The following is a 70,384-nucleotide window of genomic DNA, read 5'->3' on the forward strand; positions in this document are numbered from 1 at the left end:
AAAAACAGTACAAATCTTAAAAAACAAACCTATTTTGAGCTTTGATTCTTCCTTGATCTCACCCACTTATTTTCTACACTGATTTGGAGCTTCAAATACCTCAAAGGTGTGTGATGTCTTGATTTAGAAGATGAAATAGGGATGGGGAATGTGAGAGTGGAAGAGGAAGAAGGAAGAAGAAGGTGAGTTGTGAGAGTATTTTTTTTTTTTTTTTGCTACTTTGTATGTTTTTTATGTTGGGGGTATTTTTGGGATTATAAAAAAAGGGGATGGTGTGGATAGTAAAGAGGGATGGTACAAATAGTCCCTGCCTTCTCCAATAATTTAGCACAAATATAACAGGTGAAGAAGAGGGAGAAGAAGAACCAGAAGGATCACTTTGACAATGGCAAGCAGATACTGGGTAGTCTCTCTTCCCGTTCACAACTCTGCATCTGAGTTATGGAACCAGTTGCAGCAAAATGTCTCTAAGCATTCCTTCGATACCCCTCTTTACAGAGTAACTAACTACCTCTTCTTCTTCATCTTCTTCAATTCACTCCTTCATTCATTGATTCACAATTTGACATTGATCTTCTTCGCAGTTCAACATCCCCAATCTCCGCGTCGGAACCCTAGACTCTCTCCTCTCTCTCAGCGATGATCTCGCCAAGGTAAATCCCCGTTTTCCCCTTCTCGATTTCTTCTGTATCCTACCGATTCGTTGAAATCAGATCGTTGAGGATTTGTGCAGTCCAACAATTTCGTGGAGGGAGTATCACACAAGATCAGGCGCCAGATTGAGGAGCTCGAGAGAGTTTCCGCTGTAGAAACCACTGCCCTCACCGTCGATGGCGTGCCTGTTGATTCCTACCTAACTAGGTCCGTTTTCAATTCGATTCAATTGCTTGATCTCTTGCTGTTTTGTTCAGAGATGGGTTTATTTTTGTTGTTTGGGGTTAAATTTTTGTGTTTTGTGATGGATCCAGGTTTGTTTGGGATGAAGGCAAGTACCCCACCATGTCTCCTTTGAAGGAGATTGTTGATGGTATTCATGGTCAAGTGGCAAAGATTGAGGATGATCTCAAGGTTTTTGTTTCCTTTCCACCCTTGAATCTTAGTTAGATTTAGGAGGTGTGGAGTTAGTTAGTGTTGATCATAGTATAAGTCTTTGTCATCCATGGCCTGTGTAGTGATCAATCATTGCTTTATAGTGATATAGCAGCAGTCTTCTGCATACTTTTAATTAAGTGACGCAGAGTTGATTACTCAGTTTGTGGAGTCTTTTTAGTTACTATTTAGTTTATTTTTGGGTTTTGGGGAGGAGAAGAATGAGGCCAGTCGGAGATTATAAGAACTAAGAATAAAAGTGTTTCCCTCAATGGAAAAAAATCTAACCCACTGAATTTATTATATTAAAGTTTCGCAAATTTTAGGTCACCTGCAACGGTTCCTTGCCGGTTTCAGTTACTAGCATGAGGGTGACTTGATTGTTATATAAGAAAGACCACGGTTTCAGTTTGCTTCCTATTTATTTTTCTTTTTTACCTACAGTTCTTCGCTTGCTGCTCTCCCCCCTTTGTGTCTCCTTTCTTCACTAAAAGATCAAAAGATCTTTTTTTGCGGCCAAAAGAGGGGGGGGGGGGGTTGTTAAAAGATCTTATGTGTGATTTCAGAAAGGTCTTGCAAGTTAAAATGGTTTCCGCTTAGCCCTGATTCCAAGTTTTTCTCTTTTCTGAGCAATATAGTAAAGAATAACATCTCTACTTTTTTGGCATGATATGGATTGAATTTTCTGTTTGACCCTTGAAACTTTTTCTTTCACTCCAGGTCCGTGTTTCTGAGTACAATAATATCCGCAGTCAGCTTAATGCTATCAATAGGAAGCAAACTGGAAGGTAAGGATGTTGTTTTCTGACTTAGATAGTTTTCAAATACATTCTAATTCTTATCTTACCTACTTGACTACTTCAGCTTAGCAGTCCGTGATCTTTCCAACTTGGTAAAACCCGAGGACATTATCACCTCAGAACATTTAACTACCCTTCTTGCAATTGTTTCCAAGTATTCGCAGAAGGATTGGCTCGCAAGCTATGAAACGTTGACAGACTATGTGGTAAGAGACATCATATTGACTCATGAATTGAATTTCTTATACTACTTCCCTGGGATTTTGTATAATTGAAAACTCCCTGAAACTCATCTAAACAGTCCAATAGTGTCTTCAGTTCTTCACACCATTGAATAATGTTTCAGGTCCCCAGGTCTTCTAAGAAGCTGTATGAGGATAACGAATATGCTCTTTATACTGTGACGCTCTTCAGTCGTGTTGCGGACAATTTTAGAAACAGTGCTCGGGAAAAAGGGATCCAAGTGAGTATTTTCCCCCATTTGATTTCGCATACACAGTCTTCAAAATCTATTAATGCATGTAATATTCACATTCTTCGTAGGATTTTAATCTTGGAATTTTTTAACAGAAAGTTATGGATTGAAAGATGTACGACAGCACGAGACACCTAATGCTAAGTTGTTAAGTAACAGATTAATGCTTTCACTAAAGGGGATTAATGGAATTTTATGTCGTTGTATTCAGGTTCGTGATTTTGAATACAGTCCAGAAACACATGAGAATCGAAAGCAGGAGATAGATAAGTTGGTGCAAGATCAGGAAAGTTTGAGGGGTTCTCTGTTGCAATGGTGCTACACCAGTTATGGAGAGGTATTGTACATTTATTAAGTCATTTAATTTACAGAAACACCCAAGAATATTGCGAGAACAAGCATGTTGAGTTAAATGACTGTTTTCAAGCTGGATTTCATATATCTTGCTGTGTGGGTTTTAGTCTCTCATTCTGTGAGATTGACACTGCAGTATTCTTTAGTTTTCTCTGTTCTGTTCAAATTAGTAGTGCTTAGTGTCCTTAAATTTCTACTTTTCCCACTTCAATTTATTTTTGCCATGTTATCCTAAAATTCCACGGTTCTTCTCGCTCACTACTTTAATTTTATATCTTCTGAAGGTATTCACCTCCTGGATGCACTTTTGTGCTGTACGTTTATTTGCTGAGAGCATTTTGAGATATGGTCTGCCACCGTCGTTCTTGGTAATACTCTTTATAAACCAAAGTTCAGTCTCCTCCCCCGCCCTTTTTCTCAAATATTTGTCACTGACGGTCTTGTACTGATTCCAGGCATGCGTTTTAGCTCCAACTGTAAAAGCCGAGAAGAAAGTACGTTCTATCCTTGAAGGTTTGAGTGATAGCAGAAACAGGCAAGTAGCTTCTTTATGCCTATGTTGTCTGGTTTAAAATAGACTGCTTCTAGTAATTTTACACACTGCCAAGGCTGATTTACATGCAATCACAAAGCTTATGAATTCAAGATCTGACATACTTTTTTTTGGGGGGTATTCGTGCTGGATATAAACAAAAACATATCAAGTTTGTGAGGAAGCCTATAAAATTTACTATTTTCAAGAATCTATCACAATATGATTGACCATGTTGGATGGTACTTTATCAGAGGTTCAGGAAACCTCTTTTAGTAACTCTTTAAAAGACTTAGGAATTGTTTGATTCCTTTCTCAGTTTTTTTAATTTAAGAAGAAAAATGTTTTGCGAAGTTGAAACACCTATAACTTGAAAACTAAAAGAAAAACAGAAAATAGTCGAAGATGTTTTACATTATTATATTTAAAATGAAAAATTTAGAACTGTTTTTCAGATCAGTATTTTCATAACTATTTTTATCAAACATTTTTTCTTTTTTTTTTTAAAACTAAAAAATGTTTTGTAAAACAATAATCAAATAGGCCCTTAAACTCCTAAGAGGTTTCATATTTTGATGTTAAGGAAACTACATGTTGGGTGTTTTTCTTGAGGGGCACTAATTTGAATTCATCTGATTATTGTCTCTTTACGGCTAAATGGGAAGAGCAGTAGAAGTAAACGAAAGAACTTTGTTTCTGCATTGCTTAACATATGCTTATATATTAATTCAAAATGACAAAACATGTTGCTTGTCTCTTTGCTAATATACAGAACATTAATCTAGAATCCCGTTGTGTTTAGCAGATAGTTATTTGAAAATTCGAAAGTCTTCTATTCTTTCTCGATTTCCTAAACAAAAACAAAAACAAAAACAAAATAATAGTTGTAGATGCTTGTAAACCTAATGAGCTTTCCTATAAATTCAGAGATATTCTATATTTCTAATAGTGAGGCCAATAGTGACAACGTTTTTTCATTAGGTGTGTGAGTTATGTGAGAGAAGAGTAGTGGAATTTGATAAATGGTGGTAGGAATGGCTTAATAATAAAATATCAAGTAATGGTTCTTTAAATTAGCCATATGATTTCATTAAAAGATAATGTGAAGGAACTAGACTGTCTTCAAATGTCACATAAATTGAAGTTTTAATCTTTGACAATTCTTATGGATCTGAAAGGCAAGATATATGCGTGTACTCCCGTTCCTATCCCATGCTTTAGCAGAACTCACCCCCTCATATTTCATACACGTGGACAATATTTATTTCTTTATTTTATGTATTTTTTTGTATCTCAATTTGATTTACTAAAAGGCTTAGATAATGAATCAATGAATGATTCTTACCATGGTCATATTGTACCTTTTATTTTGCGTGCAGTGCATACTGGAAGGCCGAGGAAGAAGTGGGTGGAATGGCTGGCTTAGGAGGTGATCCTGATACGCACCCTTATGTTTCCTTCACTATCAATCTTCTCTGAGCGCTCCCGCATACCTTAATTTAAAGTCCGCTAAGGGTTCCTTTGGACAGCAATAATGCCTATGCCAAACAAGATTTGAAGATTTTGTATATTACGATTATATTTTATTCTTTGTTATTTATATATAATTTGAGTAATCAATGTTTCAAAGGGACCTTGAATTTTCAAGGGCAGAAATTGGTGCCAGGATTGACGATTAGCGACTTGTATTGTGTTGTGGAAGTTTTCTTGTTTGCAATTATGGTACTCGGAGAAGTGATGCACCCTTAGCGAATAATATGATCCTTTATCAGTGTACAACAATAAAACTTTGTTATTCACTCGTCATGAACTTTATATCATTGTTTTTGTTTCAATTAATCAACAGCTGATGTCCTCTGCAACATTGTTTATGAAATATTGACTAAGGCTCTGGCTAATAGGCTTAAATTTCTTTGGATTCTCTGGTAGCCCCCAATCAGTGTAGCTTCCTCCTAAGAAGACAACTCTGATAATGTTGTGATAGCTTAGGACTTTATGAGTACCACTAGGAAGAAGAAAGGTGGGTTGCAGTGAAGATGGATTTAGAGAAGGTCTATGATTGATTAAGTTGGAAGTTCTTGTATGATACTCTCTTTGATATTGGGTTTGACCAAGGTTTTGTGATCTCATCCTTTGATGTGTTTGTCATTGCTCATGTCAAGTTATCTTCAATGGTGAGAAAATAGAATTTTTCAATCATTTCCCCTTATTTGTTTGTTCTTTGCATAGAGAGACTAACTAATTTGGTTCAAAGACAAAGTTATTGCAAAGAAGTGGGTGCTTATTACCTTATCGAGGGATGGGCCTCCTATTTCTCATATGTTTTTTGCTGAAGGCTTGTTTCTCAGTGAGGCTTCTATGGAGCAAATGACAATTTTGAGAGATTGTCTAAAGGATTTTTGTGGTGCCTCTGGGTACCATGTTAGCCTCGAGAAGTCTCATTTGTTGGTCTCTCATAATATTCATTATAATGTTGCGAGGTAGCTAAGTGACAGGTATCCACCTTACTTCTGGGGAAGTATCTTGGAGTGCTTCTTATTCGTAGGCGCACAAATAAAGATGCTTAAAATTTTCTTTTGAGCAAAACTTAGCAGAGGATGTCCTCTTGGAAGGTGGACCTTGAGTTTTAGCTAGTCGTATTACTATAGCCTAGTTTGTAGCGGCTCTTCCATATTATTGCATATAAACTGTAAATGATGATATTGCCAAAATATAATTGTAATAGTCTAGAGATAGTTCAAATGAACTTTATTTGGGGAGGTGATATTGGTCATATTGGTCATAGAAAGTTCAGTCAGGTGCCTTAAGACATAGTATGTTCGCCTATGAATTGTGGAGGTATTGGCTTTAATAGGCTTCATGTATTCAACCAGACCCTTTTTATGAAGATCAACTTGGGCTTAATTCAGAATTCAGAAGCTCTTTGGATGACGGTGATCTGTAGTAAATATGATTCTGGGATTGATGGTGTTCCTCATATTTATAGAAAGACAGTTGAGTCTAGTATAGGGAATCAGGTGGAAGATTGGAGATGAAAAGATAATCGAATTCTCGAATGATAGTTGGTTGTGTCATGGAATTATTTTAGAGCAGGTTACTGTGCATTTGATCCCCCTTGATATAGTTGAGTATTCCTTAGAAGACTATTGTGATGGCAATGGGAATTGGCGTTACCAAAAATTCATTTAGTTGTTGCATGATTCTGTCATGTAGGAAATTATTTCCTCTGCAGTGCCCAACTCTCGGTCAAGTCGAGATATTCCACAATTTCGCTCCTTCACTTAGATGAGCCTCAAGCCTCTGATTGTTTGTAGAAGGTTGCTTGGCTTTGGAAGGATCTCAGTGTGTTTAGATATTCCTTTGGAAGCTTCTGAACAATGGTTTGATGACCAATTTGAAGAGAAATAACTGTCATTTCTCTTATTCAGTTGTTTTCCCGTGTAATGTTTATCAGGAAAATGTTATGCACTTGCTGAGAGATTACAACATCTCTTTTCCTGTCTAGACAAACTTAGGATGATGTCTTTGGATTTGATTCTATATGTCAGAGACCTAGAATATATTTAACCTTTTTTTTATTTTCCACTTGTATCAACAAATTAGGATTTATATCACAAAAGAAGCAATTCATCAGAATATATAACACATACCGTGCATTCACACCATACGTACATCAGAACACTTGTTGAAATCTCAATCGTAAGATAATTGTAAAGTTCTTATATTCCATAAGGTATGGTAATATCATGGTCTTAATTTTTAAGCCTTTAATGAGATCTATCACAAAGGATGGATAATAGGCTTGAATGAGTTAAAACAAAATTCAAGTGGTGTAAGGTTAGCAATTTAAACCAGTAGCTTATGAAAAGAAAATAATGCTTTTATTATCTCAATGCATGCAAATGAACAAAAATATTCAAACAGAATCAAATCATATCCTTCATGACATATAAGGATGAGTGAAATTACACAAGATGGAAAAGAATGACAAGATATATTTATTCAAGCATAAGACCCAAAAATTAACAAGGTATGCATCTACCACAACCCAACAAATCAATTCTCCAAGAAACCTTGATGTATCAAAATGCAATAACTACATCCAATCAAGTCTTAAGATTAAAGGTTTGATTCTAATCATAACTTATTATTCCTAATACTCAATGAAAATGTGTGTATGATTCACCTAAAAAGCATGAAAAGCAGCCTAAAATCAGTGCATATATTTTGTTCTAAATTAAAATTCTCTCTGCACACATTATCCTTAATGAGAAGCAAGACCAAAAAATAGAAATATGAGATATAAGAGAAAAGAAAGAGAACATCAGAAGGATTAAAAGAGGCTTGTAGCCTTGAAAAAATCTCTAAAACCTCTATATCATGGTTTGGTGGAGGTCTACAGTTACGGGATAACTTATAGTATTGAGGAATAACAATGATAGTTCATAAGCGTAGTGGCTCTGATGGAATATCTTTCTTAACGAAGGAATTCGAGAAAATAAAATTCAATGCTCTTATCAAAACATGGAAATCTGATTGTTTGGATGAATTATCTTTGGAAACATATAGGAAGCCTAAAACCATAATAGTTATTCACTTATTAGTATACCCAGCATGGAAATCTAGGTCTTGAGGTTTGGGAAAAAGTTTCAAAAAAAGTTCCTCTATTAAGGATGAAGCCATGCAATTAAAATTTTCTGCATCCAAGATCCTAGTTACAATAATTTTAGAATAATTAGAAGAAACTTATATGCAATAATTTATCATTCAATTCCACCCCAGCAGCTACATTATCTACTTCATTCCAGGCAAAAAATTCAAAACTACGAATTGAAATATTAGAATTTCTAAGTATTATAACAACGTCACAAATATAACATTCACTAACATTGCAACATGCAAGATATTTAAAATATTCACCAAATTTAAGAGACTTTGTAATGTCAATAAAGTACGAATAAAATATTGACTGACAATCTATGGGTCTTTGAAACTAGCATTAAAGAGCTCATTTTCTCTCTTATTCTTGTCCATCTTCATAGTCTTGACAAGGGGAAATCAGACTCTGAACATAACCAATAGCCACCCACCAAAATTCATTGTTGGGATTTGGAATATACTCTACATAATCATCTCTTATATTATATTTGATAAACTCCAAGTCCTCAGTTAGTGCGAGCAAAAGAATGTTACCATTTTCGGACAAGAACATCGGCACAGGCCTATCAAAAAATCCTTCACATTGAAGATTCTCATAACTGATACTCATCCACTGAGTCCAAGACTCTCGTACTCCATACTCTCTCATTTTCCACCCAACAAAATGGGTTCTATTACGGTCATGAAAAAGGCACAAGTGATTTCCTAGAATCTCGAGATTTGGCTCAAAATGAGGCACCTCCGTAACACCCTCAGGAAGTGACATATACGTATACTCCTCTGTACTCATGTCAAGGGAAGCAATAACCAGCTGCTCGAGAGTAACGTTGTCCCATTGGTATTCGGGACCTTTCATATTTTTAAGTGCTAACCAGTTAACACAACCCCCACAAATTTTCCTGCGATTTGGGGTAGCATAAGAGGGGAACAAGGGTCACACAAAATTTTCTTGCAGCAGATATTATTCATGCAATAAATTCTTGTCATAATTTTCTGCTCTGTAAAATCCCAATGCACCACCACCACCTAGAGAAGAGTAAAAACTAAAGTTAACAAAAAAAAGCATACTTTTGAGATGTGTTATGAAAATTATGCAGTCTTTTATTTTTTGTTACATTAGTCAAATTAAATTGACTAATTTCTGCCTTAAATTCATCTTTATAACTCATTATCTAATTATCCTCTAAGGTAATTAAAAGTAGGGATTGACTTGATACCAAAATTACATCATTTTCACAATAACGACTAACTTAATTGGTAAAATTGTCCTTGATATTAGGAATAGTAATTTGATTGCTTGAGTAAGTTAATCAAAATTTTATTTTGGTTTTAAATTGTTGTCTACAATGTGGATGTTTTCTAGCCAGATCTTAAGTTTTCAAATTTTGTCTCATCAATGAAATTCAACCATGGACACTATTTTGGAACATGAGATCTTGATCATTTAGAGGCCATCATGAGTGTAATTATTGTAGATATGGTCATATGTATCATCAATTTTTCAGAATATGAAGGATCTCGATACAACCACTAATGTAACAACAATAACTTAAAACATTGGTTGTAGTTAATCACATATCTCTAGAAACAAGAACTTCAAATTAAGCTATCATATACTATTATAGATTCTCAAATAATTATCTTCAAAAGAGTTGGACTTTAAAATTTTACTCACCTTGTATGAATCATTTGAATTATCATAACCGAACCCCAAATTCGCCTTAACCCGCGGAGCATCAGTTGAAGTTTGCATCCTCAGATGAAAGGTTGGTGACTTCTTAGACATCAAGTGTGTGGCCGGATTCCAAAGTTGAACCCAAAATTCTTCAATTGGGCCACCATCATAATAGTTTCCCAAACAAACCAATCCATTACAAGAGCCAATAATATGATTTCTCTTCAAATGGTAGCCCCCTTCAACATCGATCACGGACGACGGATCCTCCGTCAAGCAGCGCACAGAGCATGGAACAACCCAACTGTCCCGATTTTCAATTCCGTAAGGATCGTCTTTTATAGCGAGGACAATGTGTGTGTTTTTGGGAGATCTATTGAGGTGCAGTTTCGCGAATGGTGGATCTTGGATGATCAGTGATTTCCATGACTTGCAAACGCTCACGAATTGCATGAGGGTTTTCACGGGTAGTCGTGACAAAATTTCAATTTCGAGATCCAAAGGAAGAATTGGATCATCACGAGGTATTTTCATGGTTGGGGGAAGAAAACCAATTAAACCTATGAACACGACCCACAAAATATTTAATAACCTACAATTCTGAAACTCTCATGCCCCTTTGGGGTACTCAAATATTCTGACTTTTTGATCCACATTTTTTTCCTTCATCATTAAAATAATATTTTATTTCGTAAACATAATTAATATAAATATGATGTTAATGTGGAAAAAACTTCCAACGTCCTTTTTTCCTACAACTATAAAAATGTTAAATAATTATTTTTTTTCTACAGCAAAAGATATATATTATTGAATATGTAAAATTCATGAGAGCAACACCTTATAAATAGGACATATCAAAAAAACCCACGCAACAAAACCGCCCCAAAGACCACAACCAAGGAACGTGCCTCATTGAAACCTTTATAGGAAAAACTCATTGGGATAAAAACGTAGTGAAGGAAAAAGAGTACAACATCCTCTAGAATAGTCTTTGAGATACGCGAAGCAAAAGAATAACCAATACCATAAAAAAACATGAACAACCCAAATATAATCAAAATAAGTCAACTGAATACAACCCTAATTGCAACACCAAAACGAAACAACCGTGAAGACAAAAAACTCAAACCACAAAGAACCTAGTGCCTTAAGGGGACTCATACTTATCAGGATGAGTACGTTTGGGATGCTGCACACACCCCGCAATGACCTCCTCATCAGAAACATCCCAGACCAGACCTAACTCTTTACCAACCGTCTACATCTCCCGTGCTCACTCATAAACACAATCCTGGGGCTGAGTAGACAACATACCCGTAGGATCCACCTACCAGACGCAGTGCCAGACACTTCCAATGCCTCCAAGGCATCAGGACCAACAACCTGAGAACCTCGTTTTTTCTTGCCCCTCTTAGTGACTTTCTTAGGACGACCTCTTTTTCACCCAACATAAGAACATGGGTCCTTAACGGGCTACTTCTCCACAGAAGAACAACGGGAAAGAGGTTCAAACCTAGAGAAAATCACATCAAGGGGAACCACCGAAGGAACGCAATGTTCCGACACTTGGCGCTGGTCAAGTACACTCCCCAGGTCAACCAATGCTTATGCATCAGAAGCAACATGACAATGATCTGACTCAAAACTTGATCCAGCATCTAAACCAACACTAAAGCTTGTGTCCGATGAACGCACTATCGCTGTAGAGGAACCACCACCCTGACCATCAACTAGGAGAGACAAAAGATCACGTCTCTCAAATGAAACATAGTCCCCACAACGCAAAGCATCAATCCTCGCCTCAAAATCCTTTAGCGCCGCATAAGTAGCCAAACCCCCATAGGCAGCCCAATCCATAATATCCAACACAACAGAAGAATGAGGTGCTATGAAAAACTTTACCTCTCCATCAATAATATACGGATACGAATCACCTACACCTCGAACCAAGCGCAAATCAACCGGAGACTTCTCGAGCAAAACCAAATAAAAGGAACCCTCATCCTCGGTCCTTGAAGGGTCGCCACTGTCTTCAATCAAATTTAACCCCACACTATTAGGACCTTTAGAAGCACCAGCGCTAGCACAAATTTCAGGGAAAAGAAACACATCCGGAGTTTGTTCCTCAGGAACCAAAGACCTAGCCACTGAAAGCGCAACCACATCTCCTTCAGGAGCCAAAGAAGAGGGAACACCAAACCCAGACGACTCCCCAACGAATTCTGAAATGATAGTTGGTTGTGTCATGGAATTATTTTAGAGCAAGTTACTGTGCATTTGATCCCCTTGATATAGTTGAGTATTCCTTAGAAGACTATTGTGATGTCAATGGGAATTGGCGTTACCAAGAATTCATTTAGTTGTTGCATGATTCTGTCATGTAGGAAATTCTTTCCTCTGCAGTGCCCAACTCTCGGTCAAGTCGAGATATTCCGCAATTTGGCTCCTTCACTTAGATGAGCCTCAAGCCTTTGATTGTTTGTAGAAGGTTGTTTGGCTTTGGAAGGGTTTCAATGTGTTTAGATATTCCTTTGGAAGCTTCTGAACAATGGTTTGACGACCAATTTGAAGAGGAATAGTTTGTCATTTCTCTTATTCAGTTGTTTTCCCGTGTAATGTTTATCAGGAAAATGTTATACACTTGTGGAGAGATTACAACATCTCTTTTCCTGTCTAGACAGACTTCTTGGATCATACTACACAGGACAATTTCGATCCGTGGACCTTTATGATTGGGTGTTGATGAAATTTTAGGGGATTCAAAATGTCACTAGCTTTTCTTCTTCGCACTAGTTTTGTGGAGCATTTGGAGATTGTGAAACGAAGTGGTTTTCCAATTAGCATAATGGAATACAAGTAAGGTATTGTTGTACGCCATAGAGATTGACGATCCAGTGGGGTATAGTGACGCTGACCATGGCAACATTACTGTTCTGTTTGACCTTGTGGAGCTATCCACATACTAGTTGGATTAAATTCAATGTTGATGGATCGGCGTGGTCGAGTAGGGAGCCTGACGTGGATCACGGGGTTCTACCACAGGTTAAGTACTTTTGACCCTCTTCTGGCAAAGTTGTGGGCCACTTGCGCAGATGTGGAGTTGGCTTCTTCCTATGACAAGGTCATTGTTGAGAGCGACTCAGCCACTGGTAGATCTTTACATGGGGATGGTGAGTAATATTCGAGATATTAGCTTGTCTCATGGGAACATCAAGTTTCACTTTGTTCATCGGGAGTTTAACAAAGTAGCAGATTGTTTGACCCATAATGCTAAGTAGGGTTCATGTCCTTGATCTTCTCTTACAAGCGTTGTTTCCTAGATCAGGATTTATTTGTCGTTTCCGAGATGAATTTATGTGAGGCCATGTCTCTACTAGACTTTTTACTATGTAGTTTTGAGGCTTTATCAAAGAACATGTCATGGTTTGATAACTCATGCAGATCTGGCATGGTAGTAGACATAGTAATACAGCTAATGACAGCAATACAATAAACGTGATTTAAGGCTTTAAGCAACAAAAATTTCGAGATAAAAATATTCAAGCAAACTTGATAAAAAATTGATCTCAACATAAGCATTGCAGATGCGTCCATGCTTGTTGCATAGACAAGAAAACAAATGTGTAATCCCGTTTGACAGAGAGGCATGTAGTGTGACCCTAACATGCAAAATTATATCATTCCTAGCTACAAAGTTTTCAGCAACAGGAAGGATGCGAGCAAAACCATCCTACCAAAAGATTAAAATACTCGGCGAATACAAGAAAATTGGAAACAGTATGTCTAAACTTGCAAAGAATATTATCCAGCCAAGCTTGATTATTCAAGCAACTTCAGCAATCCTCAGTTTATTTATGGGCTCCCTATTCGCTGGCTTTTCTAAGTTTCTTAAAACAAACTAAAAAGTGTCACCATGGACATTCTATGCCTTTGCAGGAGCAGCAGGAGCAGCACCACCAGTAGTTGGTCTGTGAAAGGAACAAAAGTTATATTAGCACATCATAATGAAAAACACCATTGAGTAAGAAACTGTATCACAGTAGAAATTGTATAAACTTACAGCCCCACAAAGACTTTGAATGCATCGTAGATTCCCCATTGGGCTCCAGTAAGTGTTCCGATCATGACAATACGGAGAGGAAGACCACGGGTAAAGAGACCCCACATGCCGAGCTTCTTCACCGCCTGAATTAAGGTAGATAACATTGAAAAAACTTGTCAGAACAGATAAATTAAGAAACAAATAGGCTACTATACAGCAAGTTTGAAACTCACATCACCAACTGTTGCGCCTTGAGCATTGTTGAGAAAAGAGACAAGATTATCAGCAGGATGAGACACAATTGCACAAAATACACCAGCAACATATCCACCAGCGAAACTGATACCGAGTTGCAGATTTTTGCTGCACTCGCTCTTTGGAACGGGAACGGCATGCTTATAGATCATCTCAACAATGGTCTCAAAGGAAGCAAACTTCATCATTGTGTCTGCAAGAAAGAGCATTCTTTTAATTCTTCATGTTTTATTATCAGGTCCTTCAGTTGCATTAAATTGGAAAACAGTTAACTTCAACAGTCACTACCACAATTATTCATATTGAAGAGCTTCACCATTTCTCAACAAGCAGAAATTATAATAGAATCAGCCAAGAAGAAGGAAAACTGATATTATTGGATAGGAAAACTAGAATAATGCTGAGTGATTTGAGAGACTCATCACTCTCCTAAGTTTTAATTCCCATATGACCCAAAAGATGCTAATCCCTCTCAGCACCTTATTTATAACATCTCTGTGCTCTAATCCCTAACCAATTCACTAACAAGCCATATGATTTCCCTAACTGACTAACTAACTAAAGTAGCTAAGGGGTGGTTACCTATCAAATTACAATCTAACACAATACAGGTCCACAATAAAAATAATTATCCTGTAATGATACAGGTGATACAAATATGATAAAAATATTGTTTATTATCATCACACAAATCATTAAATAACCATGCGTTGTTTCATAGTAGATCAGACAACACCCAAATGCAATATTAATAAAAAATAAATATATGCATTCTTCCAAAATCTAGTGATCTATGGTATGTAACTAATTCTCAACAATAAAAAATGAAAAACAAATCAGCAATTTTCTATAGAATAAATTAAGGAAAAACACAACAAGATCAATGAAAACATTTGTATAAGAAGACCACAAAAAAATGGAAGAACTTACATCCCTGATAAGCATTTGTATTACTTTTTTCATGAATTTGTTAAAATTCAACAAATGAATTAACCTATTGGTGTACATGGTAAATTTCCAAGAAGCTAAAGGTAAATAAAGAATTTTAACAAAAATAAAGAGACAATAACATTCAGTTTTGAAATTGAAGTGCAACGGGGTATTGTAACACAGGCTCAAGAAGCAGGGCATGATAAGTGACATGACCCTCAAAAAAATTGAAGTGCAAACTAAAAAACCTCTTTAAAGTATAATGCAAACTCAAACTATAAGCTGGAAAACTTACATGGAATCTGTCGTCCCCACAAAGGCACCAATCCCTTGTACAACCTGAAATCATAAGACAATTCATTAGACTCACATACTGATTCATAGCATAGAGCAACATACAATCAATCACACAACATCCTCTATTCTACTAAATAGAGAGTTCAAAATAATCAGCATTTAAAAGCATACCCCAAGGTTCCTTCAGCCTTGACAAACTTTGGCAGCCCATCAGACAGACCTCTTGCGAAACCAGGCTGAGTTTGGACGCGGACCTTCACAGCCTCAAAGGGGCAAAGTGCAACATCAGCAATAACCTCAGCAGATGCTGAACCAGCAAGGTAGATCAAGGTCTTGTACTTGGTAGCATACTCAGGGCCAGCAATATCAGAGTAGTACTTCTTGAAGAACTCATAGAATCCAAACTTGCAAGCACCCTGTGCACTGTAACCGAGCAAGGTAGGAACCCAGCCGCGGAAAAAGCCCTTGACTCCCTGCTCCTTGAGCAAAACTCCAAACCCAGACGAAATGCTCTTGTACTTGGTAGGGTCAATCTGAAATCAACAATCAATTCCAATATAAAACACAAATTACAGCAACAACAATTAAGAGTACACCTAACAAACTATTTCAACAATTCAAACAAGCAGAAACACCAGATTCAGCCCTCCATCATAAACAAATTTCCAATTCCTCTAATTTGTCCATGTACCAAACAAAGATTCTCACATAAAATCGCACTTGAAACCCTCAACAGAGGAAAACACTGCCATTACCACAAAATCAAAATGTCATGTCCGAAAAATCAAGACGGTAGTGCATGTCCCAAACTTCAGACTAAAGAAAACTGTAATCGAAATCGAAATTTCACAAAACAATAGGCTACTAAACTCTGAACAAATCGGCGGCAGCAGTAGCATAGCACAGTAAAATCGGCTCGTTACTCATAAACACACAGCTATTTTCCACTTCTTGTGAAAACAAATTGCATATATAACAACTATACACGAAAGAAATCTAAATTTCACAAAGCCAGGTTGCAATCAATCTTTCGACTACAAACAATCACCAACATCAAGTTTGTACAGATCTTATTGCACGAATAACCTCTTCTAAAATGTGATCAGCAATCTAAACCGTAAATGACTATAATCGCTTAATTCACAAGTGATCCGATCTAAATCCAGTGAATTACCATAAAATCCAAACAGAACTCAAAGGAAATCGCAGATCTAAACAATCAAAAAGCGAAAACACTCAAAAAAGCGTTAAATCTAAGCAGAAGAGTACAGATCGGAATCGAATTGAGAGAAATGGAGAGTGAGTAAGACTAAACCTGCATGTTACACTTGACAAGGTCAAGAGGAGTGACGGTCATGTGAGTGAGTCCACAACTGAGGATACCGCCGACGGTGCAGGCGGCGTAGAAAGCAGGGGAGTACATCTCGATCTTCTCATTAGGAGCCGGGATCATGAGCTTCGAGGGAGCAGCAGCGGCGGTGGAGGAGGAGGAGAGGATCTGGTTGAGAGGTAGGGTTTTGGGGGAGGAGGAGCCATAGAGGAAGGAAGGGATGAGGTTGTTGTTGCGGCGAGAAGAGGAATCAGGAAAAGCCATTAGGTCAATGACAGGAAGTGATTTCGTTGAATTGATTTGAAGAGAAAGCGAGAGAAGAAGTAGAAACAACAAAGAGTGGGTGCTTCGCTTTCTCTCGCTCGCTCCCAATACTTCGCTGCCAAAAATCTCTGGCTTTTCCGGTTTTTATGCACCAATGGTGGTACTGTGTTGCTTTTATATCTCCGTTGCCGAAATCACTAGCGGACCAAAATGCCCCTGTTGCTTGTCTAAATTACCGCGTTGACACGCTAGAGAAAGCTGGTCAAATTTTGTCAGCTTAGTATTTATTTTCGCATCTAAATTGGGAATATTCTTTTAGTATTATTACTGCATCATTTTTTACTTTTCTAGCATGAGTATAGATCTATTAGTTTGAAAAGCAGGGTACTAATGTAGGATTGGCACTGCTTCCTCAGGGAGATCCTAAGGAAGCACATGACCTCTTGTTGGATTTTCTAATCCCCATGTCAACTTTTAGATTTGGTGGAGATGAGATGTGTCCTACACTCTAAGAACTACATCAAATTGTGGAGAAATCTCATAATGTCCTTTTTGTACCTAGAGACTCAGCATTCAGGCTAATCGCGCGGTGGTGTGGTAAATAGTGGGTTTAATGCGCCCTCTGCACTATATTTTTTGTGGAAATGGAATGTAGTGATGAATTTCCTGGCCAAGGACAAGGCGAAATATGTGAGGAGCTTAGTGATTCGTGAGCATCGTCTTATTGATGGGACACTATCAATGTTCCTATGTTGAGATGCTCCCCGCCTTCAGTTCTAGCTTCCTCTCGTGCTTCTTTTTCCTTTCCCTACCACCACATCTCATCGTAATCACACCAAGTGGTTCCACGCTCGACTTGAGAACGTGATATGGGGGTAGCAACTCCACCTGGTTGAAGTTGTGGTCTTCTCTAGTCAATTGAGCTAACAAATAATTGCATGGTGGTTTGGGATATGAAACATCTATGGTGATATTGTAGTATGTACTACTTCCATTAACATAATTAACGCATCTTCTTGTTGAGTGGATTTATCCTTTTTTTTCTGATTCATCTTCTTCTATCTTCAATATCTTGAATCAGGCTCAAGAACTCAAAATTTTATCATCTGTTTCAGGCTGAGGTGGATTCGCTGACAGATGCGCTTTCTAACGTTTCAAGCACTGGAGATTGTAATTATCAGGTAATTTGTTTTTTATTCAACACTTGTTCAGTGAGTTTTCTCTTCACTGTCATTCATTTTCTTCTATCTTGAATTTGCTTCTATGTTGAGTATGAGGCACAAGAGTTCAAGTCTTTATTACTTGTTTTAGGTGGATTCAATGACAAATGCGATTTCTAACGTTTTCAATCACCTATGATGGTGATGGTCAGGTGATTTTTTTATTTAGTTCTTGTGACTTTTCATTCTATCATTTTTCTCCTAATCTGTATTTCTATATATCATTGCATTTCCTTTTCAGATAATAAAATTTGTATATCATTGCTCTCAAATAATATTATTTGTATTATTAATATAAAACAAACCGTCTTATCAACTCAAATAGGTTTTTTTGATAGCCTGAATCTATTCGTTTTAGTTAATCAAACATTTTAAAAAGTTTAGGCCAACCTTTTAAATAAACAAGTCAAGTCAGGCTAGGTCTTTAACGAACCAAGTTATTGTAGGCCCTGACTTGTTATTTGGCTTATTTTCACCCCTAATTAAACAAAGCTTGCTGGAGTTGCTGCCAATTTTTTACAATCATCCATTATCATTCTGCTAGTTCATTCCAAGATTGAATCAGAGCCAAACAATCACTTTCAAAGATGACCAATTTAAAACCAAGGTCATAGAGAAAGAGACCCTTTCAGTCGACATAAGTGCTTCTGAGATACAAGGGTCAATTTGTTTTCCAAAAATTGCATCAGGTGCTACCATAATTTCTTCTAGATGATGATTACGTACCACAAGGCCAAAATTAGCCATCCTTGTTGAAGATAAAAAGGCATCCAAATAACTATTGTTTTTTTGGTAATGACCAAGGTATCCCCACGGCTGATAGCCGTGAGACTAATCTCTCGCCCCACGGTCAGCGCACTAAGCGGTAGGGGGCTGGCCAAGGAGTTTTTTCTATTCACAAGAGTTGGGATTCGAACCCCCAACCACTTGCTTAAAGGATGAAGTACTGAACCACTACACCAACCTACTTGGTTCCAAATAACTATTGTTAAACCAAATAAAACTAAGACAATTTGTTTTACGTTTTACCTTTTCAAACTTTTATCACTAAGGAATTTTGAAATAAAATGTAAGAAATATTGAAAAAAATTGATAAATGTTTGGGTTTCAATTGTGGTGCAAGCGTAATTAGAATTGGGATGAATGGCATTTGTTGCACGAAATCGTAAACCAGAAGGTCGAGGGTATATTCTTTCGTCATGATCTTGGAATTATCAATCAACGCCATGTTGCCTCTCCATCATCCAATTGCATAGGCTTCAACTTTGCACAATATTGCATTTGCTCCCCTTCAACTACAACCTTTTTTTGGAAAACTCAAATCTAATTTGGCAATATAATATCTTTTTGTTCTGGGTTCTTCGTTTTCCTTGGGGTCAACTTGTATACACTGATACACTGATATAATATTAATTTTTTCCCCATAACTTTTACATTATAAGGAAAAATGCTGAAAAAAAGGAAAAAAAATTCACCAAACCCCCAATGAAAGAGAGAAATAGAATGTTAGATTTAAGTTATATTCCCACGCCACCACAAAACCTTCATGTTCTTTAACTTATACAGTATATAGTTGTACACTTGTTAATTTATATAATGTGAGACTTCTTTGAATCACACTTGTAACTATTCTAATACTAGTATTGTATCCGTGTTATGTACGGTTGTTGATATGAAAGGTACAGATTTATAATATTTGTAATAAAAAGCTAAATTGAATATACTACATCTATTTTTTTTTGTTGAATATACATTATCTTCATCATCAATGAAAATAATATTTAACTCTTATTTGTTTGTAACTTTTGAAAACACCACATACAACTTTGTTTTGTATATCGCAAAGATAAATTACATTATCCAAAGACTGGTCACTGGATCTTTCTTTCCCAACTCATGTGTTTCTCAATTCTTACTACTTGAGCTATCCAACAGACCAACACAATGTTTAAACATTGATACCCATTGATTTTCAATCGTATTTCACTTAAAACTAGCTAGATAACGCTTATAAATTGGCTAGTGTCCCTTATATTGCATTCAATCTAGTTATATATTTCTCTTATTTATAAAAAGTATTAAACTATTAATTAAGGTAGTGTTTGGCCCAGCTTATTTTTGACTTAAAAGTCACTTTTAAGGTAAAGTTGGGCCAAACAGATTTCGCTAAATATTCTTTAACTTTAAAGTTACTTATTTTTACTGAAAAAAAGGCTAAAAGTAACTTTTTAGAAAAAGATATTTTTAGGAGCTTTGAAAAAAAGGAGTTTTTTCTAATCTTTGTGTGAGCCCAATAATCGTGAAACTCTTCTCGTGGTTTACCTCTCCTCCTCTTGAAACCCTCATCGTATCATATGTGGCTCTACAAGAGCAAACGCTATTTCTCTGTTATCTTCCTCAAGGAACTATCATCGTCTTCCTCTGCGAGAACAAGGGACTCATCTTCTCAGCAGTAAGACGCTCTCCACCGCTGCTCTCTCATCTTTTCCCACCTCCGACTACCTGCACGACCAGAAATCAAAATCGGCGCCGCAGCACGTGGAATTTTACCTTGGAAATCCTGATGAAGGGGCGAGAACAGAGAACCTGATCAAGAAGAAGAGGCGCAAGACCAAATTCAGCGAAGAGCAGAAGGGAAAGATGGTTGAATTCTTCAAGAAATTGGGTTGGAGATTGCAGAGAGCGGAGGAAGGCACAATCCGGAAATTCTGGGATGGCCTTGCCGTGTCTAGAGAGGCGTTCTAGGTCTGGATTCTGAAATTGGGAATGAGAAAAAGATCAATCGTGGTGGATATGGGTTTTTCTTTTTAATTTTGAAGAAGAAGTGGATATGGGTTTCAATTTCATAGTGATTTTAGGAATTTGGATCCCAATATTTAGTGATTTGATAAATTGTGGTGTCTACATTTTCACTCCCAATATTTTTTTAGTCATCAAAGTGAATCAAGGAACCGAGAAGGGAGAGCTAATCTACACGTCTTTTCAGCTTTGAAGCTCTCGAGTCTGCTATACAAGGACTCTTCCAACTAATTTTGTGAGACTGGATCAAGATATACTATCACCTCTTGCTGGAAAGAAGCAACTGTATACGTATAAGGCAAAGGATTTTTGGGAGCAAATCAAAACTCCAGGAATGTCTTTGAAATGCTAATCAGAAGAAGAGGTTTCACGCATATTGATATGGAGTTTTCAAAAAAAGGACAATCCTCACAGCACAAATAGAACTATAGAAGCACCAATGATCACATTTGCCAAACAGCTTTTAACTTATAAAAAAGTAAAAATTATCAAACAGCTTCTACTTTTTTTAAAAGCTCTAGTTTTTAACTTTGACTTAAAAGTAGCTTTTAAGTTCAAAATAAGTTGGGTCAAACGAAGCCTAAGTATGAAACTTCAGAGATTAAGCTGCACGAGACCCAAATGTCTTTTTTTTTCCAAGACCCAAATGTCAAAGGGACTAATTTGTTTTTCCCAAAAAAGTATTTGTTTCTAATGAGTCATAGTTGATTTGGCCCTCCCCTTCGTCACTTCTGTCTTCGCTCTTGTTCTTGCTCTATTAATTAAAAAAAATTCAAATTTCTTGTTTAAACATACCTTGACTTTTTTCAGGGAGACAATTACTTAAGATATTGTATGATTAATTATGACTAGAGATTCTTCCATGAATTATTGATTGTGTTTAGCACAATATACTGCTGAAGAGTCAAATATAAAACTCCTTAACTAATACACATGCTATAAAGAAATCAAAATTATAGCAATCAATGTGCCGAATATTGAGCATAACGTTGTGTGGTCGCTATCATCATGGAGCTCTTGTATACACGATGCGTTCAAATTTGACAAAGAATATGCTTAACGTAACGTCTATTGGCCACTATATACACCTGGAACTTGATTTTCAAATTCTTTACTTGCTTCTTTACACATTACCCTGTTAATTGCTCCCACTAGTCTCTGATAAATTATCATGCTTTGAGGTAATGACACATATCTTAATGGAGAATAAAGATCCAGAATCATGGAGTTGTGCTCATATCCACCATTCTCAGTGGCTTCAAACAACCATATCAGGTCTCTCTCTCTCTCTCTCTCTCTCATACAGGGTTCTGTGTAACTAGTATTTCCAATTTTGACAAGTCATTAACTTTCTTTGACTTGACATTGAGGTTGAAAGCATATAATATAGTTAGGTAAAGAGTGATGGTGGTTGTAACTATAAGAATGGATGAAAAAAAAAACAGCCAAAATGTTGGTCAAAATAGTCGATTTAGGATTGTCCACAGGAAAGTTCATCAAAGGTTGAACGCATGCATATCTAAGTGTGTATTTTGATATGTTTTCAATTTGGGGAGAAGTGATTATGGAAAAGGGTAGCTTTGTGGGGATATGTAATTCTAGCAGGTTTCAATGTGAATTCAGACATGCTACAAAAACGTTTTTCTTCTAGATTTTGGTAGACTAGAACCATTTGAAAATGGTATTTAGGAGTGAGTTTAGAAGATCAGGTTTGTTTGAATGGTATAAAAGTACAATCACTTTTTTCATGTAAGCATAGAAATTTTAAGAAAAACTGTGGGTCTCTTATCCAGAATAAATTGTACTTGACAGGAAAAATTAAAAAGTTTTTTCTCTCTAAATCAATTTTACTCACTGCATAGCTTTTGAGAAGTAAAAAAAAGAAAACAATTTCAGTTAATTCTGTCAGCGTTTGCCATTGGAAACATGATTCAAAGCAAATCAAATAGGCAATTATTATCTGATAGTCATTATCAACAAAACAAAAATGCTGGAACACATGTTTGGAAATCCTTCTACAATTGATTTTAAAGCAAACATCAATTTTGGGAGAGACTTTTATGTGTAGCCACTGCATGTCAAAATTGATTCTGAGAAAAAACAAGCTTATTCAAACATGCTACCAGCCATCCCTTAAAAATTTCTGATTTTAAGCCTGGGATGATTGGTTTATTTCTAGGGGTTGTTAATAGTAAAGCATACATTTTTGGCATCATCTTCACAAGATCTTTGAGTTGTTATCCTGCAGTTTTCACTCAAACTCAGTACTCTTGATTGATTTTTAGATTTGAATGCGAAGATGGAGGCCATGATGACCATTTTGGAAGGTGGAACCCAAGATCATGTGCATTACAAATGGAAAGAAGATCTCATAGAGATGCTTGAAGAACTTGGCCAATCTTACCGTGTTTTAGTCATATCATATAATCAACTGAAGTCTAAAGCATCCAGCAGGACCTGTCTTTCAGGATCTTCATCATCTTCTGGTACATTAAAAACCAGATCTGCTATCTGCAATAAAACAGCAACAGGCAACTTAGAGGATGAAATACTCAAGCAGGGTTGTAATCGCTATCCCAAATCTCGCAAGGAGCACTCAAATGGAAAATTCAATGGCATTGACATGCATTTTGAGCTTTTAAACAAGCAAGATGATGAATACCATGAATTATCCTCAGCTGGCTCATGCAGCATGAAATTTAAATCCAAACATGAACGCAGAGATTCTCAAATGGAAGAGGTAATTACAAATTTTTCCACAGAGGAGAATATTTTAATGAATCTTGAGGATTTGGAATTAAATGAGAAAAATGAAGATCCATCAATGATCAATTTCAAATTTGACAGTAAGTGGACAATGTTGAAGTATCAAATTACAAAACTTACAGAGGATAATCTGCATCAGTTGGTAGAGTTGGTCCAAAGAAATGATGAAAAGAGAGAAACCATTAAAAGGCTTCAGTTAGAGGTGGAAGCTTTGAAGCGTGAGAACAAGGTCCTACAGACTTCTTTAAGGAACTCCAATGCTTATTCAGAACGCAGTCAACCTCAGATATCAACACCACGAAGAATGTCTATGGCCAAGATCTTCGAAGGTTGGTCTCCGTGATATTTTGTAGACTTCACATCCTAAGAGTCCGGTATTCCAACCAAGCAACAAACTCTTATCGATAATTCTGGAAGAAGTTAGCTATTAGATAAGCACAATAAGTACCCACAAGAGTTATAACATGATGCTCTGGCAATTTGTTTTATTGAGCTTTTGTAGTATAGTACAGTTGCGTAATATATTTGAACTGGGAGTAAGCCATCTAAAAGGCCAGTTGAAAATCTCTTCATTGTTCTTATTGGAACCGATTGATCCATACACATATTCACAAATGTAATATCGAGATAACTGGATCAATCATTCAACACAGATTCTGATTTCTGATCCTTTTTCTCTCAGTAACTGTCACCAATAGTCTCCACACGAACACAACCCATCCTTGAAATGATGAAATCGCTTTGAATCTCTGATAACGATTTCTCTATTTACTATTTTGGAAATTAATTTAATTGCAATGTGGCAGTCACCACAAATCCTAAGATTTTTTATGATCTGGATTATTGACCCAGGAACTGAATTCATGATCCCAAAGGCCACGGCTAGTTTCTCACTATGAACTCTTAGAATCATTCCTTTCTCTTCCTCATCAACGTCATGAAGCACCGATGTTACATTTGGCATATATCCAAGTTCTTGCAGCCTGACATTTAATTTGTCCCAATACTCATAAATCTTCTCATGCTGAGGATGCTCTTTGTCTCCAACTAAAAATACATGTATCCTACCTTTAAGTTCAACTATGCTGAACCCAGGGGTTTTGAGCATTCCCTTACTCTTCATCAATATTCTCATCCTCTCAACATCATTCCACCTTCCAGCATCAGCATAAATATTGGAGAGTAGAACATAATACCCGCAGTTACTTGGATCTAACTCGAATAGTTTTTTTGCAGCCATCTCCCCAAGTTCCAAGTTTTTATGCATCCTGCAAGCCCCAAGAAGAGATCCCCACACTATAAAATCAGGTCTCACATTCATTTTCTGGATCAAACTATAAGCGTCATTAAGATAGCCAGCACGCCCAAGGAGATCAACCATGCATGAATAATGCTCAATCCCAGGTTCAACATTAAATTCACACTTCATTCTATTAAACCAGTGCCAGCCTTCTTTCAACAGACCAGCATGGCTGCAAGCAGCCAAAACCGACACAAAAGTAATGTAATTCGGTCTGACTCCGGATCTTATCATCTTGTAGAAGATTTCCATAGCATCTTTTGCACGGCCATGCATTCCATAACCAGCCACCATAGCAGTCCATGACTTTACATTCTTCTCTTTCATGCGATCAAATGCCTTCCTAGCCATCTCCACTCTCCCACATTTGCAGTACATATCAACTATAGAAGTACCCACAAACAAATTGTCCTCCAATTCCATCCTTATAACCTATAGACAAAGAAAACAGCTAGTGAGACCGACATTTCTCACTTAGGTCCTAGCTAAAAATTTGTACAAGCATACAGTTACAACAACAGCAACATTTTAACACCAGATGGAGTTGGCTACTCGGTTCAAATGATGCCATAATATTGTACTATAATCACATCATTGATCCATGATGTTATAGGGAGGTAACAAAGTTTTAAGTAGCTTGGGACCTGCTATGTAATGCAACCTAGACTGAGTTGTACAAACAAACAATAATGACAAAAAAATATGATAAATAGTTATAGCCAAATTATGTGAGATCATAAACTAGAACAATGGATCATGTAACATACCTGATCATGTATGCACTTCCCTATCTGCAGAGCTCCTGAATTTGCACAGGCTAACAACACCGTAGATAATGTGACACCATTATATCTAACCTTGCTGCTCTTCACCATATCACTAAAAACACTGAAAGCTTCTGCTGATAATCCATTTTGTGCATATTCAGCAATCAGAGAGTTCCAAGAACAAGCATCATTCTCCTCCATCCCATCAAAAACCTTCCTAGACGCACCCATCTCCCCACACTTAGCATAAGCATCCATCAAAGTGTTCCCAACCACCAACCACCCCTCAAACCCCCTCTTGATCACAAAGCCATGAACCCCTTCAGTCAAACCCTTGGAGCACACTCGAGAACACGCGGAAATAACACACCCCACAAGAACCGAATCCACCAAAACACCCTCCGCGCACCCCATACCCCAACTCTCCTCAACCAACAGCTCCTTGAATACACAAACGGCTTCGCGGGCACGATCATTTTGCACACAGCCAGAAATCATGGAGGTCCAGGAAACAACATTTCTTTCAGGAATTTCATCGAACAGCTTCCGCGCATCTTCCAAGTGGCCACACTTCGCATACATGTCCACCAGAGCAGACGAAACGAACACGTCCAATTCAAAGCCAAACACAAAAGCTTGCTGGTGGGTTTGCACTCCAGCGCGGAGGTCGGAGAGTGCAGAGCATGATTTAATGGTGCAGGGGAATGTGGAACGGTTGGGGTGAAGAGAGAGCTTGCGCATGGAGGAGAAGGCGCTGAGAGCCTCGACGGAGTCGCCGCTGCGGGCGAGGTCGGCGATGACGGAGTTCCAACTAGAGACGCTGGTTTTGTCGACGTATTTCCCGAACATGCTCGCGAGGTTCGCGGTTTTGGTCGCCGTCGATGAGTTTCCACGTTTTCCATGAGGAGATGCTGCACGAGCACGAGTGATTCTCGACACAGATGAAATCATCGTAAGGTGTTGTGGTTTTCGTCTCCATGCATAGTTAGGTACCTTGTTCACTTTTACAATCGTTTTCTAGTTAAAATTTTGGAGGGAAGTCTGAGTTCCATGTTCTTAGTTTAGTTTTTAGGTGTTAACCAAGGTAAGGTACTAATAATCGATAGTTGTGAAACTGATCATTGACTTATATTGTCAGCGTGTTAAGTGGTAGAAGACTGCCTAATAAGGTTTTTTTTTTTTTTTTCATTCGCAAGAATTAAGAGTTGAACTTTCAACTATTTATTTAAGAAACAAAGTGCTAAACCATTACATTAACTGATCACTCGCTTAGTTTTGTTATGTGGAATAGGATTATGAGATAAAGCTTGTCTACTTCGATTGTGACAGTAATATACAATCCGAAGCAAGATGGAGATCTTTAATTCTGCTAGAAGTGATTGAATCCAAACTAGTTTAGTAATGGTAAGTATTAAACTCCTATGCTCTACTTCCCCACTTGACCTAGTAACAATATTTGGTTTCTTGGACCAACGATGATACCAAGTTAGGACCAAAAGCTAGCAGGTCCCAATGATATTAAAAAAAATCACATTTAAAAGTTTGTTTTGTTTGAGATTTTTTTTTTTTTGAAAATATAGTTTTCATTCTCAAAGTTTAAAAATATGTTTGTTGGTATTTTGTATTTTCATTTTTACCATTGTCACTACCACCCTCACATCCACTGCCGCCACTACTATTACCACCAAAACCATCATCGGCTCTATCCCACCACCACCTATGTTGTCGCCACCAGCACCACTGCCAACACCACCGCCATCACCATTGTCACCATCATCGTCGCCACTGCAACTTTCACCGCCGCTGCCCCTACTGCCATCACCTTCACTGTCGCCACTAGCAACGCACCACCACTATCGACGCTGTCACAGTACATTGGCACCACTATGCCTCCACTGTTGTCGCCACTGCAACCGTTGCCGCCATCATCACCGATGTTCATCTCACTAGTTGGTGGTGGTGGTGGGGTCAGCATTGTTGGCAACAGAGGTAGTGGCGACGACGCTGGTGACAGAGGTGTTGATGGCGTCGTCAACAATAGTGACGGTGGTAGCGATGGTGGTAAAAATGACTTTTTAAGTTTTATGTTTTAATCATATTTTTAAAAATACTTTTAAGAAAACGTTTTCTAAATATCAACAAAACATGTTTTGAATTTTATTTTCTAATTTGTTTGAGAATAAAATCAGGAAATGAACAAATTAACACACCCTACCTAACTGAATCATTCATCATTCCTAAGGTCAACGGTAGCTCGCATCAATTATAAAAATTGCACAATGATGACAGTATACAAATATCACAACATGAAACACGTTAGTAGATCGAGAGAAGTGATGAGAAGCACGAGGTTTGATTTTTCAGAGAATGAAACACGTAATTTCCGAACTTTTGGTGAACTAAAACTTAAAGAAAGTCAGTCCAAAAAAGCTATACGGATGACACAACCCAGCCTAACTCAAGTGCAATTTACACACAGTTTTAAACCGTACTATTTAACAGTCAACCCCGAGTTGAAGATACATAATGAGATTCAAGTCCATTTTAAATTCTCAATGCCAGTATGTATGGCTTTCTTAAGAACTTGTTTTGTGTTGAAACACATACTTTTCTTAAGATACTCTAGTAATAACTATGGTTGGATGTACAAACTCTTTGACAAGTAATTTGGATACAAGTAGATCATCATTTTCTTGATAAGTATCCCTTCACCATCAATTATAATATATTGAAACTGAATTGTATCGCGTGCTCAATTATTGCCGGGCTAGTATCTAGTTTTAATAAATCTGAATTAAAATGTTCACGTTTCAAAGCAGCAAGTTATTGTTGTCTTGTGCAGAGTTTCAGATGAATTATGATCTGAAGAAATGTAAAGTAAGTAAGTAACCAGTGAATGTGTTCAATTTGCCCATAGCTAGAGTTAATGGCTAAGCAGTTGATATTAAAGGTTCAAATCCTACGAAAAAGGAACAAAAGATACTAGTAGTATTACAAATACTAGGAGAATTTCTGAGTTCAACATAATTAAGGATCTATCATGTACATTATTAAGCAAGCAACACAGCGAATTACTACTGAATACGGATTAATAGAAAGCAAGAACACTTAAACTAGTGGCTGAAAATGACAACCTCTTAAAGACAAATAAATACCATGGTACATGCTCAAACATTAACCATGTTGATTATCAAGACTCTAGAGAGCAGAATACCAACAAAGGTAGCTGCAGAACCCAACCTTGCTGAACTAGAAGACTTCTTGCCATCCAATTCTCCTGAACTTGGGGCCGGTGCAGATGCAGATGCCTCTGCCTCAGAACTTGGAGTGGGGAAAAATGAGGAAATATCGGGCGAAGTCTCGTAAGGCAAAACACCAGGAGAAGCTGAAATTGTCGACTCAGTAGTTGAACTCTGAGCCTTTGAAGAATTGGCATTGGCAAGCAAGACAACCAGAATGACAAGGGAAAACAACTTGATGATAGTACTAGCCATGACTAACTTTAAGAACTTTCTCTGAACAGAAGGATGCAAATAGTTCTGAGTGAATCTGGGGATGTGTTTCTACTTTCAAGTGAGGAAAATATAAGCAGTACTTATACCAGTGTCTTTTTGTTTAATTTGGTGTATTTGGTAAGCATCACGGGATAAGCAAAAGGGCGTAATATGTTATCTCTTTCTTATTTATTGAAACCTTTTGTTTCTCTTGATCTGTCGGTTGTCCACAGTACGGAAAGAGATTCCATTTTCCTAAGGGTAGTGAAGGAATTTGAAACTATGCTAGGGACAAAGCACAGGCACAGCCATGTATTGCTGCCACCATGACATTATTCATTGTTCACATGCTGAAGGTTCCAGATTTTTTAGATAGAATTGTCCCGTTTCTCTCAGCATTGTACTGCTTCTTGACCCTACTCCATGTGAGTACTTGACATGGTAGAGCTATGAGGATAAATATTTAACCAATCTTCAACTTTTAATATATTACGGTGAAAGGATTTTGAATATCTAGGGTAAAATATAAAAACGGTAGAATTTTAGGAATCTAGCATGTGTGAAAAACGACAAATAAAGGTTCAAAAAGTCAACTAGGAGATTTTCTGCTGATGGCTTCACCAAACCTATGGTCCCATTTGCATTCAATTTTAGAGACCAAGAATGTTAAAACACCAAAGTTTTTAAACCAATCTCATTGATATGATAAAACAAGCCTACTGTAAAATCTCTTAACATTGTTACCAAAAACACTGTATAGGTCACGGATCTTATCAATCAGGTTCATTATTTATCAAGACTCATAATGTGAACCTGAAAATGGAATGCAAGATATTAAATATGGTATTGCTGTAAAGCAGTATAGTTGACAGAATGTGGTGACTATGCTCTTTAAGTCTAAAGTAGTTGTAACATGTACCTTGTGAAGGACATGAATACATGCCCCATATAGATGTATAGCAGCATCTTTTAGCAAATCCCACAAACAAAAATAACACAACAATCCCAGCTACAGTTTGACTTCTCTTTTTGGAATCCACAAGTGCAGAAATAAACAAAAGTTACAAAATAAGGTGTCGATTCATGTGAATGGAGGAATAGCAACAACCATCATAAATCCCAACAGATGCAAAAATTCGGTTCCCCGCAAGTAAAGCCTCTAAACTAGAGAAGCCGAAGGTACATTGTGTCTATCATTCAGAATATACAATGGCAGCCGTCAAGTCTCATCAGAAATCAGAACTGCGAAGATTTTTCTAATACAAACCTTGTCATTTACAATACAATAGGCATACAACTGTCATCTTTTGATCAACTAAGGGAACGCTTAGCCATCAGCCTAAAGAATTGATTCGAGTTAATCTAAATGAAAGGTCAGAACTCAGAAGAGAATAACAAATTGATCAAGCGTCATTAATTGGTCTTCGAAGAGCAGAATAAACAGCTGACCGGAAAAGAGGGGGTACCTCTTCTGTCATCACCTCTGCATCCAACTTTTCGATAAGGGGCCATATCTGCCAGCAAAAATATAAATGTGGTTTAATGTCAAAATGTTATGTAACTCCAACTAAATGTTTTGATAAAAAATTTCAGTTAACCATTTTCAGGGATGCATGCTGCTTGAACAAAAATGAAGGAGTTCTGCAGAAACATTAGATTCGGATTTTAACCAAACAAAACAAAGGGACACCAGTACTACACAAATCCAGAGCAATCTAATGGAAAATACATTTACGTTTTTACATATGCATATTGCAAAGGATTCCCAAAAACTATAGTGATATTTTCATGCAAGTGTGATAAAATGAACAATACCTCAGAAGCGTACTGTCTGGAAAAGGCCTTCACGTAGCCCAAAGTAGTGATACACCACTGCTCCTTTTCACCTATATTATAAGCATTACTTTTCTTCCCACCATTTGACTGACTGTAAAAGAGATTAAGAAATCAAAATATTAGGAAGTATTAATACCCACCCTTCCAAATAGAAGAATTAATTTAGTTAATCTTTAATATATATCTAAGTTAGAAGGACAGGCACAAAACCTGTCTTCAGGTTTCTGGTTCTCATTGTCTAATTCCATTGATGATGGTTCTTCAGGGTCCACTGCCATCTCATCAACTTGTACAGACTTCAATTCACGCAGTGTTCTAGCTTCCGATCCCTTCGGAAGACGCTCCTTCAATACATTTGAGAAGCTTTTGTACAACAAGACAAACAATGCCTGTATGCGCCCATAGACACCGACGCCATGAAAATACTTTGAGAAACAGATTAAATAAAGTGGTCCAAGGACCCACTTGAACCAGAACTATGAAACCTTGGCTGTTTAGCAGGCAGGAATGAGTTTAAATAAAAAGGAAATCCAAATTATCTCAACAAATCAAAGACAAGTAGACACTACAAGTGCAAGAATAAAGGCAAGCAATAATTGTTCAGTTATACTATAAGTGCCTTAAAACATGACAAAAATCAAAACATAAAAGGGGCTGGGTAAGCTCTTTAGTTTCCATCTTTTACTTTCTTGTACATTAGCAATCTGCTTAGGAGGATTTATTATCTTCCTTAATCATGTACTTCCGACCCTACTTCTAATAATAATTTTTTCATTGATTTTATTGCAATGTTGCAAAATAAATGAACTTTTAGATAGTTGTATAAATTGGTCTAAATAAACACACTCTCATATCTCTTCATTGAAATATCACCCTTCAACAAAAACTTGATGGAGAAAACTTATGTACAGTTCTATAGAAACTGTTGAAGTTGTTCACTATTCACTAATGGAAAACTCATCGACCCACTTTTAATAATTTATTAATTTTAACTTTTCTCTCAACAGACAATTAATCATGTTTAAGACTCCTTATTTCTTTAACCTTTAAATCCCTAATACTATTCTTTCCTTGTATATATTGATTTGATTAGTTGTAAATAAAGTTTAAAATTAGGAAACTACTTTAATTGCTGTATTTCAATCCCTAAAATTAAGGGACTCAGTTTCTTATCATTTAAAATATAAATTCAATTTTCCAAGAGCTTATTCTCCCAAGCAATTCAGTCAAACTACTTTGTTATTAAGTAATCAATTACCTCATTTTCACCAGCAGCTCGTGCAAGAAGAGCTTCCTTAGCTTCTAAAGATTCTTGAAGAGACACCACCTCCTCCTTTGATTTTTCAGCACGTAATTTCAATCTATTCAACCTAACAGGGTTTTCACCAAGAACCGGTTCACTATCCACCAGTGTGAGTTTTGACTCTGCAGCATCTAACTCTGCTTTTGCCTCCTTGGCAATTTCTTCAGCTGATGAAATATTCTTTTTAAGAGCCAATATCTCCTTTCTTAGATCAGAATTACGATTGTATGTCTTGCTGACTGCATTTCTAAGAACCTATTGGATGGAAAATTGGATGGAAATTAAAAAATGAAATGATCAAGCATGGTGACGATTTAAAAATTGAGTTGTGCGATTCGTAAACCATGATGATTGTCAAGTAACCAATTATCCCAAAAGCTTAAGCTAATAGGTAAGGGTCATATGAATGGTTTTATATTATATTCTGAGAATGACCAAAGCATGAAAAGTAAGATCTAATGTCTACAGCACTTAAATGTAAAAATCATAAGCTATCCAAAGCTGATCTTATCAAAATGCAAAAGAGAGGGTTCCACCTCCCTGTAGAGTTTACTGAGGGAGAGGAAATAGTTAAAAAATAAACTATCCATAAAACATAGATTAAGTACCTCCCATGGACGATCTGATGTGTGAAATAGCTCTGTATTTTCTGCTGAGAAGACCCATCTCACAATAGCTAGATTTGATACAAGTCGGTAGCCCATCATCCTGTCAATTGCTATTGCTGTCATTTGGGTGTTACTTTTCCAGAAAGAACTCACTTCAGCTATCAGCATGACTTGCTTATCCTCATCAGGACATACTTTTGCAATGACTTGCCCGTATCTCTCTAACACAGTTATTAAATGAGTGAAACTTTTGGATCCAATATTAAGAAGAGTTTGTACGACCACTCTGAGAGTAACTTCTAGACCATTATTTGGAAACACACTTTCATCAATCCATGAGATTATTTCACGGACAGGAACCTTCCCTTTAACCATGTTATTGAGCTCTCCAGACAGTACAAGTTCATTGTTTTCTTTATCATCTTCAGCACCAAAACTGAAGTTTGTTCCACCCTTTGGAGGAAGCAACTCTTCTAAACCAGGTGCATTTTCAATGCTCTGTACAAGATATCAGAAAATACAGATCAATTATATTTAATAAAAACTAGAACCTATTCAACTAGTTTGATTGCTTACAGAAAGGTATCCACTCATATAAACCTCTACATTAACAACAAAAAAAAGATGAAATTATTTCATGATTATCCTACATGAGATAATCACAAAATAGATCACAAGTGGCAATGCAGTAATGGATAGTTACCTGCTTAACTTTCTCCCAGTATGACAAGCGAACTTCTCTCTCCAAAACCTCCTGAACAAAGACACGTTGAGGGGCCCACCTCGGAAGGTCTAAGACAAAAGCCCACTCTTCCCATGGCCAGATGAACTGAAAGTTTGATCTGCATAGCAAAAACCATCAACCACTGTTAACGTGAATACACTAGAGAATCTTGCCCCAGTTGTCACTTTTGAAAGCAAAAGGAGAACTGATATAGAAGATATTTTTTAATTTAGCCCAAGTCAGTTACACTGGAAATTATTAAACCTAATTCCCAAACAAAACACGAGGACAGGAAATGAACAAACTACCTAAATTGGGCAGAGTTCGGGTTTAATACCAATTACAACATTGCAACCAATATTCACCTTTCAAGTTTTCTTATGGGCAGTGGACTGGGCGAGCCCCTAGAGGGGCGACGCCCGGGGTTCAGCCCGCCCAAAGGCGGGTGCCTGGCCTTAAAATGGGCCTCAACTTCAGAGGCCCAATTGGCCCAATGGGTAGTACCCAAGCCCTATAAATAGGAGGTAGATACCAATTGTAAGGGACTTTTGCTCATTTGATAAAATAACACATGAAATTCAGCACTCTCTCTCTCTCTCTCTAGCACATTCTTCCACTCTCTAGGTACTATCTCTTCCTCAATGTTCATTCCCAGAACATTTGGCGCCGTCTGTGGGGATCGAACCCACGACCACGTGGTTGTGGCGCGGGAGTAACGTTGGAAGGACCAGGAGATCTAGTATTGGAGCAATCGCTGAAATTCGAGTTCAAGGCAACAAACAATCAGGCAGAATATGAAGCTCTCATCGCCGGATTAAAGTTGGCGCGTGAAGTAAAGATCGGAAGGTTGTTGATAAGAACGGACTCGCAGTTGGTAGAGAGTCAAGTAAAGGGAACTTTCCAAGTCAAGGACCCCAATCTGATCAAATACCTTGAGCGAGTGCGATATTTGATGACACTTTTTCAAGAAGTTGTGGTAGAGTATGTTCCTCGAGCACAAAATCAGCGGGCGGACGCGTTGGCCAAGTTGGCGAGCACACGGAAGCCCGGCAACAACAAAAGTGTGATTCAAGAAACGCTAGCGTGCCCCAGCATCGAAGGCGAGCTCATGGCATGTGTGAACAGAGGGGCGACGTGGATGGGACCCATATTATCTATCTAGGCGGGGGACCCGGCAGAAGTGGAGCAATGCACAAAGGAGCAACGGCGCGAGGCGAGCCACTATACTCTCATTGACGGACATTTGTATCGCCGTGGTTTTTCGACGCCGCTGTTAAAATGTGTGCCGCCAGAGAAATATGAGGCGATAATGTCTGAGGTACATGAAGGAGTATGCGCAAGCCACATCGGGGGGAGGTCTTTGGCTTGCAAGGTGTTAAGGGCGGGTTTCTACTGGCCCACCCTCAGGAAGGATTGTATGGACTTTGTGAAGCGGTGTAAAAAATGTCAAGTGTTTGCGGATTTGTCCAAGGCACCGCCAAAAGAGCTGGTAACGATGAGCGCCCCATGGCCTTTCGCCATGTGGGGTGTGGATTTGGTAGGACCATTTCCGACCGCCAGGTCGCAGATGAAGTTTATATTAGTGGCGGTGGACTACTTTACTAAATGGAATGAAGCTGAGCCCCTGGCCAAAATAACCTCTGCAAAAATAGTCAACTTTTACTGGAAGCGTATTGTTTGCAGGTTCGGGATTCCAAGGGCGATCGTGTCTGACAACGGGACCCAGTTTTCAAGCAACCAAACAAGGGAATTTTGCAAGGAAAAGACTCAGCAGACTTTTCCTCCTGCTCCGCCAACGCCTTTTTCGCTGACTCCAGTTCGGCGCGCAACATTTCGAGCTCTGACTCCTTTGCAGCCAGCGCCTCGCCTCTGGCGGCCAAGTCCTTCTCAGCTTGGTCTTTTTCCTTTTTGCAAGCTTGGAGACTTGCGTCAAGGCCATCCGCTTCTTCCTTCATCAGCTTCAGATGATCCTCCAGTTCGCCGATTTTAATTCCCGCCGTACCAATCAACTTGTCGGCCTGGACTTATTCTTTGCCCGCTTGGTCCAACAGTTTATCAAAGCGCTTCTTCCAAGCGGCGGCGTCCTCCTGGTGCTTGGCATTCTCAGCCCTCAACCGTTCAGTTTCAGCAGCGGCGGCGTTGAAATTGTCAAACGCGTGGGCGAAGATGCACCCAGCGCGTAGAAGACAAGCAAGGGTCTCCTCCTTGGTCTCATTAATACCCCGGCTCAAAACTTCTTTTTCTATGGCGTCACGGTTGAGGCCGGTGAGTAAGAACTCCGAAGGTTCAATGGCGTTGGGAAGCATATTGTAGTAGCTAGAGGAGTCGCCCTCGGTGCCGGGAGCTTGCTCGATCCGAGCTGCTTCAAAGGTAGTGGCGGCACCAGGAGGGGGTCTTTCCTCTTGATGAGGCGGGGGAGATATGGACCGCCCATCATTCGTTGGCGGCGGGCTAGGAGGTGTGACTTGGCAAGGGGGAGACTTGGGGGTTTCTTTTTCAGGGCTGGATCCCCCATTTTTATTAAACCATTCCATCCAAGGTAGAAGAAGTATATCGGTTGACCAAGGAGAAAGATGAATTGTTTGCAGAATTAAGGGCCAATCTTTTAAAGGCTCAAGACAAAAGCTTATGCTAACAAAAACAGGAGGCTGGTTGAGTTTTCAGCGGGAGATTTTGACTTTCTGAAGCTCCAACCTTGTAGACGGCAACCTGTAGCTAGAAGAGCCAATGAGAAGTTGAGTCCTCGCTTTTAGGAGCCTTTTACAGTAAACTACATCCTGTATTCCATGTATCTCTATCAAAAGGCTGGCCAAATCTCATATCTCAGTCACTTCCCCCTAATCTGGACAGTTTGACGTACTTATCAAGTGGCGGGACTTACTAGACTGGGAGAATAGCTGGGAGACAGCATCAAAGATTCAACAAGATTTTCCCAACTTTTACGTTGAGGAAGTAGGAACAAGGTGGATCTTTTAGACGGGGGGGGGGGGGGGGGGGCAAATTTCTAATGTGTACCAGAGGAGAAACAGATGTTGTATAAAACCCCAAATAGTTCATAAGCTAATTGTTGCATAATAGCCTCGTACCAATGTAAGTATGAATTTATGTTAAGAACAACCAATATCCCATAAGATGGCAACACAAATCTTTTTCCTTTTTTACCCAAAAAAAGTTAGGTAAATTATCTAAAATTTATGGAAATATGATGTTACTAAACAGTGCCAAAAAATGTGACAAACAAACAGGAGTTTCACGTCAACAATTTGCTCAATGAATACGACCAGTGCAAAGAATTTTACTGCGACAATGAGAATTATGAATAGTATCTTTCAATATTATATTACAACTTTAGCAAATAAAACAGAAGCTTAAACATGATACTTTTTCAGTTCAACAACAAGCATGGAGAACAAGATATATTTTAAACAGAAATTGCACAACTATATGTTAGCAAGAATGATGAATCCCAAAATGCAATTGGTAAATTTCTGAACATACAAATGGTGTGAGAACCAAAGGATTAGGCGTGTCCGACACTCCATATCCAAATCAACAATCTTCTCAAAGAGAGCACGGACAGCTCCTGCTACAACTGCAGGAAAAGCTCCAGGAAGTGCCTATCATGTAGCCACACAATTAGAAATAATTAAACATGAAACAGAATTTAGATATAAAATGTGTACTGCAGCAGCAGTAATTCCTTAGTGAATGAGAAAAGAAGTCAGCAATGTTAATGACCCTACCTTGCAAAGATCAATAATAACCAGTGTGTAATACACCGGTTTGAAAGGCGGCTGTGGTAACATCAGCAGCTGCAAATGAAGTAAATATTGTATTACTAAAGCTGTCAAAATTCTAAGCCATATTCAGCTAATCATATAATTACAAGTCAAAAAACTTCAGCAATATCAGATTATAATAAGTACACTTAATTTACATGACTAAGATTTTTTGTTAAAATTGAGACAAAATCCATGCTTTCTCCCATATTTTCCACCCTGTTAAGGATAGTTTCCTGTTAGTGAACTGTTCAGTTTCTGTTCAGTTTGTATTGATAGAGTTAGTTATTCCAGCTGTCATATGGCAGCTGTATAGTAAGTTAGAGATCCTTAAGATCACTCCTTGTATATAAACCAGAACATTGTACGTATCTCACTTCATAGAATACAGTTTTCCATTTCTTGCTATCTCTCTCTCTCTACCCTATCTCCTTTTCTATTACGGTATCAAGAGCAATCATTGATCCATAACCAAGTCTTCTGTCAACAACCTTCCTGCAAGTGCTCCAGCTACGTTTTCTATTACATTAGATACCTTTGGCTTTATTACATTTTTGCAATATATCCTTCAATTTTGGTACTGTACCAGAAGCATTATTGAGTTTGAAGCTTTCTTTACTGATCATTTAGGTAAAAAACACTTTAAAGCTGGTCACATTTTACAAACCAGCCTGCGACACATTGCTTGCTGATATTTTTGTGGGGGAAGCCTCTGTTTTTCTAGCATAGCTACTGCTTGCCAGCCACTAAATACCCACAGGTCTCTGTTCACAGCCCTTTTCCGACACACCCACTGCTCCCCATGAGTCTCTGTTCACACAGGTCCCAGTTGAATTTATGTTCGTGTTGTACTTTTCACACTAACAGGTCATCTGTTAAATATTTACTTGTTTTCTGCTCTTCACACTCATGCCCTCTCTGTTATTTTTTTATTAATTCCATCATATTTGTTTTCTGGTGATTATATATTTAGACAATAACAGATGATTATCATTATGAATATTTCTTTAATTTTGAATAATTCTTATTTTGAGCAATTAAGAGTGTATAGTACTATGAACTATGTCTTGTAGTTCTATCTATAACCTTTCATAGAGGGGCCATCCCATCATAGCATTTTTGGGGTTGGCCACTCCACACTGCCATGGCAGCTTGAGATTGATAACCATGCAGTGCATTATGGGTACAGACCACTCAACTAAAGTTTCTCTTGCTTCTTTCTACTACGACCAAACACCAAGACCAACCACCGAAAGATAATCTTGTGTAAGTTTGCAATTTTACATCATACCTGTGAGAATATTGTCTCTGCCATCAGGAACTCATATCTGAAGGAAACTGGCAGGCCAGCCATGAAAAAAGCACATTCCTTTCGACTAGCTTTGCATGAACCCCAAATGAGAAAAGTTAAAATTACATAAAGAACATTTAACAGAAAAAAGGGTGAACAGGGAAGAGAGGACTAAAATGAAGGACCAGACGAATTCTAATTTTTAAACTCAAAAATAAATGCACATACCCTAAGTTATGTAACATGAAAAATATTAGAAAACAGTCAATGGAGAATTAAAAATATAAACTTGAGTAGACAAAATTGACAAGCCATCATGTGTTTTATATTTTTTTATTTTTTTCTTTGATCACAAACTCATCAGAGGGTCACTACAACAGTACAACTCTTCTAGTATAAAGAAACTTAAGAGTGTATACAAACCAGCCATTGAAGAACAGAAGCACATCTAGCAGATACTCTTCCATAACAAATCGATCTATTGGCTGTATATCCTGCCATCGAAAAGGTTCTTCTTGAATACACATATACAGTTGGAAAAAAACGAGATTCAAATTATTTAACAAAAAAAACTAAAAACCTAGTTTAAGTAATATGATAACACATGAACACTGAAGAGCTTAATATGTCAAGGAAATAATCAGTACATGCTTCATGCAAAAAGCAGTCTGATCCTCACTAAATGAAAAGTAAAATCATACTTTTGGGAGTTATTCCAAGAAGGAATTTAATTAGAGAAACGAGAGAACCACAAAAGCAGACAATGAAATACACTCTAAACCACAAAATACAAGAAAAAATACATTAATATATTGTTCAACCATGAAATACCATCTTAGACAAAAGGATATTAACAGGAACAAAATAGAAAAGACGATGCATCATTCACATCAAATAATTCCAACCTTAAACAGGTTAAATGTGTTAAATGTAGACAACCAAGCTAATTTAAGAAGAAAAAAATCACCTGTAATTTATATGTAAGCTTGAATTAGCCACTCTATCAAGGATTAAATCAAAACATTCTTTTATTCCACTAATATTTTAATAGTTGTAGATTAATTTGTAATCAATGAAAACAGATGTATCTATGTTCCATTGTTCCAAATATAAATACTGAATAGAAATGCCTAACTAGGGAATGATATGGTTTTCTGAAAGCGGTTGTGCCATAGATGCTGAAATCTAGTATCAATGAACATTCAAATATTATTTGGTGAAAAGTCATGGAAGTTTCTGACAGTTGCATCATTTGGTAATAAACTCTCTTGAAATTTAAAAATGCTATTACATGAGAATTGTTTCTAAGGAACTTCATAGTCTTGACAACCACAGCATCATTTAAAAGTATACCCATACTTCTCAAAGGAACCTGTAGCTTTTAGGAAGTGATAGGAACTCAAGGTTAGGGGTTAGTTAGTTAGTTAGTTAGTTATACTTAGTGAGTTAGTTAGAATGTTATTGAGGCATGTAGCCTATAAATAACAGACATTAGAGAGTTAGGGGGATCTTTTTAGTTCATTTTGGGTTTTGGGGCCTAGGAAGAGGGTGTGGACTCTCTTGAGATTGAGTGTTGACTCTTTCTCTTGTACTCTGCCCTGATTCTCAGTTTGGGAATTAGGGTTTATCATCAATAAAACATCTGGTTCTAACATTGGTATCAGAGCACCGATCTGGTGCCTGAACCACCAATTCTTTGCTGCGCTATGGAAGAAGCAAGGAGCATGGCAAGAATTTCAGAGGAATTGGTGAGGAAAATTCCAATTTTTGGGGGTGATGATGCGTATGACTGGGTACACAGTTTGGAGCGTTTCTTTCTGTTGAAGAAGGTGAGAGAGGAAGACAAGATGCAAGCAACCATGGAGGCCTTAGAAGGAAGGGCTCTTACCTGGTTTCAATGGTGGAACAGTTGTAATCCCAATTCATCATGGGAAGGGTTCAAGATTGCAGTGGTGAGGAGGTTTCAGCCTTCCAAGTCTCAGAATCCATTTGAGTTGCTTCTTTCTCTGAAACAGAACGGAACAGTGGAGGATTATGTGGTGGAATTCGAGAAGTACGTTGGAGCTTTGAGAGGAATTGATCCCGAGTTTGTCACAGGCATCTTCTTGAAAGGATTGAGTAAGGAAATTCAAGCGGAAGTGCGATCAGATGAACTTCATTCTCTTTCTGGGGTTTTTCAGGAAGCAATTCTGATTGAACAAGAAAGGAGAGGGTTGAAGTTGGATTCAGCGGCAGAGAGAAAACGAACCTTTGAAGTAGAGGCGTCGCCGGAGAATCTTGAGACCACGGCGGTGAGGGCGATTCAGGGGGAATCAGAGGTAGAAGCGCCGCAGAAACCAGAGCCTGAGGCGGAGGAGAAAGAACGAGCGGCGGAAGTGATTCAGAAACAAAGTCTTGAAACAGAGGGTGAATCAGAGACAAGAGCGGAGGATGCAAGGCGTTTGGCCACCGAGGCGTTGCGGCAAAAGGAATCGTTCGTGGGTGAGAAGAGGGAAAATTTCCCTGTTTGGCCCCAAATTGACAAATTAGGGTTCCCCGGATCAGGAATTTCTGAATTGGGGGAAAAGAGAACCAAGTTCTGGCCTGGAGGGGAGGAGATGGTGAATCGGCCGCCGGCGAAACCACCTCACATGGCGGAGTTATGGGTTTCGACGCTGATGGAATTGGTTCGGAAGAAAGCTGACGAGCGAGCGATCTTTCTCATGCGACGGAAGACAGGACGGCCACCGGCGGAACCGCCGGATTGGTGGGGCGATGGCGACCGAGGCTCGGCGCCGGTAGAACTGATGAGTTGTGGGCGGAGGAGCTCGCATGGTTGCATAGCAGGGAAGGGCACGGTTTGGGTTGTCAATGCCAATGGGCCAAGCTCCAATCCCAGTGGGAAGGACATGGGCCTTACGGGATACTGGGCCCAACTTCAGAAAATGATTCAGGGTTTCAATTATGATGTTGGGCACCAACAGTATTGGGCCAAGGAGTGTGACACTACTCCACTTCAGTTTTGTGTGCCGGGACGTAATGCACCTCCCTCGGTGGAATCACTGAATTCTGGGAGTGACACTCTTCTCCCAAGCAAGGCAGTGCTGGAAGTAGCATACAAGAGTCTTCTCCAGAATTTTAGTAGGGCGGTGTGGCCACTTCCACCACCGGCGAAACCGCCAGACTTGAAGGGCAGTGGCAGAATGATCCTCACGTCGATTGATTTGTCGAGTTGTGCTGTGTGGAGCTGGGAAAATACAAACCAAGAGCATAGCGAGCAGGCAATTGGACTTACATATTGGGATAAAATGTTTGACCAAATTGGCCATGAGTGGGATCCTGGTGTCTTGTTGCAAAAAGCTCAGAGTTATTTGCTGGCAGCTCAAGGAGAAGACAGCAATGGGCACGTAAATGCTTGGTCATGTCAACCTAATGTTTCTGTAGCAGCTGGGTCTCAAAGCTTGGGTCCTCAAAGTGGTGATTTCAATGTTTTGGTTTGGAGGCAAGAACAATATTGGAGATATCAACATCTTGGTGATAGTTGGACATTCACCCAACTTGGGTCACTTGGAGGAGGGTTTATTTTGGGGGCTGATTCAATTACTGCACTACTTGTGAATTTGTTGGCTGGTTGTGGGCAGATGCTTTCCAATACTTACAGGGCTGGAGTTTGGTGCTTTCGGCAGTGGGATCCAGGTGGAAGTTGTGATTATTGTCACTTTTGCATAGTAGGCATCCTTGTTCACTGTTCTAGTTTGCTTTTTGTTCCTCACCTTGAGGACAAGGTGAATTTTCAGGGGGGGAGTATTGATAGGAACTCAAGGTTAGGGGTTAGTTAGTTAGTTAGTTATACTTAGTGAGTTAGTTAGAATGTTATTGAGGCATGTAGCCTATAAATAACAGACATTAGAGAGTTAGGGGGATCTTTTAGTTCATTTTGGGTTTTGGGGCCTAGGAAGAGGGTGTGGACTCTCTTGAGATTGAGTGTGGACTCTTTCTCTTGTACTCTGCCCTGATTCTCAGTTTGGGAATTAGGGTTTATCATCAATAAAACATCTGGTTCTAACAGGAAGCCTCCTCAAAACATTTTTTCAGAAATACTTATGAATTTTCTGATATAAAGCACCAAAAGCTTGAGTTATGGCAAACCCAAATAACAGAAATACAAAAAAGAATGATCAGTTCTTAATTCTTATATTCTTTTTGTTTTCAAGAATAGATAAAAACAATCTCTTAAATATCTAACGATTGCACTGAGATAAATTCTCTGTATTAAAGACATTTTGCATGTGTGGATGACTAACAAGATTAGACGTAAAGGAGGTCATTGTAAGGGTTTGTGGTTACAAGTACAACCCTTAGTATGCCAAGCTAAAATATATACCATTTAATGAAGTTATGGAGTGTAACCCCTTGTTTTTATGTTTGTATACCTATATTAGTACATGTTCTCCTACGGAAAAATAGAACAACAAAGATGTTATTTCATACTTTTATTGTCTTCATCTCTCTTACTATTATATGTATATTATTTACAACAAAAAAGAAAAGGAAATTTTGGCAGCCTATGCAATAAGATTTAAAAGACTTGCTAACCATGCCAATAATGCAGATCAAATCTTAAATGCTTCAAGAAAAATATATACTCACTTCAACAATTCAAAAATAAGAGAAATACAGCTGATTAGTGCGTTAAGATTGTTGAAAGTCTTAACTCAGCTTTTGAATACAAACGCTCAAATAAAATGGGTAAACAGAACTTCACCCACAGAAAAATAGAATCTCAGCCAAATGGTAAGCAAAAAGAAGTTTCCGTAGACAAGATTAAACGCAAAAGAAATTAGTGATAAGATGCTGGAACAGTGTCGTTTAAAAAGGAAGTCACCTCAGTTTTACTAGAAGGAAATATGTTTAACCGACGCATCCGTTGAGGATATTTTAATTCTGCCTCATGCTTTTGTTTACCAATAGATATGCCAGATGGATCTGAAGGCGGGTTTGGTAAGTTGGGGCAGCTTATTGGCCCAAATTCATGGGACTTCCCAGCAACCAGCTGAGCTTCAAATGAAAGATGAGGTCTTGGAACTAACAATCAAAAGGATAAACATAATCAATCAGGGGAATAAACACATGAAAACAATGGCAAGCCATGTCATGAAAAATATAACCAGAGAAGGAAAGGAAAAAGTAAGTGAATGAACAAATTGTTCACAGCAGTGAGGTAATATTATATATCATAAGCTTCCAAACAGTATTTGAGAGGTACACAACTTCAACATACATGACTCAAATAAACTAACATAAGAATGGAATTTGAAAGCAAAGCTTGAAAGCAACATTATAAAACTCAAACCAATCATTGTATTAATTGAGGTATTGGGTCACCGGAGCACTAGTCAAACAAATATACATATTCTATAGTGTGACACAACTTATACATCAATAATGCACGGGAAGAATAAGGGTACTCATGCACATAGTTATCAATTGTATACTTGATTAATCACACCAGTACACATCGATAATATTTGTGAAAACAATAATGGAGGCAAGAAGGTTTGGCAACAAGCTGCATCCCTTTTTTTCAAAAGCTGTGAAAGGTTCTACATATGAATAATTGTTCAGCCTCAATACCACATACATCCACATAGTTATCAATTGGACACTTGTTTAAGCACACCGGTACACACTGATAAAATTTGTGAATGCCTGACAGAAAACAATAATGGAAGCAAAGAGGTTTGGCGACAAGCTGCATCCCTTTTTTCAAAAGCTGTGAAAGGTTTTACATATGAATAAAATCTCAGCCACAATACCACTAAAATTCAAATATTTGGGATCTCAATGTATATTTTAGCTAAAACGAAGGTTTAGTTCAAGACATTCTCTGTAAACCTTACATTAAAAGGTATCGGATTTGGAAGTAAACGTGAATTATGAACATGCTTATATTGGGACAAAATGCACAGAAATTACGAGAGTGAAAAACAGTAAAAAGGATTTTATTCTTGTTAAAGGTGTAGTCGCATCACCAAATGCTTTCCAAGTGGAAAAGAGAAAATTACCACTTTCAACTTTCCATCCATTGCTTGATAAACCCTGTATTCTGTCCCACAAGTCTTCCAAAAAATCCTGCAAAAAAGTAGTTACAAAATGTTATGAAAATGATCCCACTAAAACCCCATTTTAACAACTTTTAAAAATGGATGGTAAATAGAGATAAACCTAATAAGATGAAAACATGTTTTTCATTATGTTGCAATAAAATATAACTTTAATTTGCCAATATTATTCCATGGATCCAAGGTTTTAAATCGCAGTCAACAGCCAAAATTGGAGCTTCACTTCCAAGAAATTTTGCATGGATCTATTTCCAATTGTTTAAAAACAAGACACCATTAATTTTAGAATCGAATAATTACAGGTTACAGCCCATGTTAAACACTTTCTCTGAGAAGCGCAGAGATGAGACATGGCACCGATATGCAACAGAATTAGAGATGACCCATTAGGGATTGAAGGTCTTGTGTCTGAAACAAATGTCCAACATGATGAATCAAACAGGATAAGAATTAGTACAGGGTAAGATAGAGAATAGTATAAGAACATAGGGATTTAACCCCAGATACAAAAACGAGCTGACAACAAGAAGCTCGCATTATCCATTGCTCTGCGCGACAAAAGCACATGATAGCACTGGCTGCGACACTGGCTAAGGCGGGTAGAAGTGGGCAGGGGGGCAAAGTAGGTAAAGAGTTTAGCTTCTTCATCTATCTGCTCTTATCTGACTCCTTAGGCCAAACAGAATTATACAAAAATACTATTTGGCTCACATTAGCATTCCTAAATGATATTTCTTTAAGCTCAGCCTCAAATTTACAACGAACCCATAATAAAAATACTCTAAAACTAGGAATTCCTTTTTATTCACAAATCTTAAAGTGACATATTTCAAATTCGTGTATTTACTTTTCCCCTATGTTATTCTACAGGGGGTAGGTGTCATAAGTTTATAACCAAAGACAATTATATGATAGTACGGTAAGCTCCTGAGGTTCTGTTATAACTACACTGAATACACCAGAATAAGACCAAAATCTTAAAAAGTTACATTCAGAAGAAACTGATAATGATATGTTGCTCAAGGAACAGACCAAGAACTTATATAAAGTATTAGCTAAACAGAAGCCAACCTTGTGGTTAACATCTCTCTCAATTTCAACATCGCTCTCAAAGAAGGATAAACCAGTGTCAAAAGTACGCCTTCTGATGCTAAAGTAAGCTTCAACACCAACCATCACTCTCTCAATATCTTCAGGAACTTGCTGTGTAATTCAATAGAAAGTAGAATTGAGTGAGTAATGAAATTAATATTGCAACTTGAACACGAATGCATGCACATATACGTATGTATGTACATAAAAATGTTATCATAGCTGTTCTATCATTTCCTACAAATTTTATAACTGCTCAACATAATGAGAGGATCAGCAATTCAGCATTCTAGGCATTAAATTCTTTATTCAATGTAAAGTTGCTCACACTTGACTGACATATCACTGCAAGGCCTCAACCAATGCTATTAACTTAAAAGTCATCCACCCATAAAAAGAAGATGCAGTGAGTCTCTCTATTCACATACAACATCTACACTACAGATAGATGACTACAACCATTAATCAGCAGAAAATAAGTGAAACTTGATTTTATAAGCAATTAACCCTTCAAATTTATAATAGTACGTATTACTTGAAGACACTACTGGATAAAAATAAGAACAAATACTGAAATTAAAAGATGTAATAATCAGATGGAAAAAATTCGGAAAAGAACAAAGGAATATGTTAAATTGAAAGGTCATAATGCACATAGAAAAGTTGCTCCAACAGTTATCCTAAATTATAAAAAGTCAGCCAAGATCCAAGTATCAAATAATTACCTCAACAAGTTCTGCCCCACCCCATGGGAGGCATGATAAAATGCAAGTTATGTAAAAGTCAGCACATGGCTGCCATAACGGATTTCCTTTTTCTTCATCAACTGTTGTGGCAGCTGACGATAAAAATGTTTCAAAGACGCCCACCAAAGAGCCAGGCTGAACAACCTTACTACACATCTAAGGAGTTCACAAGAAAGCAACAAACAGAAAAGTTAGATTCAGTTACATCAAATGCACCAGAACTGAGGAAAACTAGAACATAGAAGGACAAGAATAGGTAAACTGAATGTGAATATATTTAGAACTAAAAGTTGTCCAGGGGGCAAGGGCATGTCAAAACTCAAAAAGACTAGTGAAGTAGAAAAACAGAAAAGAAGTTGAAGGTAACTGTAGCACAGTTTTAGAATTTAGACCAGAAAAATCATACTCTAACAAGGAATAATAATTTATCAATGTAGGATAAACCCTACTGGGACCTGGAAATTTAGAAGGATTTCCTATCTTCCTCATACTATGAAGACTATACCAGTCAAAAGTTATTGTGCGAGTACAGGTACACTATTTTTCTACAAAGAATAGCAACAACAATGCATACCATAACAGTTATAAGCCGCATCAGAATTCGAACTCCGTTGCAGTTTCCAGAATCTAATGCATCCTAGAAAAAGAGTAAAAAAAATATTGAGAGGCATACAAGAGAATAATTATAGGAAGTCAAAAGACTTAGTAGAGGCATTAAAAGGTCAAAGTAAATCATTACATCAGAGTATTTAAAGAAAATTATATATATATAAAATGGCACTTACTTTGAATGAACAAAAGAATTACAAACTGACTATTTATATTGAAACCCAATTGGTAAGAAAAATTAAATTGGCAAGTCATATTGTGGCATCAAATCAAACAAGCAATTTAAGTGAAGTCAAAGCTTGGTGGATTTAGGAATCTATACAAGTCCATCATCACAGCCTTAGTCTGTAAAATAGGTAATGAGTGATTTTGGTGGTGTTAAGCAGTTTTTGTATCATATATATAGTCAAAAGACAAGCACCCAAAAATCACAAGCCCATTGGTTAGACAGAACCGAAGGGCAGATGAGATTCCACCTTTGATCATGGCAGGAAGCATGGCACCTCCATGGACAGTGCTCCACGCCCATGCTATAAGGTTTAAGAATTACTAGCCAATGCTCAATGAATTATAGACAGATTATTCATGTATGAAAGAGTCCAATGCTCAATTCATCTCCAGCTAATGAATTATTGTTAACCAATAGAATGAAAGACCGAGCAAATACAACAAAAAGAAACCAGTTTAGTAGCTTCAGTCGCTTAATTGCCTACCTGAAATTTTGTTTGTGTTTTCTCCACAAACTTCTTCACTAAGTCCTCATTTTCCAAGTTAATCAAGCCAATCTGAACAAACATAGGGTACTCAGAAACTTCAATTTGGAAACTACAAGTCACGAGAATATTCACAAACATACTTGAGAAGCTAATCAAGTTTAAAACACATATAGGTATAGAATCAGAAATAGAAGTATAGAAAATTAATATAAATTGACATTTGCTGCAAATTGGATCACGTAAGAGGACAATACGAAAATGAAAGAGGAACAAATGTGTCAGACTAGGTCAATTATGTTGCTTTTGCTATTCTCTATGTGTAAAATTTACAAGTTTTTTCAATATTGTGTTGGTCATATGCACTCCGAATTTGAAATACACACCAGTATACGTATTTTATAAGCATTCTGACTGATGTTTGAGAAAACTAAAAAACGCATAATGCTCCCTAAAAACACTGTAGTACAAATGAATTTGATAAAGGGTATGTCATAACTACAACAACAATAAATTAGTATTCGCCAAGTTTCTAGTTCTAATTGATCAAAAGAATTCATCAAGTTTACACATAAACAAAACCTCTAAAAAGGTAACATATGCGCTCACGCACCCATCACCATGATCATCATAATGTGAGCATCTCATTCTTAGCAGTATTCATGCATCATACATACATGTTCAGATTAAGAGTATTGGAAAATACAGAAGAAAAAAAAATCACAGGCACGCTTTGCGACTCAAGAGGAGATCTTTACCAGGGTTCCATACAAAGGAATCTTGTGAGGCAATTGCTCGGAACATGCGAGAACGAACTGCACCAAAGCAATAAAGCAAATATCACAAATACCATTAAAACGCAGAAAAAGACAATAGATAACAATTTATCATACACTAGAGTACTAGACAAAATATCCACATGTCCAAATTTGATGTTGATAAAGTATATAAAAACAAATATCTTAATTATCAAAAAATAACATAGAGAAACACATGGAGGGGCAGCTAAAAATTCCAAATTCCAAATACTGTGGTTGTAATCAAGCTTCAATGTTCAGATTTCAAAAGCAAATGTTCCTATTGGAAGAAAGCACACTTCAAATTCACAGATAGACATGTTTTCCCCATCTTTTATACGTAAGCACAGAGCACTACTTGTTCATATTACCCATTTCAAATTCACAAATAAGGTCTTAACTCGTTCATGTTGGTGGAAAATTAAGAACGAGAATTGCTTCTACTTGCTTGGTATAACTTAAAGGCATGATTTCATACACATGACTAGAAAACAAACAAAAATGAAAAACCTGAAATCATTTCAATTATTTCAAGAAATGACCTAACCTAACCTAACCTAATCAGCATAACACTGAGCCATTGAGGCGAATGTCAAACAGAGGAATCGAAGTATACCTCCAAAATCTCATCCTGGGAGAGGTCAGGTTCTCGGCGAAGTGCGCCAAAGCAGGTTTCCTGAAAGAGAAAACGAGAGAAATTAGGGATTTCGGAATCGATGAATTCCAAAATTGAAGGCGAAGAAATGGAGAAAGAGCGAACAATGTGGTCTTTGAAGTCGGAGGAAGCTCCATATTCGGGGCTCTTGTCGCCGATTCGAAGAAGAAGACTTCTCCAACTGCTCATCGTGTTCTGCTTCTGCACCGCACACACCAGAGAGTGAAGGGAAGTGGTAGCAGAAATAGGGGTTTTCAGGGTTTTAGATTCCCAAATTCGATTTCAATTTCAACCCTAACACGAGGGTGCTCATGTCTGTTTTTTATTTTGAAAAGTGTCTATTTTGATTTTTGAGAATTAATAAGTATATTTGTTTAATTTTTTTTAAACACTTAAACTAGTCACTGATTTTGTAGATTGAGTTTGATAAATGACACGTTCAAAAAAAAAAGTTTGATAAATGACGTTCAGTAGTGGTCATTTTCATAATTAATGACAATGATCACTACTAAACGTCATTTTTTCGCCGAAGGACTAAAATTAAACATACTTACAAAATCAATGACTAATTTCACCATTAACTCATATTTTTTATTACATATTTTAGAATGAGTGGACGGTGTCTTGGTGGTATTTATTTAATATGGTTAACTAAAATTATTGTCCCTTGTATAAGAGGTGAAGCTTTAAAATCGTCTCTCGTCAGAGTAAAGTTTGAATATAATATTTAATGTTTAGAAAATTACTCAATTTTGGTCATCGTTGGAAAAATGAACTTTGGTGACCGTATCACGTATACGATAATGCTGATGTGACACACCGTTTGTTTTAATGATGGATCAAAATCAAATATTTTTTAATGAGGACCTGGTCTAAATTTCCACAAACAAACACAAGGATGATGATGATGCGACTCATCTTTCTCCAACATTTGGGCTAGATGAGACTCTCATTAAATCCATCACCATTTGCAATTCCAAAAATGGCGTAGGCCGGTGGAGGGTAGTGATTGTTATGTGTGTTTAAGCGAGTTCCAAAAAAAGAAAGCCTAATGCTGAAGTGAAATCGCAAGACCAAGTTCTTCTTCACGAGATCTGGTTCTTCTTCAAACGCAAAATCCGAAGCCAAAATCCCCATGCTTAAAGAAGCAATGAAGCTTGAAGCCATTCCCAAAGCTCAACGACGGTTCCAGAACCCCCACCCTTTCTACTTCATGTTTGATTTTTTACGAAGGTGAGTTCTTTGTCTTCTCACCCAGATCTCTTAAGGTGATTTCAGAGATGACTTTTCACATATTTTGGTTTTGTTTATCAGTGTAGGGTTGTATGTTGAAGGTTGGGTGGTCTGAGGATTTTTGGAATTGGGTTTTCTAGGTTTTTTGGGGATGGACTTATGAGTTTTAACTATTAATTTATTGAGATGGAGAGAAAATGTCATGGGTAGAAAAAGGATGAAGATGAAGAAGATGAATAACGTATGAATATAAGAGAGGAGAGAGGGAGAGCATATGAGGGTATTTTTATACTATAACTTTTTATTTTTTTTGGAAGCTTGATTTTAATGGTGGCAATGATGAATTCATGCGGAAAGATGAAAAAGAAGAGGGATGCAGGATTAAGAACTAATCATTTTTATTAAGAATTTTGTAATTTTTATTTTTAATTAAGTTAGACTAGGTCTCTCTGTACAAATGAATACTCGACTTTGGTCTCACATTAAAACATGTGGTGTGTCACATCAACATCATCGTACACCTAATAATGTCATCGGAGTCCATTTTTCAGGCGATGACCAAAACTAGGTAATTTTTCAATAGAGATTATATTCAAACTTTACTTAGACGATATACGATATTCAAACTTCGCATATTATACAGGGACCAAAAACCTAGTTAACTAGAGGTGTTTGTTAGAAAATCGGGTGTGATAATCCTGGATAAAGTCAAGAATCGTGAGCGTCCACTTTCCGAACAAATTATTTCGACCCTGTAATTGCCTGGGTTCACGAAATCTTTGTTGGGATAATGCTTGACAGTCAATCTGTTTCTTGGCACAAGAGAACAGATAAATAAAGTAGAGAGATGTTGTGTTGTTCGAATATCTGTTTCAGAATACTGTTTCTGGTTTTCTGTATTTTTTCCTTAGGCTGCAAGCAACCTTATATAGAAGCCCAGGGGCTCCGCCCCTTGGACCCCGGTTCGTATTCGCGGTCAATTATGCGTTGGCTCACCGAGCGTGCACTCCGCACTAACCTGACTCGATTCTGAGCCTAACGCGTAATTGCATCAGCCTATAGTAGATCACATTACTACTAAAATACATTGATGATTCTAAAATCACCAACAGTGTTAAAAGTGGGAAACACTCGCGTACTCAACCCACAAGCTCGCAAAATATGAATGACGTACCAAGCCATGAACTATGAGCCCGCATGTATGGCGGGTCAACCTACGGTATTAGAGATTTTTTCTTTTTGGGAGAGGATTTTTATCCTTTGATTGATCCCGGCACCTACAAGGTTTTTTTTTTTTGAAAGAACCTACGCTACTGTTTGGTTCAAAGGAGGGGAGGGGAGGGGAGGGGAGGGGAGAGATTACAAGGATGAATTAGTATTTACTTGTTTAATACGGCTCAGAATTTAGTAAACTGCAAATTTTTCTTAGCAATAATTATTACTGGAGGGGATTCGTGAGGGAACTAATAAATATAATATGCTGGAATTGGCAATTGGGCTAAACGCTGTCTTCATGAGGAAATTGGGTGAAGGGACTCTTATGGGCCTCATTGTGTTTTTATTTTGGATATGCTGTCAACAAAGGTTGGCGTTGCCCAATAGTTCCATGTTTACTTACAAGGTTTTCAAAGACAGGTGATTTAATTCCCAATTTAACTTTAGGGGAGCATGGGTGCCCAAATAATTCATGGATTTCACATAGAAACATTGTTCAAGGATGCCAATTTTAGAGAGACGAACTTTGATTAGAGATATGCTAGCTAATTAATTAGGTAAAATAATGGTTCCTCCAATAAAATGTGTGGACTTAGATTAATGACTAAGCATAAAATTTTATTCAATACTAGGAAGAGTTAAAAAAAACATTGTCTACCTTAATCCATGGTTTACATTTTAAAAGAACTATGCAAATTAGTTTATAGTACATAAAGAGCATAGTATATATCACATTTACTGAATGTTAGTTGTAAAAACATGGTTCATGAGTGGATCAGTTTTTAACATGGTCCACCGTAGAAGTGCCTTAAAAAAATTGTGTTCATGGAATTTCTTCTACTTAAACAGAACTAAGAGTTATTATGGGGAGGACCATGGAAGGTGAGTGCAGTTTTAGACGCATATCCTTAGAATTCATTTCAGACCTAAACTCCACATAAAAAATTTAGTTTAAGAGTGATGATGGTTCTACTATTTATAAATATATACATATTAAAGTAAGTAATATGACTCATCAAATCACATTTCATTGCAAACTACAATATAATTTGCATACTTGCAAAAGACATTCCGGATAACCTGTCTAATGTTGTTATACATGGAAACAAAGAAAAAGAAAGTTTTAGCGAAACAGGTTTCCACTTTACATCAAGGCTAACATAATTGAATCCACCATGATCACTTTGTCTCTAGTGTAGTCTTTTTATGTTATCTCATCCCCGGGTTGTTACTACTTTAGAGATTGATCAGTACTTGCTAATGATAAAAGAATTGCTAAAGAACAGCATATAGAAACAGATGACAGAACAGAGCCAGACAATTTCAACTTTTTGTTGCAGCTGGGTTTACTGTGTTGTCTGACGGCTGTCTTCTAAGTGATCAATAACATGATTAATTATATTGTAGTTATCCTATGAGTCTATTTAAGTGGATATTTATAGTTGATGGTGATCTTTTTGTGTGTGTTCACCTATATGTAGTATTATGTTGTTAGATATATGAAATTGATTCTTTAGGAAGAGAAAAATATAAATGGAAAAAAAATCTGCAAGAATAATAGCTTCACCATAACCTCATTACCGCTTTCAAGTAAACATGAAGGATGACTATATGATAGAAAAAAAAGTAATTTACTCAAAGTAATTTACTTTTTTTAGGAGTAATGATATATACACTTTATTTTTTCTTCCATCTCATTTTCACATATTTTTCTTTCTATCTCTTTCTGCATTTCCTGTCACATCACAAATAATATCATTCATTTCTCTCTCATTTATACATAATCTATCTCACAACGTGGATGTGGAGTTGGTATGTCAACTAAACATTATTGGTCTCCTAACTCTTATCACTCAAACTCAAGACTTATGCTTAAGTTACATCACCTCAATAACCTCGCTTCAATTGATTTACGCACTTGGTTGTTCATCAGTTGAGTAGTTGTTTCTACTTCATATTCCTTTTCACACTAAAAATTTATTAAAGTATTTTAGTTAATTACATTGAAAAATATAGTTCATTCTTCAAGTAATAATCTGATTAAAGAGAATCAACTAGGTTGATTATTAACCGAATATCAAGTCAATCCCTGTGAAATTTATCTGAACCAAGACATAGTTATTTCTTTATCAAATTAAACTAGCTAGTGATAATGGATAGAACTTTTATTTTCAACATGTACGTTAAGGCAGACCCCGTACATTAAATGTGAAGTTGTTAGAGTTCAAGCCCCTTTCCAGAATGAATGCGTGATGTTACAAGGAACAAGTAAAGACCAAAACAAGATAAGATAAAACAAATAGCTAGCTACCAAGTAAAGGGTATATGATAGCCTTTTTTTTAAGGCTTCCCCTTTGCGTTTTAACTTTTGTTATTAGGAAACGATCGAGTTTAATACTAATTTATAATCAGTGGTCGGTCGGGCACACAAACTTGCATGAGAATCCATATCCTCTTGGGTGATTTCTCTTTTGACATGTAAGCCCCATTAGAGTTCCAATGTGTAACAACTGGCTCATATATTCTGGAATAATTTTGGATGGCTAGGGTTAATCATGCATGTTCCTAACATCTAATTGGAACAAGGTTAATGTATTAATTTTCTCTTAATATCATACTGTCCTATTTTTTTTGTCTTTAGTGTTGCTTATGATTTTATTTTTTCTTAACCATGTGACTTCAAAGAAGAGTGATATTGTCAGCTTGAATTTGGCACAAAGTCACAAGTTCAAGGTTTAACTCTCACCTTCTCGTAGATAGAGGGAAACTTAAGACAAACTTTCGAGCATGCCTAGTTAGTGGGAAACCCTCATCGGAGAAATCCTTTGACGCTCTAACCTAGAAGTGAATCTATGTTTGTCTCCCCAGCATGCTTTCTCTCAATTCTACTAATATGCTCTCTATCTGGGAACAAATGCTGAATAAGTAAAATATAAGTATAGTAACAAAGTTACTTATAACACAAGCTCTCGATAAGCACATATTGAATAAGTGTTTTTATCCAAACATATCCTAAGTGGTTGAAATTGCAAGTGAAGCAAGCACACAATACACACCCACTTCTTCACGAATTCAAGGGTTACCAACCCTATTTCCAAGAACAACAAAGTTTGATGTTGTTTTTGCAAGCATCTTCCGAGACTCTGCAAGCACATGATGGCATAAGGAAACATTGTTTGGTGTTTTCTATCTATCAAGGCTAAGATTTCTCATTGTGAAACTTTGACAAGCTACATTGATCTACTTGAGTGCATTCCTTTTGAGATACTTCTTCTTAATATTAGTTTGGCCCTTAACACTCTTCAAATACCCCAAAACAATACATTAAGACCTGAATAGGGAATTTGCAACAAGTAAAGCATACGTATAATAATCAATCAATTTGACAGAGCGATTGAAGTTGTTTCAAGCAAACAAAAAATTACTTTAGAGAAAGGCTCTTGTTTTGTATAAGTACAGTAATCAATCAATTTGACAGAGCGATAAAAGTTATTTTAAACAAACAAAAATTTCCAATATTTGCTGCATAAGACATATATAAAGCCATGGATACAATCACATCGTATACCATATACTATTCGTATATTCAAGGGGTGGGTTGGGGTACAATGACATCGTACAATCCACCCCTTGAATATACTAAAATAGTATATAGTATACGATGTGGTTGTACCCATGGCTTTATATATGCTTTATGGAGCAAATATTGGAAATTTTTGTTTGCTTGAAAAACTTCAATCACTCTGTCAAATTGATTGATTACTATACTTGGACAAAGCACAAGCCTTTCTCTAAAACAAGTTTCTATTTGCTTGAAACAACTTCAATCGCTCTGTCAAATTGATTGATTACTATACTTATACTTCACTTGTTGTAAATTCCCTATTCAGGTCTTAATGTATTATTTTCTGACATGTGGTTCTCTATTTTTGGGGTATTTGAAGAGTGCAAAGGACCAAACTTGTTGTGCATCAAGTGTGAGTAAGTCTCACATTGGAAGATAATGATAAGTTTGAGTGGTTTATAAGTGTGATGACCCATACACCTAGTGCCTTAAGGTTTTGGGTGAAAGATGTGGTGTCTGGTCCACTTATATATGGTATGCTCTTTAGCCCTATGTGGAGTTTTATCACCCGAGTTTTAAATCATCTCCTTTGTTTGGCCCAACAATGACATCAGAGCTGATGGTTGTTTGATCATGGGCCATAGACCTCTGAGACTCAGGAGCACAAGCCCAGAATGATGGCCTCTGAGGTTCTGTTTGAGTACAAGCCCAACTTTCATTTGAGATGGACTAACACTTGAGGGAGAGATTGTTGTGTATCAAGTTTGAGAAAGTCTCACATTGGAAGATAAGGATAAGTTTGAGTGATTTATCACAAGTCTTTACCTTTTCACTATAGACCCAGTCTAAGTCCCCATAGTCTGAATAACAGTGCTCTTGGTTGGGAGTAATATCTAGTAGGATAAAACTAGTTTCATCCTGTTATTCTGCTTTCGAGCTTGTTGCAGTTGGAGGTACTTTACTTCTACCTGCCATTACTTCTCCTATCCCGCTATTTTTAGTGCTTCCACCTTTTAGTCGTAAACCTCGTAATGTGGATACAACCGGGGTTACTGATCAAAACTATCCCCTCGCTTCCCTTGAGATCGATTACCCTTCCAAAGGAATTAGCAAGGAGCTAAACGGTTTAAAAGCTCCCCTCTCTAGCGAGCCAGCAATAGAATAAGCTTTGGCTTATTTAATATGCTTATGGCAGAATAAAATACTAAAACTTTCCTGTTATGATATGAGAAAATCTCATTTTTTATTTAGAGCAGTCTTGGGCGAGTGGTTCTTTAATTTCTTTTACACCTTACTAAGTTACTGTTATTGACTTACACACTAGCAAACCGTGAGAAAGGGTTTTAACTTTTTCTTTCTTCTAATTCTAATCATCTTCTTTTGTTTTAAAATTTGACATTTGTTCTTCTATGTTTTTCAACTCACGAGTCAACTTTTTATCTCTTCAATTCTTTTTTGATTGTTTTTCCAACTTACAAGACTATTCTTATCTTTTTTTTTCTTTTGTTTTGAATTTGTTACGTTTTGTTTTCTTGACTGACTCTTGGTTTGTTTAAAAAAAGAGACTTTTTTTTAATACAAGAGACGAAATCAGAAACAAATAAAAACAGGCAAAAAGAAAAACAGCTAAGTCCTAACAAAAGAAATCCCTAGCGCATCTGCCAACAAGAAAGGCTGAAGATCAATTGGGGGCTTCGCCACCACATGAAAATAAGTCAGCGCAGGAATTTCCCTCACTCAGAGTATGCAACAAACGAACTTCCCAGGTACGCCGGAAAATGTCACGAATAATACCAAGTTACCAACCACCACTGCATGCTCATGATATGGTGGAGGTGGCCTGGGCACCAAATCCACCGCGAGCTAGGAATCAGAGTAACACACCACTCGCCAGTATCCCCGCTCCCACGCCACTCTTAGTTATCTTAATTATTTTTAAGAAAATTTTATTCAATTAAATATTATATTATATATTTTTGTATTTTCTTTATTATGTATATATATATATTAATTTTAAATTTAAATTATTAAATAAGTCGGTCTACTAGGCTTAATAAGCTTTACTAAAAGCCTAAACTTGTCCTACTTAATTAAATGGGCTATTTGAAAAGCCTTAACCTGACCTTTTAATTAAAAAATGTCTGGCCATGCTTTAAACAGGTTAGATTGTAGGCCAATGTCGGTAGCTTGACCTACTTCCATCCTTAAGTGAATAACAACATAAATTTTGAGATAATTAGTTAGGCAATTAAGCATACTACTGAATAGCATGTAAAAAGTAGCATAAATTTTGACCTTGTATATATATCATTGAATTGATCGATCTCCACGAGGGAGAATCATTTTATTTTCTACTATCACACAAGAGACAACTTTTGCCACTACTCTTTCCTTAAGTACTCTCATCAACCCTTCATTTCTTTCAGTGCTTGCAAATTAACCTGAGATCCGTTAAAGCTGGTCAACCTCTTGTTCTTTCGCTTAGATCTTCACCCTCAACATGCTCAGAACACTAGCCAGGTTCGTCATGTTCATTATTCTTCAAATTCATTTCAAACATCAAACCTTGATTACTTAATATTTTCTTCTTATTAAGTTGATTTATTTGGAGCTGCTGCTTGCTGGGTTTCTCATGTTTGTGTGATCAACTTTTCTTTTCTCATAATCATTTATGTCAGCTTGAGCTGTACTAACCGATTAATGCTATTCGTCAGAATTGATTTTGACTTTAGAATAAATTATAGAATGATTTTAAAAAATGTACTAACATTCACTTTATCTTTTCTACAGGGAGTTCAAGCTCACCACCCTTGCTAATGGTTTGCTTAAAAAACGCAGCAGATTCTATGGAACGGTTGGTGGAAGAAGGTAAGTCTCATTAAGGCTCTTTACTTGTTGCTGAGATGCTGTTTCATTTAATGGGTGCAATTTTCCAAATTCTTCATAAATGAACTACATTAGTCTTTTCTTTCTTTTTTGAATTTAATTTTCTGGTGTCTGATAATTATACTTCTCTAAATTTAAATGAGACTAGGATCCATGAAGCCTAAATTTTAAATTCTTTAAAAAAAAAGAAAAAGAAAAACATGATATAATTTTTATGTTTTCTGTATATTACTCGTCTAAACTTATGAAATAGTTAGCTTAATTATGAGATGGTATCAGAGTCTTTATAATGACCACGTGATTTAGAGTTGGATGAGAGACTTAAGTTTTTGCGAAAATTGATTCAGGAGAGTTAGTGTATGTTTGGAAACTCATTAGGTTAATTTCCAGGGGAATTGAGTTTTGGAGAAACTAGCTAGTTGAGTAGGGAGAAGTGATTTTGGGCAATTATCAACAGATCCATACAACCTGTTACTGTTACCTGTTACTGTGACTCAACTAGCTAGTTGAGTAGGGAGCTGGCAATAATTTGTTTCTGATTTGAGTAATATACTATATATTGTTCCAAAGAAGTAAAAACTAGCTTGTTCTAAATTTAGTTTACAGATGATATCCTTTGCCAATTCTGTCTCTTTCTCATTCTCTATTTTACTATCACTGTTTCCATTCCAGCTGTTAATACAAAGTTCATTAGATAAATAAAAAAATAATACTGCAAATCTAAGACTACTATGTAATTCAATTTCACTGATCACTTGCGTTGACATATGGAAAAAATAGAGTGTAGTATATATTAGTTTAGTATGGAGTCAGTCGAAGTTAACAGAGACACAAATATAAATTTAAACAAAGACAATAAAGCACAGTTGGTTTTTAGGGTACATATTTGATTTCTCTTAAATAAAATCTCGAGCTCAAATTCTCTAGATGAAACAATTTCTGCGAAAAGAGTTAGTCCTGTGAAGGTTCCAAACTCGAACAAATTAAATTTTCTCTCGGGTAAAGAATACCTCTCTTACACCATAAACAAAGGCAACTGAATTCCGTGAAGCACATGGAACAAATCCCGGTACCTGCCTCCAATATGCATGTTCTGATGCTGTAGATCTAGCAAACAGAAACAGCGAAACTGATTTAATTGTCCAATTCTTTTTTAATTAAACGTGTACGAAACCAATTGCTTAAGTGGTTCTTGTAGATTTTCCAACTAATAATGACACCAAACACGTATAAAAAAAATGTGAAAGCCTTCAAGCCCTTTATACTATAACACCAAGTCGTTGCAGTTTGGTAACTATATTCCGGGATCATAATTTGAATACATGGGATGGTGAACTAGCGGAGAGAACTTCTTTAACTTTTGGTATTGGACACCATAGTTTTGGTTTCATCACATTTTGTTTTCTGGTCTTTCCAAACATGAATTTATTCTTAATCAATTTAAATTTGTAAGCAAAACACATCTGCGGTATTTTCTCATCCTCTAACTTTTCAAAGTCCTCTAAGGAGAATATGCAATTTTTTATCACCCTTGTAGGAAGGAAAAGTTTGGTCCACGACACCATCCTCCAACTTTGGGAAAAAGAAATGATGCTTTCTGATTTAGACATTGGGATAAAGCTGATAATAACATTATTTAGATATAGGCCATCATCATCATTTATGAGCATTCCATACACATTTCAAACCAAGCAATATCTTTTCTCATTCACCACATTTCTTTCTTCACCCATGATGATTGGCATTCATTAATTCCGGTTCAGGCTTGAAGGAAAAGTGGCAATCATAACCGGATCAGCAAGTGGACTAGGAAAAGCAACAGCCCATGAATTCATCCAGCATGGGGCCCAAGTCATCATCGCCGACAACGACACCAAACTCGGGCCGCAAGTTGCGAAAGAGTTGGGCCCATCAGCCCGCTACGTGGAATGCGACGTCACGATCGAGGCCCAAGTAGCAGAAGCTGTGGACATTGCCGTGGCCCACTACGGCAAACTGGACATCATGTACAACAACGCCGGCATAACAGGCCCAACAATCCCTCCAAGCATAACAGAGCTAAACCTTGATGAGTTTGACAAGGTGATGAAAATCAATGTCAGGGGAATGATTGCGGGTATAAAGCATGCGGCCCGAGTCATGATACCCGCGGGCGCCGGGTCCATTCTATGCACATCAAGCATAAGTGGGACAATGGGTGGGCTTGGGCCTCACCCATACACAATATCAAAGTTTACAATACCTGGGGTAGTGAAATCTGTTGCTAGTGAGCTTTGTAAAGCTGGGATAAGAGTAAATTGCATATCCCCAGCTCCAATTCCTACACCTATGTCTTTGACTCAGATTGGGAATTTTTTTCCTGGTATGACCCAAGAGCAGGTAGTGGGCCTTGTGAATGGGCTTAGTGAGCTCAAGGGGGCCAAGTGTGAGGACATTGATGTGGCCCGGGCAGCGTTGTTTTTGGCATCAGATGAAGCAAAGTTCATCTCAGGCCACAATTTAATTGTGGATGGAGGGTTCACCTGCTTTAAAAACCTCTCTTTCCCTTCTCCAAACTAAACTCCCCAGCCTTCTTTGATTTCATTTCTGTAATGTGTTATGATGGTTTATTTCTAAATTTGTTTGTAGAATTTTCTTTTTGTTGGAAATTTAAGAAGACCTACTTTATGTTTTGCACAAAAGTTATACCTGTTTTGAATATTAACATGTTTCATTCTAAAGGTATTAGAAGTAGTTTCTCATGTAATCACTTCTTCTCTCAATCATGAAAATTCTCCGAATTGTGTTTGGAAATTTGTTGGGTTATCACATTGAGACATAATCAATTTTAAGTAAAATGGTAGAAAAGAAGCTACTTTCAATCAGTTTCTCCTTCCTCATAAAAAGTTATGTCACTCAGAAGCTATTATAGAAGTTTATCCCAAAATTAATTTTACCTTTAGGAATTAGGATCAATTATAAAAGAAGATTTCTAAATACATACTTATAATGTGTTTGGATTGACGACGGGTACCTCAATCTAAAGCATCTGAAGCTACACTTTAATTATAATTTCTTCACAATTAAGAAGCCTCAAAGTGCGAAACTAAACACATACATAAACTACTCCTAGTAACTTCCCTCCCAACCACCTCATTCAAAATTGATTCTGCTTCAACATGAAAAAAAAACCCAAATGGGTTTCAAAATGTGAAGGACCACATAGCTAGCGGTGAAGTGATAAAACTTTTGTGGTATATGCTACATAAGGCATTGAGATGGGGATAAGAGTCCTCCACATCTGGTATGGCCTACAACACATATGTTTGATAATTCGTTATGGTTACTTTTGTTTCTCCCATTTATAATGATGGGACAAGGGCACTAGTACGGGTGCCACCATATGCAGCATAAAAGCTTAATCAAATTTTATTCATTTCACGAGGGTTGCAACTCAAGCATTAAAGAACTTACCCAACTACTTGCATGTAATCAGAGTCTCATATTCTTCAGAGGTGAGATTTAGTATATGCCCAAACCTGAAAACTTGGCAATGTTTCTATGAATCATTATTCTTTAATTAATAAGTTGTTTGTTCCCTGTTCTGTAATAATTCAGTTGTAGTACCAGAACCATATATCAATGTGCAAGAAGAAAACATCACAGACCAGAGCAAACTGGAGCATATAAATAATACTAGAAATCACAGATTGAGTGTAGAAAATGTGAGAATGAATCTTATTCAACTAGACGTGTGTTGTTTACAATAATATAGCTTTGAGCTTAGTGTTAGAACTGAAGTATAAATTAGAGTATCATATTGGTTAAAATATGAGTGAGATAAATGTTTTATAAGAGATGTGACTCGTATACTCAACGCCTTAAGCTTTAGGTAAATGTGTTGTTAGAAATAGTAATATCAAATCATTCATTTGACTCTTACCCAAGTTTAAACTTTTGGGATAATTGGTTGTTTGGTATGATGTTAGAATCTCTATGATCAAGCGATTTAAAGTTCAATCTTTGCCGCATCAAATCCTTACCCAACCGCTTAAACTTTGTTATAATAATTGCTTAACAAATGTGGTGTCTAAATCTCTTGATGGTCTTCTGTGTTGACCCATGTTCTTCCCAACACTAGATTGTCTAACATATCTTTGCTAACTAACTACTTTCTATCCAATACCCCCTCGTATGTAGGACTATGAGCATCATAAAGTCCTAACTTGGAGATACATTCTGTAAAAGATTGGACAGACAAAGATTTGGTAAAAACATCACCTGCTTGCTTCATGGTAGGGATAGGTAGCAAGTGGATCAACATGGAGCATGATGGTTGTTTCACCCATTCCTTAATCATCAGATTCAGACATTCCTTAATCATCAGATTCAGAATTTGAGCGATCCTCATTTATAATAATGAAACTAATTTTGTGGATAATAGTTTACCGTTTTACGCACATATTTAAGACAAGAGAATTAGTCACCATTGTTAGCGGTATAGATTCACTGATCTTGCTATGCAAATAAGAATTTTTCTAAAAAATTAGTTAGAGTGTTTTTTATGATATTCTTAATTTAGGGTTGTCTAAATCAATCAAAATAAAAATTGAACTATATAAATTATTCTGATTTAGGACACATGTTTCAAGTAATTCCAACTCAAAAAAATTTGTTATTTATTTTTAATTTCATAATTATCCCTCTACTAAATAAGTTATTTGCATAGTGGTACAATCAAAATGATGATCACAACATAACGGATGGTATGAATACAAAAAAAAAAAAAAAGAATCTGAACTTACCATCGAGCCACCGCAACTTCGAGTCTAATTTCTCTATGTATAGAGTAAGAGATCACAAGCTTGCTCATACCATAATTGAGATCTTTGGGTCACTAAAAGTGGCGGCAGAGTATGACAGCGTTTAGTAACACTAAGCAAGGCAATTAGGAGCAAAATACAAACTTCGATAGTACCCATAATATGGTTGATTCATTTGATTGTACTCATGGCTATCGTAATTCATGAGGGTTGGAACTTGAACAGACAAAATGCGTGGAAAATGAGAGAGATTAGGGTTATATGCTGTTTTTGGAGGAAAGGTTTTTTTTTTTTGCTGTTACTCCATAGATTGGACCACAATGCGCAAATAAATTAATTAATAGAAGGATTATTTTGAAGTTTAAAATAAAATGCATAATTATATGACTAGAATCACCTAACCAACCCAATTTTTAATTTACGGTGATTTAAACAACCCTTTACTATTTTAGTATTTTATGTTGGAAAATCCTAAGATGGTGACTTAAACAACCCTTTTTCAAAACATAAAGGCTGGTTTGGTTAGCATATTGTATGTTTTTTTTATTTTAAAGAAAACGGAAAATAAAGGGAACAGCATTTATTTTTGTTGATATTTAGAAAATGTTTTCTTCGAAAATATTTTCTAAATTATGATAAAAACATAAAATAAAAAAATATAATTCCATTTGCAGTTAAAATGAAAACAAGATGTCACCATCGTCACCGCCATCGCCATCACGACCGTCGACGCGTCGTCACCGCCTATCAATGAGATGAAAATGCGTGGGGCGGGGATTGGAGCGGTGAAGGTGGTGGCAACGACGACAATAATGATAGTTGTGGTGGTGATGGTGGAGGCAAAAGCGGCGGAGCAGGTGGTGGCGATGACAATGATGGCGGCAATGACGGTGGTGTTAGTGGCAATGACAACAGTTGTGAACAGAAAGTCAAAACAAAATATTTTCTAATTTTTTTTTTTGCATTAGAAAGATAAATTACAGTCCTTCGGAGTTTATCCTTGAACCATCATCCCCAACCAATATGTCTGACTCTTACTATTTAAGCTATCCTTTCAGAACATAAAAACGTTTTATAAAATCAAAACATATAAGTTCTCATCAACGGGAGCGAACTCTCTTAATATCTTTACACTATTTCACTAACAGACATTTTTTTATTTGTTTCAATTTTTGGAGATTTTATAAAATTTAGAGTAACACCCATATATCAAGTTAGGGGTGGGATTTTTGTAATTTAGTACAATTAACCGCATAAACTTAAGCTAATGGCTAACTAGAAAAATGTGTTAGTAACACTTCTCTTATCTTATCTATAATGTTATATCCAATGTTCTTGAAGTTTGATGAATCTGCTAGGTAGTTTGCGGACGCAAGGTGCGGGGGAAAGTGGTAGAGAGCAAGGTAAGCGTTGAACATGAGGGAATTCAAAAGTTGGAATGAAAGATTCAAATTTAATTAAAGAGTAGGTGCAACAAAATTAAGATGGAGAAAGGGTCACGAGAAGCCTGGGTTCTTTTTCGGAAAATTAATTCCAAAGACTTGGCTATGAATGTTGCATGGTTCAAATGGCACTTTTGATTCAGCTTCTAAGCTCAAGCCACCGTAGTCCTTACGTACAATGTTAGACCAACTTCAAGTTGTAAATACATATACGATATGTAGATACTAGATATATGATTACATCTTTATGTAGGAGACTCTAACTAGGATGTCATTTTTCATATGGAAACTGTAGATTTCTGTGTATATATATGGTTCAATCTTTTTGCCCCTTTCGATCTGCCTCGTATGTAAAGTAAAATTTAATAATATACTCTTACAATTATTATTGAAATAATGAAGACTTCACGTTATACTGACACCTTCGTTTATAAAAAAAAAAACCCAAAGAATAAAAACCACATATTGCAATTGAGAAAAAGAAAATCCTAAAGCTTGAGTACTAAAATTCAAGTCTCTTAGTAATTTGTTGTTAAATTATAGTGTTTCAAAAGAGGGTCATCTTGGAATGATATGACCACACATGTTTAGAATTTATGGTCCCGGCGCCTTGCCCTCCATGAAAGAAATTATAACTAGATTACATTTCCAACCTTTCGCTTTCAGTGGATGAATAATTGAAATAATATATATGCATGCATGTCAGAGATCATTCAAAATGTAAACTAATCAAAACAAATTATAAGGACATATTGTAACGAGCCTGTGATTTCATTAACGAGTGACTGCTGTGTGATGATGATGTCTTAATTAGATTTTTCAAAAATTTCAATCTCTCGTCAACAACTAGCTATAGGTTGCCTCCTGGAAAGGATATACGACTTTTCTAATAAGAACAACAATTTATGTTGTATTTTTTCTTTGATGGAATTAATGTTGATTAACATATGTTTCATGACTATGCCTGCACCACAACTAAATTTTCCTAAAAAAGTTTTTTTTTTTTTGTTAAAAATGTTTAGATTAAAACTCCCAAATGGGTTGTCAAACGACACTTACATCATGTGAGATACAATCTTAAGAAGTGATACACAATACACACATATAAGAAAATTAAGAACAAGTATGTTCACTACTATTACAACCAACCAATACATGAAGTAAGCAAAATCCTAAATATTATACCGAAATCCCAAAACCTCACAAGTCACAAGATAATCCCGTCAGTGAGAGCAAAGAAAGTTTTTTCTTTTTTAACTTTTTAAATATACCCACTACTCATTCATATACTAACTTTCTATAAATACACCCACTACTTATTCATATACTAACTTGAGCGTAGGATACCTTTTTGCAAGTGACCCCACCGGTCTAACTTTTGGAGCAACTAATACACTCAGTCTTGTCGTCATCTACACATGTAGGCTTGTGCGTGAAGTTCCATTCATCATCATCCCACCAAGAAGTTCAGGTCACATCATTAACATCATTCGTGGGGATACATAAACTTCAATTCCCACTACCACTCTCATTGCAAGGGCTAAGAATGCCATCGTCATGGTTAACCACAAGAACTCTCAACAACCAGGTGTCCATCAGTGCTAAAGAACTCCAAATGCGGTTATTGAGCATCACCTTCCGAGCCATTGTTTGGGTGATATGGTCTTCTACCTCCACCTTCGCCATTTTCCTCGCGTAATTTGAATGAGGTCGTGGACCTATACTTTGAACCACTAGATAAGCCAAAATGAACAACTCATGCAGCGCCTCGACGAGTACGAACGCTTGTTTGGACCCTAAGGAATATTCCACAAGATCAATGTCAAGAGTAACCATGGCTCCACGACATGGAACAATGACTTAGGGAGCTAGAATGCTCCCACTCACATGGTCGTCACTCGCAGCCACATACCAGCCACCACGACTCAGTTCGCCATCCACGTAAAGGCGAGAACCAAATTGTCTGTGAACATGACCCCGGAGATTTATCGTTTTTCACCCAGTTTAGCATAAAGGTTACCACATTGCACATTGCCAGGGATTTTCATGCCATTATCTGTGAAATAATACGCTGCATAATTTGACTCTAGGGAGCATGATGAGGTTTAAGAAAATAAGATGAGCTATCCTGACACTAATGACATATTTCTTTGTCGACTCTTTTTGTGTGCGCTCAGAAAGTTAGCTCTGACGTGGTTCAAGTTGCTACAACCAGACTCCATAAGAAGTTCTAGCAACCTATCCAACCTATTCATCAATCAATTTGTGGCAAACAATATCCTACCAAAGGATTCCCACTATTTAGCCAATACCAATAAGAGGGAGAAGATAAGTTATTGAAGTCATTCCTGGATAGTTTCTATCACGAGGCTACCTTGATTTTGGATCTTCATTTGCACATCGCCACTCGGGGACTACAAATCTCCTCTCAACTTGTTGTTTCTCTAATGAAGAGAAAATCATCTTGTTATTCAGAATTCACTTAAAGGACGAGCCCTTAAATTTTCCCAATAGCTTAGCCGAGAGAAAAACCCGCCCAACACAAGACTTCATGAGGACGGTCTAATGCCGACACTAAGATAATATTAGACAAAATCATTGAGTCTTGCACCCCACTAAATGCACCACCTTCTTGCATATACTAGGAGGTCTTTACCACAATTTTTTCTAGTGTACCAAGGCCACCACTACTAAAGACAAATGGGTCGATCAACAAGAGTCAGCATTGTGCAATCCATAACATTTATAGGCACATGATCGATGAATGCCTTCAATTAAAGGACACCATCGAACAAGTTATAAGTGAAGGAGATCTTAGAAAGTACTTTGAAGGGGAAAGGATCAAGGAGGAAAAAGATTGGATAAAAGGTAGCAAGAGGCACATGGTCATGACAAGGAAAATACGAAGACACGGGACGACCAAAATAATTATCAATTAATTGTGGACAAAGTAGTGAACTCACTCCATGTAATGGTGGACTAGTTGAAAGACGCTCTAGGAGATGTCTGAGACATTCTGCAAATACCCATCATAGGGAAAAATAGTGGCAAATAAGCCTGCTCACAGAAAGTAAACTAGAGTCAAATACCTATGAAACCATTCTTGACACCTTCTTTATTGCAGGAATATATGCCGGAGAAGGCACTTCGGCTAAGTCAAAGAAATTTTTTTTGTGCGCATAAGCATTTATGCCAAGGATGGGTCGGCCCCAAGAACTCTGCGGTGTAAAAACCCACCTATTACCTTCCCCAACGAAGACTACTACGAGACTAAACCTAACCACGTGATAGAGGCGTTCATCGCCAATGTCAGGGTCAAGAGGATTATATTCAACCAAGGAAGCTTAGTTGATATCACACTCTAGGACCCTTTTCAGGAAATGGGCATCACCAAGGCCGACCTTATGCCTTTTTGTAACCAGTATGATGGGTTTCACATGCGACCGCGTTATGCTGCATGGATACTTCCAGTTCCAGGTGTGTCTCACTGCTGAAGATGAAAAAGGAGGACACTCTATTAACCCCAAATTTGTGGTGGTCGATTTCCCTTGCACCTACAATCGATCATCCATCGCTCAACGACCTCCAAGCTATCATATTTTCCTCTCATATGGCCATAAAGTTCTCTCTTATGACCAAAACATTTTCTCAGTCCACAGAGACCAAGAAGCATCTTTGCAGTGCTACTTGCTTAGCCTCAATCAACACAAGCGAATCAGGGAGCCCGCCGACAAGATATAGAAGACTGATAACGACTCTTCGGCTCAAGGATGTTTCCTGACCGAACTCGGTTCTAGAGGAGTACGACCAAGAAGTGGGTAGAAAAGCTAATGCCTAAAGGCAAGCCAACCCAACTACAGCAGGGGAAATGTTCACACAGATTGCGCAATTGAAAGCTCTTAATCTTGAGAAAGGACTAATCCAATTCCTATGCATTTTTGGTCCTTATTGTATTACAAATGCATAATTTTGATTCATATAGTTTTAATTACTCTAATTAAATCTCTATAGTTTCAAAAGTGAATAAATATATCCGTATGATAGCTCAAGTGGTAGGAGCTGAGAGACATATGAATTGAGTAGGGAGAAGTCCAAAGATCAATTCCTGGCGGATGCAATTTATCTTTCCGATGTATAAACAAAATAAATAAATATAGTCTTTTTTTTTTAACATGAGGAAGATAAATAATAAATATAGCCTAAATATTAACTTGTCTAAATATATTAGTATTTTTGTTAATTAATGGATGACAGATTAACACCTGGATTGTATTTATTTGATTCTAAAAGTAAAATAACTTACTTTCAGCAATTGAAACCGTAGAGATTAAAATCACATATTTCATCAATTATAAGAGAAAAAACGTGATTAAGCCTGTACATATAAAAAACTGAAGAAGAGTTAGAGGACAGCAAAGCAGAAGAAGAAACACACTTGGATAAACCACACCCAAACCAGCCGTTCCCTCTCCATTCATTTCCTTTTCTTTTCTTTTCTTTCCCCACACAACAAACAAACACAACACAACACAACACACTCTCACTTCATCACTACATAACGTTCGAACCTCCGAAATCATTCACCCTTTTTCTCTGCTACACCTTTCTTCTCTCAAATCATGTTCCTCTGACCACAAAACCAGACAAAAATCCCTTCACCCTTCTCTCTCCCATGGAGGGTTTCACGCTTCCCCTACCACCAAGACCTCACACCACCACCCTTCAATGGATGGAACAACAACAGCAACAGCAACAACAACAACAACAACAACTGGTAGAAGCTAAGCATCACAACGAAGACGACATTGCCATTGCCATTGCCATGGCTGGTGGTACCCCTCTTCATTTCTTCAAACCCATGCCAGAATCTGAACCTGACTACTACAACATCAGCTCAGCAATTGCAAACACTAATGGTGTTAACATAAACAACCCCTTTGCTTCAATTTCCAACCCAGCTACCACTGATAGCTTCGTCATGCACCAGACCCTGAACATGGACTCTTTCAATCTTGACCCGTCAAATTCACAAGGTTTTTTCAATAGCAACAGTTTTGAAACTGGATTTGACAGTGGATTCTTCATGGGTGGGAGCAGCAACGCTTCAAACTCCCCTGCTCTGATGGGATTCTCTCAGGGTAATCAGATGGGTACCCTCGATCTGAGTTCGTGCTCTGAGTTTCCTCCTCCGGGTCTTGAACTTGAAGGGTTTGGTGCTCCGAGGGCTCTTGAGGCGGCGCAGCAGCCGACGCTGTTTCAGAAGCGGAGAGGGTCGGTGGAGATTTCGAGGTTGGAGACGGTGAGGAAGAAGGGGAGGAAGTGGGAAGATGGGGATGTTGAGGCTGATTTTGATGATTCTGGATTGAATTATGAGTCTGATGAGAATGGGAATGATTTGAACTCAAATGCCACCACTGTCTCTGGTGGAGACCACAAGGGGAAGAAGAAGGGTCTCCCTGCTAAAAATCTCATGGCGGAGAGGCGCCGTAGGAAGAAACTCAATGATAGGTTGTACATGCTCAGGTCTGTTGTGCCAAAAATTAGCAAGGTATGGAAAATTTTAGCTCAGTTTTTCTGTTGGTTTTTTTTTTAGTGATTTTTGATTTTATAGAATTTGTACCTTTGATTCGTTTTTCCCTGAAAAAAATGTTTCAAGCATGTTAGCTTCTATAATGAGAAATGTTGTTTGACACTTATATTTGGGGAATCTGGTGTGTGGTGTCCTGTATTCATGATCATGGTTTTAAATTATGGTTGTGTTTGTGGTCATGGTTGCTGCACAATCCTTGAAATTGAAGAATATTTCAGCTGATGTAGTTGCAAATCTAGTCGCGACGTGCGGTTGTGAACACCTCTGAAATCTTAAAGTCACAGTAACAATTGCAATTGCTATTCACAATTCAGGACATGAATCATGACTATTTCAATGAATCTTT

General features: G+C 37.2%; 8 protein-coding genes and 1 long non-coding RNA gene across 9 annotated transcripts in view; 4 read left to right on the plus strand and 5 right to left on the minus strand.

The window, feature by feature from the left end:
- The first annotated feature begins 328 nt into the window (after window positions 1–328).
- LOC130729767 (V-type proton ATPase subunit C) lies at window positions 329–5,056 on the plus strand. The gene is made up of 11 exons (XM_057581604.1): window positions 329–499; window positions 585–653; window positions 734–861; window positions 969–1,068; window positions 1,810–1,877; window positions 1,954–2,095; window positions 2,236–2,352; window positions 2,576–2,701; window positions 3,003–3,086; window positions 3,174–3,253; window positions 4,630–5,056. The coding sequence occupies exons 1-11, from the start codon at window positions 386–388 to the stop codon at window positions 4,727–4,729; spliced, it is 1,128 nt and encodes a 375-aa protein (XP_057437587.1). The 5' UTR covers window positions 329–385; the 3' UTR covers window positions 4,730–5,056.
- A 3,814-nt stretch (window positions 5,057–8,870) lies between these two features.
- Window positions 8,871–10,118, minus strand: LOC130721972 (F-box/kelch-repeat protein At3g23880-like). The gene is made up of 3 exons (XM_057572563.1): window positions 9,585–10,118; window positions 9,466–9,490; window positions 8,871–8,935 (listed from the first exon to the last, which is right to left on the minus strand). The coding sequence occupies exons 1-3, from the start codon at window positions 10,116–10,118 to the stop codon at window positions 8,871–8,873; spliced, it is 624 nt and encodes a 207-aa protein (XP_057428546.1).
- Window positions 10,119–13,136: 3,018 nt separating this feature from the next.
- LOC130729768 (mitochondrial phosphate carrier protein 3, mitochondrial-like) lies at window positions 13,137–16,862 on the minus strand. Its single transcript, XM_057581605.1, has 6 exons — window positions 16,427–16,862; window positions 15,283–15,644; window positions 15,110–15,153; window positions 13,863–14,077; window positions 13,648–13,772; window positions 13,137–13,555 (listed from the first exon to the last, which is right to left on the minus strand). Exons 1-6 carry the CDS (start codon window positions 16,703–16,705, stop codon window positions 13,510–13,512), a joined length of 1,071 nt encoding a protein of 356 aa, XP_057437588.1. The 5' UTR covers window positions 16,706–16,862; the 3' UTR covers window positions 13,137–13,509.
- A 4,936-nt stretch (window positions 16,863–21,798) lies between these two features.
- LOC130729774 (uncharacterized) lies at window positions 21,799–23,976 on the plus strand. The gene is made up of 2 exons (XM_057581612.1): window positions 21,799–21,999; window positions 23,010–23,976. Exons 1-2 carry the CDS (start codon window positions 21,909–21,911, stop codon window positions 23,831–23,833), a joined length of 915 nt encoding a protein of 304 aa, XP_057437595.1. The 5' UTR covers window positions 21,799–21,908; the 3' UTR covers window positions 23,834–23,976.
- A 133-nt stretch (window positions 23,977–24,109) lies between these two features.
- On the minus strand, window positions 24,110–26,911 carry LOC130729771 (pentatricopeptide repeat-containing protein At3g26782, mitochondrial). The gene is made up of 2 exons (XM_057581609.1): window positions 25,558–26,911; window positions 24,110–25,222 (listed from the first exon to the last, which is right to left on the minus strand). Exons 1-2 carry the CDS (start codon window positions 26,506–26,508, stop codon window positions 24,179–24,181), a joined length of 1,995 nt encoding a protein of 664 aa, XP_057437592.1. The 5' UTR covers window positions 26,509–26,911; the 3' UTR covers window positions 24,110–24,178.
- Window positions 26,912–30,112: 3,201 nt separating this feature from the next.
- On the minus strand, window positions 30,113–49,612 carry LOC130729769 (nuclear cap-binding protein subunit 1). Its single transcript, XM_057581607.1, has 19 exons — window positions 49,411–49,612; window positions 49,267–49,326; window positions 48,612–48,668; window positions 47,854–47,925; window positions 47,106–47,168; window positions 46,511–46,687; window positions 45,765–45,896; window positions 44,637–44,703; window positions 43,457–43,656; window positions 39,016–39,086; window positions 38,593–38,677; window positions 37,266–37,334; window positions 37,021–37,139; window positions 33,502–33,640; window positions 32,799–33,296; window positions 32,146–32,445; window positions 31,098–31,276; window positions 30,867–30,978; window positions 30,113–30,565 (listed from the first exon to the last, which is right to left on the minus strand). The coding sequence occupies exons 1-19, from the start codon at window positions 49,492–49,494 to the stop codon at window positions 30,455–30,457; spliced, it is 2,595 nt and encodes an 864-aa protein (XP_057437590.1). The 5' UTR covers window positions 49,495–49,612; the 3' UTR covers window positions 30,113–30,454.
- Window positions 49,613–57,632: 8,020 nt separating this feature from the next.
- LOC130729775 (momilactone A synthase-like) lies at window positions 57,633–60,885 on the plus strand. The gene is made up of 3 exons (XM_057581613.1): window positions 57,633–57,838; window positions 58,109–58,186; window positions 59,968–60,885. The coding sequence occupies exons 1-3, from the start codon at window positions 57,819–57,821 to the stop codon at window positions 60,761–60,763; spliced, it is 894 nt and encodes a 297-aa protein (XP_057437596.1). The 5' UTR covers window positions 57,633–57,818; the 3' UTR covers window positions 60,764–60,885.
- Window positions 58,965–63,292, minus strand: LOC130729778 (uncharacterized). Its single transcript, XR_009016120.1, has 3 exons — window positions 62,989–63,292; window positions 61,658–61,722; window positions 58,965–59,311 (listed from the first exon to the last, which is right to left on the minus strand). It is a non-coding gene; the product is annotated as an uncharacterized LOC130729778 (long non-coding RNA).
- Window positions 63,293–68,857: 5,565 nt separating this feature from the next.
- Window positions 68,858–70,384, plus strand: part of LOC130729773 (transcription factor ICE1-like) — a 3,486-nt gene continuing 1,959 nt past the window's right edge. Inside the window, exon 1 of the mRNA XM_057581611.1 lies at window positions 68,858–69,996. Within this exon, the coding sequence (XP_057437594.1) occupies window positions 69,121–69,996 (876 nt within the window). The 5' untranslated portion in view covers window positions 68,858–69,120. The remainder of the gene's footprint in view (window positions 69,997–70,384) is intronic.

The sequence above is a fragment of the Lotus japonicus genome, chromosome 1, assembly GCF_012489685.1.
Source record: "Lotus japonicus ecotype B-129 chromosome 1, LjGifu_v1.2".
Classification (NCBI taxonomy): Eukaryota; Viridiplantae; Streptophyta; class Magnoliopsida; order Fabales; family Fabaceae; genus Lotus; species Lotus japonicus.

Coding starts and splice junctions, on each gene's coding strand:
- LOC130729768 (XM_057581605.1), bottom strand. CDS start 16,705: ATGGCTTTTCCTGATTCCTCTTCTCGCCGCAACAACAACCTCATCCCT. Junction 15,645..16,426: donor TTGTCAAGTGTAACATGCAG/GTTTAGTCTTAC, acceptor TGTTGATTTCAG/ATTGACCCTACCAAGTACAA. Junction 13,556..13,647: donor TTCAAAGTCTTTGTGGGGCT/GTAAGTTTATAC, acceptor TTCCTTTCACAG/ACCAACTACTGGTGGTGCTG.
- LOC130729775 (XM_057581613.1), top strand. CDS start 57,819: ATGCTCAGAACACTAGCCAG. Junction 57,839..58,108: donor ATGCTCAGAACACTAGCCAG/GTTCGTCATGTT, acceptor TCTTTTCTACAG/GGAGTTCAAGCTCACCACCC. Junction 58,187..59,967: donor GGAACGGTTGGTGGAAGAAG/GTAAGTCTCATT, acceptor ATTCCGGTTCAG/GCTTGAAGGAAAAGTGGCAA.
- LOC130721972 (XM_057572563.1), bottom strand. CDS start 10,118: ATGAAAATACCTCGTGATGATCCAATTCTTCCTTTGGATCTCGAAATT. Junction 9,491..9,584: donor ATTCAAATGATTCATACAAG/GTGAGTAAAATT, acceptor TCTTGTTTCTAG/AGATATGTGATTAACTACAA. Junction 8,936..9,465: donor TGTGATTAACTACAACCAAT/GTTTTAAGTTAT, acceptor ACTCTTCTCTAG/GTGGTGGTGGTGCATTGGGA.
- LOC130729767 (XM_057581604.1), top strand. CDS start 386: ATGGCAAGCAGATACTGGGTAGTCTCTCTTCCCGTTCACAACTCTGCA. Junction 862..968: donor GTTGATTCCTACCTAACTAG/GTCCGTTTTCAA, acceptor TGATGGATCCAG/GTTTGTTTGGGATGAAGGCA. Junction 1,878..1,953: donor AATAGGAAGCAAACTGGAAG/GTAAGGATGTTG, acceptor TGACTACTTCAG/CTTAGCAGTCCGTGATCTTT.
- LOC130729771 (XM_057581609.1), bottom strand. CDS start 26,508: ATGATTTCATCTGTGTCGAGAATCACTCGTGCTCGTGCAGCATCTCCT. Junction 25,223..25,557: donor GGAAGTGCATACATGATCAG/GTATGTTACATG, acceptor CTTTGTCTATAG/GTTATAAGGATGGAATTGGA.
- LOC130729774 (XM_057581612.1), top strand. CDS start 21,909: ATGACACATATCTTAATGGAGAATAAAGATCCAGAATCATGGAGTTGT. Junction 22,000..23,009: donor GCTTCAAACAACCATATCAG/GTCTCTCTCTCT, acceptor ATTGATTTTTAG/ATTTGAATGCGAAGATGGAG.
- LOC130729769 (XM_057581607.1), bottom strand. CDS start 49,494: ATGAGCAGTTGGAGAAGTCTTCTTCTTCGAATCGGCGACAAGAGCCCC. Junction 33,641..37,020: donor CTTTGGTTCTCACACCATTT/GTATGTTCAGAA, acceptor TTTGCTATGCAG/ATCAAACTTTCAGTTCATCT. Junction 30,979..31,097: donor AACCAGAAACCTGAAGACAG/GTTTTGTGCCTG, acceptor TCTCTTTTACAG/TCAGTCAAATGGTGGGAAGA.